Source organism: Eumetopias jubatus, unplaced genomic scaffold, assembly GCF_037043125.1.
Source record: "Eumetopias jubatus isolate StellerSeaLion01/CBP00866 unplaced genomic scaffold, mEumJub1_p1.0 scaffold_1, whole genome shotgun sequence".
In the NCBI taxonomy this organism is placed as follows: Eukaryota; Metazoa; Chordata; class Mammalia; order Carnivora; family Otariidae; genus Eumetopias; species Eumetopias jubatus.
The window spans coordinates 139,715,309-139,787,397 of NW_028274807.1; positions in this window are offsets into that span (position 1 = coordinate 139,715,309).

Here is a 72,089-nt window from a genome sequence, read left to right on the forward strand (position 1 = left end):
GACTTTAAAGATACTAGCTGGGCTTGAAAAAAGTGTGGAAGTTATTAGAGAAACGCTTTTTGGAGAAATAAAAGAACTAAAATCTAACCAAGTCGAAATCAAAAAGGAATTAATGAGGTGCAATAAAAAATGGGGGCACTAACTGCTAGGATAAATGAGGCAGAAGAGAGAATCAGCAATATAGAAGACCAAATGATGGAAAATGAAGAGGAAGAGAAAAAGAGAGAGAAACAACTACAGGATCACGAGGGCAGAATTCGAGAGATAAGCGATACGATAAGACAAAACATTAGAATAATTGGGATCCCAGAAGAAGAAGAAAGAGAGAGAGGGGCAGAAGGTATATTGGAGCAAATTATAGCAGAGAACTTCCCTAATGTGAGGAAGGAAACAGGCATCAAAATCCAGGAGGCACAGAGAACCCCTCTCAAAATCAATAAAAATAGGTCAACACCCCAACACCTAATAGTAAAACTTATGAGTCTCAGAGACAAAGAGAAAATCTTGAAAGCAGCTCGGGAGAAGAGATATGTAACCTACAATGGTAGAAACATTAGACTGGCAACAGACCTATCCACAGGGACCTGGCAGGCCAGAAAGGACTGGCATGAGATCTTCAGAGCACTAAACGAGAAAAATATGCAGCCAAGAATACTATATCCAGCTAGGCTGTCATTGAAAATAGAAGGAGAGATAAAAAGCTTCCAGGACAAACAAAAACTAAAGGAATTTGCAAACATGAAACCAGCCCTCCAAGATATATTGAAAGGGGTCCTCTAAGCAAAGAGAGAGCCCAAAAGCAGCATAGATCAGAAAGGAACACAGACAATATACAGTAACAGTCACCTTACAGGCAATACAATGGCACTAAATTCATACCTTTCAATAGTTACCCTGAATGTAAATGGGCTCAATGCCCAATCAAAAGACACAGGCTATCAGATTGGATTAAAAAAACAAGACCCATCAATATGCTGTCTGCAAGAGACTCATTTTAGACCCAAAGACACCCCCACATTGAAAGTGAGGGGGTAGAAAACCATTTACCATGCTACTGGACACCAAAAGGAAGCTGGGGTGGCAATCCTTATATCAGACAAATTAGATTTTAAAACAAAGACTGTAATAAGAGATGAAGAAGGACACTATATCCTACTTAAAGGGTCTATCCCACAAGAAGATCTAACAATTGTAAATATCTATGCCCCTAACATGGGAGCAGCCAATTATATAAGGCAATTAATAACAAAAGCAAAGAAACACATTGACAACAATACAATAATAGTGGGGGACTTTAACACCCCCCTCACTGAAATGGACAGATCATCTAAGCAAAAGATCAACAAGGAAATAAAGACTTTAAATGAAACACTGGACCAAATGGACTTCACAGACATATTCAGAACATTCCACCCCAAAACAATGGAATACACAGTCTTCTCTAGTGCCCATGGAACACTCTCCAGAATTGATCACATCCTAGGTCACAAATCAGGTCTCTACTGGTACCAAAAGATTGGGATTCTTCCCTGCATATTTTCAGACCACAATGCTTTGAAACTAGAACTAAATCACAAGAGGAAAGTTGGAAAGAACTCAGATAAATGGAGGCTAAAGAGCATCCTACTAAGGAATGAATGGGTCAACCAGGAAATTAAAGAAGGATTAAAAAAATTCATGGAAACCAATGAAAATGAAAACACAACTGTTCAAAATCTTTGGGATACAGCAAAGGCAGTCCTGAGAGGAAAGTATATAACAATAGAAGCCTTTCTCAAGAAACAAGAAAGGTCTCAAATACACAACCTAACCCTACACCTAAAGGAGCTAGAGAAAAAACAGCAAAGAAAGCCTAAACCCAGCAGGAGAAGAGAAATAATAAAGATCAGAGCAGAAATCAATGAAATAGAAACCAAAGGAACAGTAGAACAGATCAACGAAACTAGGAGCTGGTTCTTTGAAAGAATCAACAAGATTGATAAACCCCTGGCCAGACTTATCAAAAAGAAAAGCGAAATGACCCAAATCAAACAAATTATGAATGAAAGAGGAGAGATCACAACGAACACCAAAGAAATACAAACAATTATAAGAACATATTATGAACAACTCTATGCCAGCAAATTAGATAACCTGGAAGAAATGGATGCATTCCTAGAGATGTATCAACTCTCAAAATTGAACCAGGAAGAAATAGAAAACCTGAACAGACCTATAACCACTAAGGAAATTGAAGCAGTCATCAAAAATCTCCCAACAAACAAAAGCCCAGGGCCAGATGGCTTCCCAGGGGAATTCTATCAAACATTTCAAGAAGAATTAATACCTATTCTCCTGAAACTGTTCCAAAAAATAGAAATGGAAGGAAAACTTCCAAACTCATTTTATGAGGCCAGCATTACCTTGATCCCAAAACCAAAGACCCCATCAAAAAGGGGAATTACAGACCAATATCCTTGATGAACATGGATGCAAAAGTTCTCACCAAAATAGTAGCCAATAGGATCCAACAGTACATTAAAAGGATTATTCACCATGACCAAGTGGGCTTTATCCCTGGGCTGCAAGGCTGTTTCAACATCCGCAAATCAATCAACGTGATACAATACATTAACAAAAGAAAGAACAAGAATCATATGATCCTCTCAATAGATGCAGAAAAAGCATTTGAAAAAGTACAGCATCCTCTCTTGATCAAAACTCTTCAGAGTATAGGGATAGAGGGTACATACCTCAATATCATAAAAGCCATCTCTGAAAAACCTACAGCGAATATCATTCTCAATGGGGAAAAGCTGAGAGCTTTCCCCCTAAGGTCAGGAACGTGGCAGGGATGTCCACTATCACCACTGCTATTCAACATAGTATTAGAAGTCCTAGCCACAGCACTCAGACAACAAAAAGGAATCAAAGGCATCCAAATCGGCAAAGAAGAAGTCAAACTCTCACTCTTTGCAGATGATATGATACCTTATGTGGAAAACCCAAAAGACTCCACCTCAAAACTGTTAGAACTCGTACAGGAATTCAGTAAAGTGGCAGGATATAAAATCAATGCACAGAAATCAGTGGCATTCCTATAGGCCAACAACGAGACAGAAGAGAGACAAATCAAGGAGTCGATCCCATTTACAATTGCACCCAAAACCATAAGATACCTAGGAATAAATTTAACCAAAGAGGCAAAGGATCTGTACTCAGGAAACTATAAAATACTCATGAAAGAAATTGAGGAAGACACAAAGAAATGGAAAAACGTTCCATGCTCATGGATTGGAAGAACAAATATTGTGAAGATGTCAATGCTACCTAGAGCAATCTACACATTCAATGCAATCCCCATCAAAATACCATCCACATTTTTCAAAGAAATGGAACCAATAATCCTAAAATTTGTATGGAACCAGAAGAGACCCCGAATAGCCAGGGGAATATTGAAAAAGAAAAACAAAGCTGGTGGCATCACAATTCCGGACCTCCAGCTCTATTACAAAGCTGTCATCATCAAGATAGTATGGTACTGGCACAAAAACAGACACATCGATCAATGGAACAGAATAGAGAGCCCAGAAACGGATCCTCAACTCTGTGGTCAACTAATCTTTGACAAAGCAGGAAAGAATGTCCAATGGCAAAAAGACAGTCTCTTCAACAAATGGTGTTGGGAAAATTGGACAGCCACGTGCAGAAGAATGAAACTGGACCATTTCCTTACACCACACACAAAAATAGACTCCAAATGGTTGAAAGACCTAAACGTGAGACAGGAGTCCATCAAAATCCTAAAGGAGAACACAGGTAGCAACGTCTTCGACCTCAGCCGCAGCAACTTCTTCCTAGAAACATGGCCAAAGGCAAGGGAAGTAAGGGCAAAAAGGAACTATTGGGATTTCATCAAGATAAAAAGCTTTTGCACAGCAAAAGAAACAGTCCACAAAATCAAAAGACAACCGACAGAATGGGAGAAAATATTTGCAAATGACATATCAGATAAAGGACTAATATCCAAAATCTATAAAGAACTTATCAAACTCAACACCCAAAGAACAAATAATCCAATCAAGAAATAGGCAGAAGACATGAACAGACATTTTTCCAAAGAAGACATCCAAATAGCCAATAGACACATGAAAAAGTGCTCAACATCGCTCAGCATCAGAGAAATCCAAATCAAAACCTCAATGAGATACCACCTCACACCAGTCAGAATGGCTAAAATTAACAAGTCAGGAAATGACAGATGTTGGTGGGGATGTGGAGAAAGGGGAACCCTCCTACACTGTTGGTGGGAATGCAAGCTGGTGCAACCACTCTGGAAAACAGTATGGAGGTTTCTCAAACAGTTGAAAATAGAGCTACCATACGATCCAGCAATTGCACTACTGGGTATTTACCCCAAAGATACAAATGTAGGGATCCGAAGGGGTACGTGCACCCCAATGTTTATAGCAGCAATGTCCACAATAGCCAAACTGTGGAAAGAGCCAAGATGTCCATCGACAGATGAATGGATAAAGAAGAAATGGTGTATATACACAATGGACTATTATGCAGCCATCAAAAGGAATGAGATCTTGGCCATTTGCAATGATGTGGATGGAACTGGAGGGTGTTATGCTGAGTAAAATAAGTCAATCAGAGAAAGACATGTGTCATATGACCTCACTGATATGAGGAATTATTTTTTTTAAAGATTTTATTTGTTTAGTTGAGAGAGAAAGAAAGAATGAGAGATAGAAAGCACGAGAGGGAAGAGGGTCAGAGGGAGAAGCAGACTCCCCGCCGAGCAGGAGGCCCAATGCGGGACTCGATCCCGGGACTCTAGGATCATGACCTGAGCCGAAGGCAGTCGCTTGACCGACTGAGCCACCCAGGCGCCCGATATGAGGACTTCTTAATCTTAGGAAACAAACTGAGGGTTGCTGGAGTGGTGGGGGGTGGGAGGGATGGGGTGGCTGGGTGATAGACACTGGGGAGGGTATGTGCTATGGTGAGCGCTGTGAATTGTACAAGACTGTTGAATCACAGATCTGTACTTCTGAAACAAATAATGCAATATATGTTAAGGAAAAAAAAAGAAGAAGAAGATAGGAGGAGGGGAAGAATGAAGGGGAATAAGTCGGAGGGGGAGACGAACCATTAGAGACGATGGACTCTGAAAAACAAACTGAGGGTTCTAGAGGGGAGGGGGGTGGTGGGATGGGTTAGCCTGGTGACGGGTATTAAAGAGGGCACATTCTGCGTGGAGCACTGGGTGTTATGCATGAACAATGAATCATGGAACACTACATCAAAAACTAATGATGTAATGTATGGTGATTAACATAACAATAAAAAATTATTAAAAAAATGAAAAGTACTCGAAGTAGATTCCCCCCCTGAAAATGCTTTTCTTCACTTCAGAATAAGTTTCTTTACATTAAAGACCCTCCCTTATGAGAAAAGAAGTATAAAAACTTGCAGTAAAAAATGGACTAGATAAAATGGGAGTACAAGGATTTATTTTAGGAAAAACAGATGCCCATTCTCTTATGAGGTCTAGAAAGGAGGTGCATTTCACTGAACAGAGATGGTGTTCAGGCTCAGATCCCTAAATGGGGGCCAGTAAATAATGCACAGCAAAGCTGCCTTTGCCTTTTTCTTAATGTAAAATTCTCCATACTGATAGAAATTAGATGTTGTATGACCAAACCCAAAAGTAAACAAAGGCTTAGCAAAAATCTCCTTCTATATGTAAGGGGTCAATGACGTACTCCATTTCTGGCCGATACACTTGGCAAATAGCCCAACCATCATACCTTTGATATGGTTTGAACATTGATTGTCTTTAAAGATAGTTCAAGAAGTTAACAACATTCAACACAAAGACATCAATTAAATCAGTTTCTAGTGAGCTCCATAAACAGGGAATACTCAAAAGAGGCTGTATGCTACTGTGGAGTCTGATTTGTTTTCTTGACTTAACACCTATCTAAATACGATATTTCTTCCCCAAATTTAGAACGTATAGTATTGTGCTAGGCTCACTGAGATGACTTAACTACCTAAAAAATCACAGCAGCATAGATTTGAGGTCATGAACGTTAAAATAGCAGGAAGTGGCTTTCTATAAAGTTCAGAATCATAGCGACAGATTTTCCTCTGACATCTTATCAAGTCCCAGGCACCTGCCCATGAAATTGGCAACGGGAAGGTATTCTGTACTGCCAATTACAGGTTTCTTGTCATCTTGCCAACTTGCTTTGTCTCCACAACCTGGCAAAATGTGGCTATTGGCAGGAAAGTGAATATTTGAAAATGATTACAGTATATAGGGATTTTTGGTTCCATAATGTCTAATTGAGTAATTGAAAAACTGTTTTAGCACTAGGGATAGATTTGCTTTCTATTTTATAATATGTGACATGCTGTGTAATTTGAGCCCTTTGGCCATTAGCCCCTCAAAGAACGAACTAGGATGGGGTCCTCAATGAACGATATCTGTAACAAGGTTAATTCAGAGAAATATTAATGACCTCTGTAATTTGGAATTCCATGGTCATAACCTTCCCTCTAGCTAACCTGAGACATCCGACTGCCTGCTGCTGCAGAGAAAGGGGACAGAAAGCCAGAATTTTCTAAATATCTTGACCATTTCTGGAACCAGATCTTCTGTGAAGTGTAAAGAAAGTACCCAGCCCTCTATGGCAGCTGAACTATTTGGCCTGTTGCCTAGCGTAAGAGAATATTGCAAATAGGAAATGGGAAAGTCAAATCCAGTTATTGTGGTTTGAAAGGATTGTGAGGGATGAAAGACTGTAAGAAAGCAGGATGGGGGTGGGGGCATGGGGAATGTAAGCATCCCAAAGAGACACTAGGGTGTTAGGTGAGGGAAACACCAAAAACAGGGGCTGTTTTTTTAAAATTCACATTAAAGAGTCCATAAGATAATGGTGTCATAGGTGGTCATCAACCATATCAAGCCACAACAAAGTAAAATTAAAAGCACTGAAGTATCAGCTTTCCTGATAGCTTGGTTCTTCTATGGCTAGAGGTTCTAAAAGGGTGACAGCAGCATCAACATCACCTGGGAACCTGTTAGAGATGCACATTCTTGGACCGCACTCCAGACCTACTGAATCAGGAGCTCTGAGGGGGGCGCAGCCTGTGTTTTGACAAGTCCTCCAGGTGTTTCTTGAGGACCACCATCCTATGGCCTGATCTAAGAGTCAGGAATTTCCACAGGTCCCCGAAGGCGTATGCTTGAGCTGAAGTCAAGTGTCTCTGCCTTAGGGCCTACCAGGTGAGAGGCAAGGGGCCTGTTATGTAGAACACCTAGGCCAAGGGCTGGATGGCGAATGTGAAGGTATTCAGAGGCCTTTGTGACAGCACTTAGAGCAGAAAAGTTGAGACCATCAGGGAACACAGCTGAACCTAGACGCAGCTAAGAGAGAGCAACCTGCCTACTTAAGGTGCAAATGGTAATAGGTCGTACATCACACAAGCTATCAGACAAGGGACATCTCCTCAGAAAGATACCTGAGGAAGCAGAAGACACACAGCAATGGAGGAACCGCTTCACTCTCCACCCATGAAGTCCCACTGGTGACATCTAACCCATCTCACTCCCCAGACATCCTCTGGGAAATACCATCTTGGAAAAGGACAATGGAACTGAGGGAAAAGAAGAAAGTGTACAGCTGTCTTATCTGAAAAGACATAGTTCTTTTCCAAAAAGACCATTTAGGATATTCAGAGACCTGATAAAGCGTTCAACTTTGAAGGACCAAATGTTTATACTGGAAGGAAACATAAAAATCTGGAACTTCGTTAATTGGCACGTCTGAGTTGTTCCCCTTCCTTAGGGGAACGGGGCTTATAAGGAAGCTGAGGCCAGTGCTAAATAAACTGTGTGTCTGAAAGCAGGATGCATACTATGCTATGCACTTTTGCAGCTTTGTAGTACAGTACTTGCGTTTTTGCTACCCAGAATGCTCTCTGGAAATCAAAATATTTCAGTATAGAAATGATAGCATGAAATAATTTAAAAAGGGATCTTAAAATTGTGAGACCTGCTCATGACATTTTTACAGTTTGCCCTTGGCAAATTCTCCTCCATCGTCCCTCTCTTATAGATAAACCATCAAACAGCTTTGCCAACTGACGCAGAGCCCTCAGGTGGAGGGAGTTTGGCAACATCCAAATGGTGGACACATTGGGAAAGGTCAGTCAGGAATTCCATATTCAGAGACTCAGTTAAGCAGAATATGATGGGCCTAAAATAAATGAATACAAAATAAAACAATAGGCAAGAAAACAATAGGTTTCTTTGTTACGGGGATTAGTCAGTTTGCACTGGATTTTTCAATTACTTCAATGCCAAGAGCATGATCTTAGAAAATCTCACCAATGTACCTCAACTGAGAAATATTAAAAGCTCTTTATAAAAAACCCAGGCAGTATGTTTAAATATTTATGAACAATTTCTATAAATGGCTGCTGGCCAGTTGTAAGAATTAGGTGTATCCAGATGATATAATAATCTTTCCATCACTTGAAAATGTGCTGACTATGTAATACTCACCCTGAAACAGCATCTGCTCAGTGTGTTGACCTGCTTTTTCTTTCTGGAGAGATTGGCTTTTATTATTAGTTAAATTTTTAGAAAACTTTTTGGTTGAAGTATCAATTTTATATAAACTAAATTCACAAATCTTTATATATAGCTCAGTACACTTTTACATATGTATACACCCATCTGAACTCCACCCAGATCGATATGTTTCTAGTGCCCCAGAAGGTCCCTTGTCCTCTTCTAAGGAAATAACTCCACCCTAAGCTAACTATTGTTCTGATTTCTATTACTGTTGATTATTTTTTCCTTTTTCTGAACTGAGGCAAATGGAATCAAATAGTAATGACGTTTTCATGGTTGGTTTCTTTCACTGAAAATTATGTCTTTATGATTCATCTGTATTGTTGTATTTGGTACCAATCTGTCTCTTTTCGTTGCTGTGTAGTATTCCATTTTAGGACTACATCATAATTTTCTTTTCATGGACATTGGTTCATTTCCAGTTCTTAACTCTTACTAATGAAACTGCCAGGATCATTCTTGTACAGGTCTTTTGATGAACATAAGCATCCGTTTCTTTTGGGTATAAACCCAGGAGTGGAATTTCTATGTCAAAAGATATATGCTTATTTAGCTTTAATAGCCACTGCTGGATTTTCAAAACGATTGTACCAATTTATAATCTTATCCAAAAGACTGGCTTTTTAAATGAGAGAACACAACATTGTTTGCTTTCAAGACAGGCCTTGCTCAACACTGACTTCCTTGGGATGGTTTGTCTATAGTTAACGTAGGTGGGCATAAATGCTCTAGAGAAGAAAGTGTTTCACTTGTCTAATTCAATTTCAAAGTCAACTATGTATCCTTCAGGAAAAGATGGCTCATGCAGGAAGCAAGTTAATATATAGGGTCAGCTTCTTTAACCCCAACTAATACATTCCTTTTTAAACCTTTATTATTTTTTTCATGTTGCAAAGTATATATGAAAAATGGGGGAGGCTATGCATGTGTTCAGGTGAGTGGTATATGAGAAATCCCTCTACCTTCCTCTCAATTTAGCTGTGAACCTAAAACCATTCTAAAAGAAATAAACTCTTTAAAAAAAAAACATGTACTCACTGCAGAAAAATCAGAAAACACAGGAAAGCGTATACAAGAGGATAAAGACCCCTAATCTGACTGTGACTTTTTGGACTATATGCTTCCAGAACTTATTTACACATGGAAGAGTTCTAGCTATGTGAAAAACATTTCTTTACCAAGGTTTTGTAACTTGTGTTTTTGTTTTCTGTTTGCTTCTTTGGTTTTATTTAACTATATTCATAGAATCTTCACACATCAATAATTATAAATATGCATCATATTTAATGGCAGCAGGGAATTTTATTGTACATAAATAACATAATTGATTTAACTATTCCCCTACTGATGGATGTTTATATTGATGCTTTCTCTTTTAGAAACAATGACATGGTAAGCATCTTTATGTATTATACATCTTGTGCACATGTTAAATTATTTTCCTTAGGATAAATTCCCAAAGTTTTATTTCTAGGTCAGAAGTGATGCATATATTCAATTTTAATATAGATTAACAAAACGCTGTACCAAGATACATCTCCAACTATATATGAGTGCAATTTCCAAACTCCCAAGTAGTTGGCTGCAACATTCTTTTCAATCATTTTGCTGGCCTTAAATAATACCCATTTTTATTAATTATTTACTTAACTACAAATAAAATTTAAAATAGTTCCATAATTCTGTTCACCATTTGGAGTTATCACTTTGTAAATTCCTTGTTTGCATCATTAGTCCATATTACTTTTGCTATATAAAAATTTTTGTATGTAGAAAATCTATTAATATGTCTGCCACATTTAAATATTTTCTTTTTTTATTTTTAGCAAATTGGTATTTTCATTATCCAAGTCTTTATTTATATTCTCCAGTTGAATATTGTGATTTTTTCACATATTCTTCACAATTCTTATTAAATTCAATCCTGATGTATTTTGCATGATTGCTGATAATTTGAGTTGAATTATTTTGATCACATTACTTTATTCATTATGGTACCCACTAATTATTTATTAAGGTATGTTGATTATTAATCTATATGAAAGCGATTAATATTAATTTATTTCTGTGGTCAACACTCTTCCTAATATTTATTTTTAATTCATACACACTTTCAGTTGATCCTCTTGATTTTCCCTGCCCGATAATCAATTAATATGCAAATTATGATGTTATTTTCAACATTTATAGCTTTCATTTTGTTCTATTTGGAACAGTGGAACACCTTTAGAACATTAGAAAATCACAGCGAAAAAGGAGGTCTCTGTCTTTTTTATTTAACTTCCTGTCAATTTAGCTGTGAACCTAAAACCATTCTAAAAGAATGCCATCTTAATGATGGCATTAGATTTGAGTTATGATGTTTTTCCAAAGTCATATTAAGAGAATATCTTACTTCTTCCTATTTTTAAAAAAACATGTTGTCAGGCATAGATAATAACTTTTATCTAAAACATATAAACACATCTTGAGATGGTCATATGACTCCTTAAGTAAATGATAAGTTGATTTATATTAATACAACCGAACTGCTCTTGCATTTAAAGTATAAACTCTACTTTGTCATGGAGCATTTTTCTTTTTATATACCCTGGGGATTGAATTGCTAATGTTCGGTTGAAAAGTTTAGACTTTATATTTGTAAGTAAAATTATAGGTCCACAGTTCTCTTGCTTGGAAATCCTCTTAGGTTTTTCTATAGGAGTTATGCTAACTTGGTAAAATAAATATGGGAGCATGCATTCTTTTCTTTATTCTGTGAAATATTTTCAATGGAAAATGCCATTTCTATTTTCTTCCAATAATACCTATATTACACATTATTTTATGCCAGGTACTGTGCTGGGTATTGGAGATACACACATGACTAATAAAGATATGGTGGCTTTTTGAGAAGAACTTATAGTGGAATTTGCTCCTTAAAAGTTTGAAAGAATTAGCCTGGCCCCATTTTGAGGGGAGTGGAGGAGACTGCATGAAGTTTTTGACAAATTTTCTTATTTTTTTCCATTTTAATGGCTATATTCCAGTTTTCTACTTTTGTCATTTATCTTTTCTTGGAAAATTATTCCTCTCAAGGAGAGCTTGGTAGTGGCTTTTAACAATTAGTCTCTTTATATATGGTTATGTCTTAGCTCCTAATTAGTATGTTTCAGCTTTCTCTCTTTTTCTTTCCTTTGAATTCAAGTGGTGTGTGTGTGTGTGTGTGTGTGTGTGTGTGTGTGTGTAATATAAAGCAAGGAACAAATTATCCTCCTATCACCACAGTTTTGTCACATTATCAGTAATTTGCCAACTCTGAGAGGGAATACATTGAAGATGATAGGTTTTTTGAAGATCCCTGTGCCTGTGTGACCTTGGGGAAAGAATTTAGTTCTTGCCTGGGAATCAGTTCTCTAATCTACTACTTGAGAAGAATATGAATTTCCTAAGACCAGGAGCCATTATTTCTTGAATCTGCCCCAGGACCTGGGACAGTGACTCTTACACGGCAGGCTTTCAGTAATAATTTGTTGAATTGAGTTCCCTGCTGAAGGGCAGAGAGGTTGATGAGGTGATTTCTTGAGGAACATTCCAGGTCTAAGAGCTATGATACTACATTAGAGGAACAATTACTGTATGAGAAAGTAAGTATTGTCAAAGAGTTGAAGACATCGCAGAAGGATATAGACCAACTGGGTTTTCCTTCTTATGAATCATCCAGCAACATTATCACTCACTCTTAATTTAATCATTAACTAACTACATTGTTGGGAAAATAATGAATTATTTTATTCTGAATGTTATAAAGCCAATTCTTTTAGCCATCGCTTCATAGGGGGAAAATGAAAGAGTTTAACCATATGACCACAAATAACAAGTTGTTTCACATTCATGCTTAAATCAATGAATTTTCCAGTATCAGTATTTTTTTGTTAGTTGATTTTCCTAAAGCCCTGCCTTCAGTGTGTGTCCAAGTAGGTACTTCATATGATTTTGAAAAAGAGATAAAGGAAAAAAAGATCTCATACTTCAATACATTCATGGTTCCTTATTAGGTATGTACTTGAGAGTGAACTTGACAAGTTATGAAAGTGAAACATATCTCTGTATTATTCTCTCTTACTAATGCACTGACCCATGGCTATCTTTGTGTTTTTGTTTTCCCTCATGGAACATTTTCTCCCACATGAAGCTTGTATTTCCAAGAGCAATGCTTAGTGACTTTATTTTATAATTTTCATTTATTTTAGCTATGTGAATGGTAAATATTTTCTCCCACAATCACCCACAGTGAATAACTGTGTATCATCAACACTATATTTGGGGTAAGCTGTGCCACATCCAACTCTCATGTGAGCAATCACTCACTAAAAATTCTGTGGAGATGTAATCATACTGAAAAAAAACTAAGTGCTATTATAATCTTGTAAAGAATATTGGTCATATTAAGTAATATTTCTTAAGTGTATAGATTTTTGAAGGATCTTATCAATTTGTTGTATAAACAAGATCAAGAAAAACAAGATCATCCAATTTAACTTACTGAATGATTATACTTAATTTTTAAAATTATTTTGATGAATTCTATTAATTGAAACTATAATAGTAAAAGGACTTCTACTTTAGACCCAAGCCCACTTCACCTTTTAAGGTGGCAGGGTGATTGGGGAGCAACCTAATATTGTTTTCATCTGGATATTTTTCTCTCTGAAACTAAGGCAGTTTTCTCTTTGAAGTGAAATAAATGCATATGATGATCATCTATATGTCTTATTTGATTAAACACAATAAAGACATTCTGCAGACCTCATCTAAAGTCCCTTCCAGCAAACAGAGATAAAGAACATACTTTGAGCTCCAAGCAAAAGTGATCACAATGTTTTGGGGGAAAGGGGGTAATGACTTGAGGTAAGGAACTCATTCGTGATACCCAATGCTAACTGTACTTCTAATATGATGGATTCCCAAAAGCATTATGGCAAAAACCCACTTCAGTTCTCAATATCCCATCCTGTAAAAAGAGGGAGAGGTATGTAATACCTAGGTTTCTTCTAGTTTGGATATTCCGTGATGCACTAATTTGTTTTTTTGAATTCTCATAACTGATGTTCTTACTTGGAGCAATTGTTGGGAAAAGAAGGTAAACTATAACCTGAATGACAAGGATATTTAAGGAAAAGGGCACTAGGTTGATGGTGCAGTAGATATGTATCATCATTCCATGAGGTTTTGGGCTCCTGGCTTCATTCAGAATTGATGGTTAGAAATATTTATGTGTGGCAGGAAACTGAAGAAGCGTAAATCAGAAGGAGCTGGTGGATGCTGAGCTCCTGATTTTCATTATGTGGAGAAGCATGAAAGACACTTTAAGTCTGAGCTCTTCCACTCACTTTCTTTAAATGACAATGCTCACTGATAGACTTCAGTGATTTTACTGAATACCAAGGCAAGCAGAATTGTTCGTGTGGAATAATATCTGCTGAAACCTCCTTCTGAAGCCCTGACACTTTGCCCTTTTCCAAGTAATCCACCTTATGACAGCACTTTGGCATGAAAGGGGGTTTTCCATTTCGTTGCTTGCTAAATTGAAGCTGTTTGATAAATGGCATACATGCCACACAATGGTGTATACAAACGCTGTGATGTTTGACAGAAAGCAATTTTAAAGCTTTTACTTTTGCATTTCATATACTTATAGTCCAAGTTAGCTCGGGAAGTGGCTGGGATGTCACGCCATATGCACGCTAATGTAAGTTTGAGTGTACATTTCATGTGGGAAGTGTAAGTGTGTATTCTTGTTGCAAACAAAACATAACAAGGAAACACCAATCATGTATTCATCTGCTATAGGATATCAAACTTCACTACTATGCACTTTGGATTTAGAAATTTTATCAGAAATTAATCTTTCATGCTTTTCAAAAAACAGGATGGATTTTAAGCATCTCACTGACACCTTTCATAAAATAATGATGGTAGGTTTGATAGACAGTTTATACTTTGATCTTGCTTGACTGTTATCTTTCAAAAATGGAGCTCTGAAGATGATCAACTTTAAAAAATGCTGACAAGGTACATGAGTTTCCACCTTGTGCTATCACATCCTTTTCTTACACTTTTGGTCTTTCACTTGTCAAATTTAACCTTCCCTAAAACCTTAGTAAGAGAAAAATACCTAGTTACTCTTGAAAAAAAATTATATTAGGTGAAAAATGATGGAAACCCATAAATAACAGCTAACTGTCAGTATGGGTTGCAAGTCAATAAATTTATGCTCATGTGATTTTGCTTGCAAATTTAGTGTGACTGTATCATGTTTTCTTTTCTGTTATTTTCTTTCCCAATTAAAGAAATAAAGAGGAAGAAAAATGTGGTGAGGTTAAAAGGAAATACACACACACACACACACGGACACACACACACACACACACACACACACAATTCAGGAATTTGTGGGAACTCCACGTCAAACTAAACAATCATTCTTTGTTGGTGTTCCAGACACAAAAATAAGGTACTTTTTTTGCTGTGTAAATTCTCAGAACACTGTTGAATTGGTGGACAACAGGAAAGCCACTGACCATACTGGAGAACATTAGGGAGGTCTCTACACCTCTGACATTTCTCATAAAATGCAAAAGGGATCTCATGTGGCAAAAAGGAAAGTGAATGGACTGTGAGGCAAAATGCAGCTATGCCTAATACTACCTCTGCCACTTAGGGGTTGTATCATCTTGACTAAACCACTTTGGCTTTCCTGAACTTTCTTTCCCTCCTGTGTAAAACTGCCATGGATCTACCTAGTAGGTGGAGTAGGTAAGATTAAAACTGATAAAATGCAAACGTTGTGCCAGACTTAGCCAGTCCTCAATAAGTATTATCCCTTTTCCATATTTTCCAGTTATTGCTTGTAGAAATTTTGCCAAGAGAAGTTTTTAAGCAGTGCAAGGTAACTGAGGTCTTCCAGTATCAAAAGCTGCTGAAAGGGACCAGGATTTAACCATGAGTAAAATTATTCTTCCTTTTTTGCAGCACTATAGCTGATACTTAAATGGGGGGTTTCATGGCAGGGGTCAAACGGATAGCCCTAGCAGCATATGCTGACCATTTGTTGATAATTCTTCATTATTAAAAAGATACATGTTGGGCGCCTGGGTGGTTCAGTCAGTTAAGTGTAGGCCTTCAGCTTATGGCATGATCTCAAGGTCCTGGGATCAAGCCCCACATTGGGCTCCCTGCTCAGTGGGGAATCTGCTTCTCCCACTGCCCCTCCCCCCTCTCATGCTCTCTCTCTCTCTCTCTCTCTCAAATAAATAAATAAAAATCTTTAAAAAAGATACATGTTAATTTTAGGAGAAGATACCAAAATAGAAAGAATTTTGTTTTTAACTTCAGTTCCATGGTCCAAAGATCCATTTTGGCACTCTTTCTTTATGATGCCATTGGTTTGATTTCTCTTCATTTACATTTTTTCCTGGCAATTGTTTCTCATTTCTGGAAGTGAGCTCCAAATCAAAATAAGATTATTTCCCCTTGGCATACAAGGCTTTGGCTAGAATATAAATTTTGTGTGAATAGTAGAATGTTAAATCATTGCTCTCCTGAGCTTGTGAGCCATCCAATTGCTTTGATTTTCATGCTTATAAAAGACATGAAACTATTGAAAAGTTAGACTTTATTGTTAACTCAAGTGCTGGTCCTGCCAATCACCATGTATTATCAATATATCAAACTCCAGTGGTGAAGAAAGCCAGCATCACTACCATTAAAGGACCTGTAAACTCTTTACAAAGTGGCCTCTAAGTACAGTTTTTAGAGAGTTTACAAGGTGGTTATGATGTTCCATCAAACCTCAAGTCAAATTTTGGAAGGAAGTTCTAAAATTGCTAATGCCATCGAGGATTGGAATAAATTTGAATTTGAATCATAATTGTTTACTTAGCCTACCCAGCATAAAAAATGCCATAATTGAACAAGAAGTGTTTGCACAGTGATTTGGGGGAAAACTAGGGATTCCAAATATAAATTACTTCCTGGTCTCTCCCTATGGAACCAAAATAAAAGGGAGAGCAATATTTATTATATCTTTAGTGGGTTTTTTCTTCCTTTAAAAGAATAGGTGCACCTGGGTGATTTTGAAAAACTGTCCATTCTCATATGGATCATAGCATTTCTTACTTGTTTCTTCACACTTTTATTGATAGCATTTGGGTTTTACATGTACATACAATTTTTATAGCTTGTTTCTTTTCTCTGATGGAAAGCAGGGCATGCTCATTGTAGATTATGCAGAAAATATGGAGATTATAAGGAGGAAAGTAAAAATAATCTCATCACCAGATGTAATAGCTATCATCATGTTAAAATGTTTCCTACATTTTCTGGTTTTGACTTTTTAAAAATTTTTTTACATAGTTGAGTTAATATTAATATACAGCTATATAATAAGATATTGTCACTCTGCCCTTTAACACATATATTTCTCTATTGAAAATTCCTTGAAAACATTATTTTAATTGGTGCATATCATGGTATAAGGATCTATTTAAACATTTTTTTATTTTTATTTTTTATTATATTAATCACCATACATTACATCATTAGTTTTTGATGTAGTGTTCCATGATTCATTGTTTGCATATAACACCCAGTGCTCCATGCAGTACGTGCCCTCTTTAATACCCATCACCAGGCTAACCCATCCCCCCCCAGAACCCTCAGTTTGTTTCTCAGAGTCCATAGTCTCTCATGGTTTGTCTCCCCCTCTGATATCCCCCCCTTCATTTTTCCCTTCCTACTATCTTCTTTTATTTTTTAACATAAAATTTATTATTTGTTTCGGAGGTACAGGTCTGTGATTCAAGAGCCTTGCACAATTCAGAGCGCTCACCATAGCACATACCCTCCCCAGTGTCTATCACCCAGCCACCCCATCCCTCCCACCCCCCACCACTCCAGCAACCCTCAGTTTGTTTCCTGAGATTAAGAATTCCTCATATCAGTGAGGTCATATGATACACGTCTTTCTCTGATTGACTTATTTCGCTCAGCATAATACCCTCCAGTTCCAACCATTTTTATTTTTATTTTTATTTGTAATAAGATTTTATTTATTTGACAGAGAGAGAGAGAGAGAGAACAAGCAGGGGGAGCGGCAGGCAGAGGGAGAAGCAGGTTCCCCACTGAGCAAGGAGCCCGATGCGGGACTCAAATCGCAGGACTCTGGGATCATGACCTGAGCTGAAGGCAGCCACTTAACTGACTGAGTCACCCAGGTGCCCCTACATTCTTTTATTTTTTAAATCTTAGACTATTCCACTCCTTGTCTTCCTCCTATATTTTAACATTATAAGTAGTATGACAATAAGCATCTATGTGCATAAAACTTTTTTCTGAGTTTGAAATTTTTCCCTTTTTAATACATTTCTGAAAATTACTGAGCCAATGAGCATAAATGGTTTAAAATGCATTGGATTCCAAAAGGATGATACCTGGTCACTCTCCTCTGAGCATTTTGCAATCGCCTTTTTTTTTTATTGCTTGGCTGGTTTTGAGACCTGTGGTGTTCCTTTACCCCTTCCTCCAATAAAGGGTCCTTGAATGGATTGAATGACCTCACCATCAGCTTTTCTTGGTTTTTCAATAAAGGGATAAGGAAGCTCAGAAAGAGTGGGAGGCACATTGACATGATGGAACAAGAAAAGAGAGACAAAAATTCAACATTGAAAAAGGATAAGTGAAGTGATTGACTTCTTACTTAAAAGAAAAACAACTTACCTCATTTGAATCATTGGGGATAAAATAGAATTTCCTAAACTTCCAAGGGACTTTTGGTAATAGAAAAAAGAACCCAAACCATTTAGTTCAATGGTCCTGTTAGAGTTCTCTTACACACCCTTCCCTAGAATCAGAAGTGTCTTGCTTTCATGTTTCTACTTGTGGCCAGAGTTTATTCATTTTCATTTCTGTATGCTATTATTATATGAATATACCACAGCTTATTTATCCATTCCATTATTGATGGACTTTGGAGTTATTCAGAATCCATGCTGGACATTTTTATGTATGTTTTTGGTGAATGTATATATGTATTTTGGGGGGCACATACATAGAAGTCTAACTATTGGGTTTTAAGAGATGCAAAAATTTGGCTTGAGTAGCTACTTACAAACACTTGTCAAAGAAGTTGTACCAGTATGTTCTGCATATTCACCAGCATCTGCTATTTCCTGTCTTTTTAATTTTATCCATCCCATTAGGAATATTATGATATTGCCCTGTGATTGCACTTTGTACTTTCTTAATGATTAATGGAATTGTTCACCATTATGTATGTTTGAAATCTTTCGTAATACAGTTGTTGAAATTTTTTGATTATTTTTTCTATGTGTCTGACTTTGCCTTACTGATTTGTAGGAGCTTTTTATATATTCTGGAAACAAGTCTTCTTTTGGATTTATGTACTGCAGATATCTTCCCTTGTTCTGTGTCTTGTTTTTTTACATTCTTAATGCTATCTTTTGAAAAATAGAAGTTCATAATTTTAATATAGCAAAATTTATCAATTTTCCTTCATAGTTAATACTTTTTGTGTCTTACTTAAAAGATCTTTGCTTACTCCAAGTTCATAAAGATATTCTTCTGTGTTTCATTTAAAAGTTTATTGTCTTACTTTTCACATTAAGATCTTCAATACGTGTGGATTTTTTAAGTGATGTGAAATAGGTGTCCAATTTATTGTTTTATGATATCTAATTGACCCAATGCCACTTACTGAACTTCACTGTCACCTTTTTCATTTATCAACTGACCATATATATGGCAGACCTGAGTTCTAGATGATCACTCTGGCTACAAGGTAGAAATTGGAGCAGGAGGGGAGCAAGAATGGGAATTGGGAGAACGGGGAGGTGGCTTCTATAACAGTACACGTAAAAATGGGGGTGACTTGAGTTAGGAAGGTAGCAACAGAGATGCCGAGGGACAGGTTAATTTGACAGTTGTTTTCAAAGTTGATACATAAATATTAAATGTAGAGTGACACAGAGGGAGGAGTGTGAAAGGGAGGGCAATAAAAAATTACTTTCATGTTTCAAGGTAATGGTAATGCCATTCACTGAAATGAAAAAAAAGTTTGATTTGCAAGATTTTACATTGATTTTTCAAGAGCTTACATCTTCCATGCTAGAAGGTTCTTGTACCTCCACCATTAACTTATAAAATTATGACCCTATCATTGTAACCTAAATAAACTCAAGAGAGGGTTGAAATGGTCAAATCAAGAACTATTAAATGTATCATTTGTTTTCAAGGATGACAGAAAAGAAAATGAAAACAAAAATTATTATTATTTGTTAAGTAGAAACCATTTATGTACTAGATAAGGATACAATGAGCCTGATCTTTAGCAAATACTGGATTTCATACCAATACCAAACATCAGCTTCAGCACATCACTGACTCACAAATTCTTTGTGTCTCCTGAAAGCACAGTTCAAAGTCTGTTAGAGTGATTTAATTACAAATTGAAGCATCTCCATCCCTTTCTATGTCAATTGAATCCTGGACAACTACTCTCCTGAAGTACCCTGCTACATGTATCAAGGTCTACAGAGGCATTTCCATCCATGCTTGAACCAGGGATTATTACAGCAGTTCATTTGCCAGTGGTGTTCTGTGAGGTGAAAAGTATATATAGAAATGGTGGGCTGAGAGTAATAATAACATTAATAATTGATGCATCTGCAGTTCATTTAATCTTTGAATTCCACAGCTAAGTTGTCATATCATATTATCTAAATTTCAAACAGACAACCTTCACACTGATTAGCACATCAAGGTAAAGATGGAGCTTGGAAAAACCTGAGGTGGTTTATTATTCAGTTGCATGTTCTATAGCAGAACTTCACAGGCTGGCTGAGATTGGGTTTCAGGTGTGGGAGGCAGGCTTCTTTCCATTAGCGTTGGGACAGCCAGGTGTGGCTTTCAGATCCCGAATATCCTACTCTGGGGTTGTGCGATGTCTAAGGGCGGACACCACAGTTCTTTTTTTTTTTTTTTTTTTTTAATAGGTATGTATGAATGTATTTGCCACATTTCTTTTTTTTTTAAGATTTTATTTATTTATTTGAGAGAGAGAGAGAGCATGAGATGGGAGAGGTCAGAGAGAAAAGCAGACTCCCTGCCAAGCAGGGAGCCCGATGCAGGACTCGATCCCAGGACTCCAGGATCATGACCTGAGCCGAAGGCAGTTGCTTAACCAACTGAGCCACCCAGGTGCCCTGTTGCCACATTTCACTTCAGAAACTTCTTTTACATAAAGGTTACAGAAATGTGAATACTGTCATGGAATACAAGTAGATTACTAAATCCAGAATAAGGAAAAGTTTTAGGTCAAAACATTAAAATCTAAGACCATGTTAAAGGAGCCACAAATTTGGCTATGAGATTCCGAGTAAACAAAGGAAAGAAGGAAAGTGAACACAGTATCCGTAATGCTGAAAGAAAATCCACATGGTTAGGAGACAGTTTTGCGGCACTGAGCATGCGTGACTTCTGGCTCCCGCTGCTTTGTCCATCAGGTGCAGAATTCCCCAAGGACATGATCTGCCAACAGCACGCTGCTGTCCATGGACAAGAAATCTGTGGCGTGGTTGAATGTGTTCTTCTTTCAGATGATTGAGGATAGAAGTGGGCATCCCAAAGCCAGGGAGTAGAGAGCAAGTGGTGGTGATGAGCAGAAAACCCTGGATGAGGGCTTCTGATGGACTCTGCTCCAGGCAGCAGCCCTGCATCTCTGTCGTCGATTCTTCTATCAGTTTGTTTTGATGAATGCTTTTAGTGCAGCCCAAGCTAGCTGCCAAGTGACTGCTTTAATAATGTGTGCATTTAGAGCTTCGTCATTTTGATATACTTGATAAAAAAAGAAAAGTTTTGATCAGAGTCTAAAGCCTTTCACATCGTCACAACAAAATGACATTACATTTTTTTAATGAAAGAAAATGAGCTGCTTGGTTATTTCAATGTACTGTCAACTGTTGTCATCTTTGAATGGTGGAAAGTGTTTTAATTTTCCTACCACTTATTTATGCAAACAGGTTTTCTCTTCCATGTAAACTCAGGAATTGAAGGAGATAATCGATAGAAAGTCTTGATAAAGGATTGCGTATTAGTCATTTTTATCGTAAGATTTAATGTGAAAAAAATTATGTTCATACACACTGTTGTGGGTTGAATTGTGTCCCCTAAAACCATATGTTGAAGAGTGGACCCAAGGAAATGAAGCATTCACGGTGGCCACCAACTGTGGCCACCAGCTCAAATGCCTGTCCTTACCCTCACAGAGTGAGCCATTGATCTCAGAATGCTACCTGAGGGCATCTCCAGCCTAAGAACACTTACTGAGTCATCCTAGTATCAGTCCTTGTCATGATTAAAATGTGAACAAACGTAAGGTTTAGCTCTTGATTCCAAGGATCTTTTGAGAATTGACAAATACTCATTTGTCTAATCTTCGGTCAATCATAATAAATGTTCACCTGAAAATCCCCCTGGGAAAAATAGCCACACATTGAGCATTGAGTCTATACAATGGGGGAAGCAGTTCAACATGGGGAAAGAACTCTCTTTTTTAGCCTGCTTTTAACATGTTGAGTAAATGGTCAGCGTAGTGGGAACCAGAGTTAGGTGGGGGAATTCTTTTTTACTTTGTCCTTTCATTTTTCCTTCAGCTATAAAATTCAAAGGCTTATTCATTCATTCATTGAGTAATTAAGTTATTTTATGTTATCATCTTCTTCCAGGGTTTTCTTCTACCTCCTGATCTCAGAGGTGAGTCTTCTTTTCAGCTACTTAGACTTCCAGATCATGGCTAACCTTCTCCAACAGATTTTCTTGTCCCTGTTCCCAACCCACACAAGGGTCATGGAACAAACTCAAATAGCAGCTACTCGCAATTCCATTACTGAGCAGACAGGTCCTATTGCATAATGATATCAACCAAATGGCCTCGGCTGCTGCTCTGCAGCCTCTTTGCATCCCACTCTCTTATTGGGTCCCTCCCACCAAAGCTGCTCTGGACCGTCCTGATGCCCAAGCCCAACTAGATTCTCTTTCTTCAGCCTTTAAATATTAGGTGGATGTTCTAATAGAAGGCTTTTAATGTTATGTTTGAGATTCCGAGTTTGTGAGAATACTTATGGTTAGTGACCCTATTTCATATAGAAGACAAAAAACAGCCAGCATAATTTGCTCCATCTTTCCTTTTAATTACCCCATCCTAGATTGAACTATCTCTGCATTTCTCCTCTGAGCCCACCCAGATGCTGGGAAGAGGAAACTTAGCTCTTTCACTTTTGTAAAGTTAATTCCTCTGGTGATCTGAATTGTGCCCTGTCTTACCTTCTCAAGGATCAGGCTTTGACTCAACCCATTCTTCTCCAGCACCTTCTCTCTGTATGGTCCCTGCCCATTTGCCTTCAACAGTCTCCAGTTCTCCCCTACATAAGAAACACACACATTCCTTGTCTTGGAATGCAAATTCTGAACATATATACACTGCTTGTTGCTTTCCTGCCTGACTCACCTCCCCACTGCCACCACTGCAGAAACTACTCACTAGAAAGACACCAGGATCATCTTCTAGTCAAATCCAATAATTTCTGGTTGTTCCTTATTATTCCTCGTTTTCCACGATCTATTTGACAGACTTTCGTTGATATCATAGGTAACGCAGATGTAACAGTTGTTGGATAATTTGAAAAGGAAAAAACAGATAAAGAATGAGAAGTAGCCTTCCATGGAGTTTAGTGGGTTTGTTAACCACCCTGACTGCTCCTGGCATGCACCAAAGGCCAGGTAGGCAACTGATTTTCTACTTTTTGCTACAATGTGGACTTATACTTTTGTTTTTGGAGTAGGGAGTTAAGATTTGTTTTGTTGTATCAAATTGGGTGCCCTACCACAGCACCCTAATACCATGACAGGGTGACCTCAACCTTATTCATCTCCTTTCCACAACCTCTACTCCTTAGATACTGAGTCTCTAAGTCTCCAGCTCCCCCTCTGGCAGTTTCTCTTGTGTGTTTCATGTTCCTGACCCTGCTTTTAGTTTGCTCTTGAGTTTGTGTTCATGCTTGAAGGCCTTCCAGTTCTCATGTGCAAGAAGAATTGACCAGCAGGCTGGGTCACCATAAAGTCTGGAATTCCAAGAAAATAAATCTTTGGCATTGGGAGTGTCCAAGGAAAGGACACTGCCATTATACGCTCTTCAGCTGGATCCCTGCAGTAACTAACTGCAGGCCCACACTGGTGTTGCCATCAAACCAAGAACTGGAAAACATGAAGAAGCTTATAGAGCAAAATGACAAAATACATGTCTTCTAACACTCATCCTCCCCAAACTCTTACTGAAATAGTAAAAGAAATATAAAGAAATAGTCATTAGTAGCACTAAAAAATAAGAAAGAAACTATCAACAAATCAGAACCCTCAGAGTATTTTTACTTTAGCTCAAAGCCATAAATATAGATTCTCCGTGTAAAAAGGAAGATCTAGCTTTGGAAGAGAATCAGGGACAGTTGGGGGTCCAGAAGGCAGAGCTTTGCCTGCAGATAACTTCTAGCACTATGACAAAATAGAACCTTCCCAATCTGAAGGAAGACCAGCTTCTTTTCACCTTCTCCACTGCTACCGCTTGTCCAGGTCACCTTCCTCCTTGGTCTGAGTCTGCAAATACCTCCTAACCAGTGTCGCCTCTTCAGTTAATGAGAATTGAAGAAATTCTGTTCTCTGAACAGAAATTCTGTTCTCCATGGAGTAGACAGCGATTCTATTTAACCATGAATAAAGTCACATCACTCATTTGCTCAAAATCTCACACAGAGTAAATTCCCAAGTTGTCATAGTGACCCCCGAGGCCGAGTGCAATCTCGTGCAGAACAAGCTAATGGACGTGCGATTTTTCACTCTATCAGAACTTGCTTTAGACAATGGGAAGGGAAAGAGCTGTGCCCACCGAGCGTTGGTAGGTCGGAAGCAGAGGAGATTGGGGAACTGACAAGAGCGGGATTAAAATAATCAAGTCTAGACTGTAAGTTGGATTGGGAGAAAGCACGGTGGTAGTGGACTGAAGGGACATGGAGTTGCCAAAAGTGATGACATGCGTTGGGGTGAAGCCCTGCAGCCTTGACAGGGTGGGGAGTGGCGGGAAAGGGCAGCTCTGAGCAGCAGCGCCTGGAGTCATGACAGGAGGAATCTGGAGTGGAAGGCGCTCAGGCTTGTCCAAGGGCATGGAGAAGTAAGGGTCTGGGAAGTACCACTGTGGGAGAGGAGGGGAGCAGCCCTGAACCCCTGACTGACACGTGAATTTGCAGAGGGGATTCCAGGAAGGATGAAAAGGAAACCGCGTCCTCAGGGATTACCCTGACTTCCTTGAAAGTAAGGCCCTGGAGGGGCGTTTGGGGAAGGGAATGAAGAGACAGGACGTTCTCGCGTCCTGAGATAGCAAGTGAGATAGAAGGATTCTGGAGAGAGAGAAGAGACGTGTCAGGGGGAAAAGCAAGTGTAGAAAACAACACTGTTTTACGTAAGTATAAATAGATGTCGAACCCCGTACCAAGATGTGGAAAGATGCAAACGCCAAAGCCTCACAACAGCTTTCCTCGTCAACAGTGTGTATTTCTGGGTGGATTTTACTCTTACCGGCTCTCATGTATTATCTTTGTGATCAGAGTAAACAGAACGGAACAAGAACAACAACAAAACTTGCCTGAGGGATTCAGTGTAAATATGATTGTACCTCTAACAAGGGCAGGGAATGTCATGGAGTTATCACAGCATTTTAAGGAGCAGGTGCCAAGAGAGTTATATTTCCAGGGGCATGCTTGTCTTTTGACTTCAAGGTTTGTGAGTAAAGTTATTCTGGGAGGGAGGTTAGAGCTTGGAGTAATGATCTTTTAAATAAATTATATTTTCCTTTTAAGAAGGATGATGACATTACTCAGCTTTCTGGAATGTCAATTTATCAGTTAAAATGTAGTGTTTTGTAATTAGAGAGTTCTGGACTCCAATCTTGACTCCATCCCTTACTAGCTTTGTGACTGTGGGGAAGTCACTTAACTTTTCCGAACCAGTTTCCTCATCTGTAAGATGGACTAAGTAACACACATCTATAGGTTTATCTTAAGAATTAAATAAAAGTGTAAGGTTCCCAGTACAATGCCTGGCCTGGAGCTAGTCCTCAATAAATTGAGCCTGTTATTAGCTATTCCTACATGAATTAACCCTGAAAATATCTTCAATATGTCAATTCTTTGTGAATTGTATTACATTTGCAAAAATTTGAGCATAAAGCTATCGTATGCAAAAAAAAAAAAAAAAAAGCCATGCAGTTTGTCAAGAAAACCATTGGTCCATCTCATTGACCATTATTACTTGAAATTAAGGAGATCTGAAGCTTACCAAAACATTGTAAAATTCGGCAAATGTTCTTGCAGATATTCATGTTGGTATTTACTAAATTAAACTTTACCTCTTTATAACTTTCCTTGAACACGTACTAGGTGTCATAGGATTTCTTTCTAAAGAATTTCAAAGTGAAACAAGAAACGTTTTCAAATGTCTCATTTCTACTCAAGAGATTTTTCTCAAAAACTAGAGGCCATAGGGGCATCTAGGTGGCTCAGTCAGTTAAGCGGCCAACTCTTGATTTCGGCTCAGGTCATGACCTCAACGTCCTGAGATGGAGCCCCATATCTGGCTCTGTGCTCAGCAGGGAGTTTGTTAGAGATTCTGTCTATCCCTCGCCCTCTGTCCCTCCCCCAACTCGTGCGCACGCACGCGCTCTCTCTCTCTCTTCCCCCTCTCTAATAAATAAATAAAATCTTAAAAAGAAACTAGAAGCCACAATTCATTGAGAAATTATGAATTTTTCAAAACTTCCAGGGATAAAAGAATAAAATTATGCCCCAAACCTTCAAATATTTCAAAGACCAAAAGCTGCTCTTCAGATGAGGAAACAAATTCTGAAGAAAATATATCATGGCAATTTAGGCAGTCCATTTTTTCTTTTCTTTTCTTTTCTTAAGATTTTATTTATTTATTTGACAGAGAGAGACACAGCGAGAGAGGGAACACAAGCAGGGGGAGTGGGAGAGGGAGAGGGAGAAGCAGGCTTCCTGCGGAGCAGGGAGCCTGACGCGGGGCTCGATCCCAGGACCCTGGGACCACGACCTGAGCCAAAGGCAGCCTCTTAACGACTGAGCCACCCAGGTGCCCCTGCAGTCCATTTTTTCTACCTCACCATAAGAATAGGACAAAAGTATTTATTACTGAGCATTAGATACTATATCACTACATTTACATTTATGCTTTCAGAAGAATGTCCCTAACAAAATTAAATAAACTTTGGAATTACTGCTGCAATGGAAGAAGCTATTACACAGAGGAAATATTTTACAGAAAACACAAATACAAACCCCAAACTGCAATTTTACCTGGATGACATAAAACTAAATTTGTGTGTGTGTGATCATCCCTAGTATTTACTGAATCTTAGTCAATATGGCTTTGGGGGGAAAAAAATAAACAACAACTTATATCTGTCTCTTGGTATTGCTTTGACTTGGCCAATCACTACAACAAGCATAAAATGCTAATTTCTTAGTATATACCGCTTAATTATTTCTTACACAATGCTGTAGGGAAGGGCAGACATAGATTTTATACTCTTACCTATTGAACAGATATTGACCAAAAATATTTATGGAAATTAAACATTTTGTCAAATTAATTAAAAACATAAAGGGGGAGATAAATATGAGACAAGAACAAGATAAACATTAACGGTCTATTATAGAAATTACCTGGATTCTAGGGTTATCTTACATAGCAAAAAGGTTTTCTCTCAATTTTCAATTAAAATGAGTTGATATTGCCTGAATGGCTCAGCAAGAGAAAGTCCAATGATTAATTAGTAATGTCTGTCACGGATACAGATGACAAAGTGGAAACACATGTGCGGAGACAGATTCGCCCAGAGATTCTCAAAGCGTGGTCTCTGGAGAAGCAACAGCACCTGGGGACTTGCTAGAACTACAAATGAAAGTCCTACCCAGGCATACTGAACCAACAACTGTGGGGGTGGGGCCCAGCAATCTCCCTATAAGCCCTCCAGGGGATCTCACTTTATATCTAAAGTTGAAAACCCCTGGGTTGGAGTCATGCCAATCATCAAACTACCTAAATTTATAGAACCATCCCAAACAGCGATCTCTTGTATTCCTTAGCAGCAATGTTTGCCATTTTCAAAATTTCATTTTATTGCTTTTCTGTTTCCCCCTGCCCTGTCTTCTTAATCCTTAAATTCTAGTTTAAAGCAATTTTAGAAGAGAATATATCATGCTGGAATTTGACAACGGTGCCCTGGAAAAGTGTGCTATTTTAGGCTGGTAGATATTTTATAAATTCCAAACAAAGGATAGTGTTGCCAAAAAAAAAAAAAATGTTATTGGAAACTATAGAAACTACCAGGAGTCAGGGAATCGTAAAAACAAAGGAAGTCCCTGAGATTAGAAGTGAATCAGTAGGAAAGGGTTTCAAAGCAAACCCAGAAAACAGTTCTGGGCTTTCTGGGTTACATCGCTTGCTTATCTATCACAGCATAACGTAACCCCCCAAATTTAAGTGCCGTAAGCAACACTAATTTTGCATGCTCATGATTCTGTGGACAGAAATTGGGACAGAGCACAGCAGGAATGGCTTATCCTTGCTCCACGTGATGTATGCTGGGGCTAGAATATCCAATATTGTTCCCTTATTTATGTAACTGGACCCCCAGCCAGAACAGCTTGGCAACTGGGACCCTCCAAATACCACTGTCTCCAGCAGGGGTGAGGGTTCCCATATGGGACAAGGCAAAACTGCCCCTCTCAGTATAGGCCCCAAACTGGTACAGCAGCAAACCCCTATACTCTATTCCAGCTCAAGGGGTTAGAGAAATTAACTCCATGGTCTGAGGAGGGAAGCGAAAGAAAAAGAATGTGCTGCCATCTTTAATCCAGTACAACAAAGGTTAAATTCTGTCCTCTGAAAGATCTTACTATTTTGAAAAAGAAAGTAGAACTTAATTTACAGACATTGTTTTACTGCCGTGTTTCATGCAATGGACACAATGAACCCTTCAAGGATAATAACTGGGTTTTCCTCATCTTCAAATTCCCGTTACCTAGTACTATGTCTGGCCCACTGTAAGAATTTAATAAGTGGATGTTGAGAGAATGAATACATTTTGTAGATGAGGTATAATAGTGTAGGCTAGCTTATGTTTGTTGTAACAAATTACCCTAAATCTTACCCCTGTCTGTCTTGGGTGAATCTCACATTCTGTCTGTCTCGGGTGAGTTAAACCTCTGCTTTCTGTGTTGTCACCATTCTGGAACCCAGACTGAAGAGACAGACACTCTTTAAGACATGATGGGTTTTGTGGGGAAGGGAAAAAAGAATATGGCAGACACTCAAATGGCTCTTAACACTTCAGCTGGAAACTTCTGCTCACATTTCATTGGCTAAGGCAATTCAGTGACCATGCTTGATAGCAATAAAGTGAGAATGTGTAATCCTCCCACAGGGAGAAACACTGAATATTTTGAGTAATAACATGACCCATCATGAAAAAGATGTCTGAACTGATAATAGTACATTATTATTGGTTTTATCATTTTTTTCTGAACAATCACAAGATTGCAGAAATATTATCTTTTATAAGGATTATTAGCATATGGCTTTCATGTGATATTGTTCTTTAAAAAGAATTACTAAGTTGTGGTTCCTTCCTCAAAAAAGGAAGCTGGTACATAATCCCAGCAGAACAAGTCTATTGAACTAGGTCTCTGGTAGAGAGCATCAAGTTGCTAAATTCTTCCTAAAGATCATCTTTTTGTGGAAGTGAATGGAAAATAGAACCTATATGCTACGTTCAATTCAATAATATGGCTGGCATTGATAGCTAGCTGCTTCCTGAACACTAAATTGTTTTGAAGGGACAGGGCTGTGACCAGAGTGGGTCAGTTAGTGTAAACAAGTTGGTTTTATTTTTAAGTTGCCTTTGTGCCACTTTGGCTTCTATGAATTCCAGCTTAGCTGTGAATAAAGCCCACAGAAGCCCCAGAGAAAGATTCTGCATGTCAATCAGTGGCTTCAGAGGGAGTGGGGACTTGTGAAGCGCATCCCATGTAATGACCTGAACTTTGCTGAGGCACACTGTGCTCTGTTTTTAAATACACGTAATAAACCACTATTTGGGAATTTATCTACATAAAATTTTTCTCTCTCACAGATTTGGAAAAGAATCTGACTGGCCTCAAAAAGTATTTGCAAAGGATTACATAGAAATGCCTCAGGTAACCTGGAAACCTGGTATAGCATTCGTAAACTCTGTTCCTTGTGAGAGCGATTTACGTTCTTTTTCATTTTCTGCCTTTGGCCCAAAAGGCCACAAGGCCCAGAAAGGAAATAGTGTCTCTAATTGCAGATGCCTGTGTCTGTTCTATCCCTTTGCTTCCCTGCCTGTGTAGCTTTCAAAGGGGGGGGGGGGGGAGGGAGGAAAGCAATTCTGCCAGCCAGAGAAACGATTACTGCTCTGAAGTTGGTTGGCAGGTTAGTTTACAGATTAACATTTTGTGGTTGCATATTTATGGTCTAGAATCCCAAGTACTCACTTTATAATAAAATGTGTGAGAGAGAGATGATAAAGTGGCACAACCCGGCATATCATCCCCATGGCAACTGTATCACAAAGAAAAGTTACGGCTGGTGCAAAGGCAAGACACTTTTCTCCTTGATGCAAAATATTGCCTTCGAAATCTGTAAACTGGGAAGGGGCTCAGAAGAGCTATTTCTTCCTCCAGCTCTTTGCCCTTTCTCTCTCTCTCTCCGTAGCCTTCTTTTCTCTCATCTTCTTGCCCACTCACCAACCTCTCTCTCCTCTCTTGTACGTGATCCTAAACAGCCAAGAGAAAAGGGCATCTTTTTTTCTAAGTTTTTTCATCTTCCTGGATGTAATAGGCATGAACACACAATTTTTAATGAAGCGATGGTGAGAGAGAAAGGAGGCTGCCTTAGAACCATGCGGCTATCCTAAATGTTTTGGGTTTTTATTTCCTCTGTAGTGTCCTGACTAAACACACACAAGTGCTTGCCTAACAGGTGCTCTGCACATTCGTCATTTGTCCAAGCAAATTGTTCTGAGTCCTAAAGCAGGAAGCTCCCACCCACACTGCTGAACATGTATGATGTGCTCAGTTACAGGTACCCAGAGTGTGGGTGAAGGAACATAATGTTATGAATAAAGTGTTGTTCCCCCCTCCCTAGTACAAAAGACAAATTTCTTGTCCCCTGGACAACATTGCAAACTATTTCTACGTGGCGAGATTGCCAGTTTCCCTAAACCAAAGGCCAGAAGTTTCCCCTAAACTTGACCTAACTCTTTCATTAAGTACTGAATGGCTATTTCTCTTCTATACGCTTGGTTATTTTCCTCCTCTCAATATACTGGGCACACAAAGTGCCCCCTAATTTCAGGTGATGTTTTAAATCTATGACCTTTGTCTATATTGGAGGAGGGGGAAGGGAAAAGTTCCTTTACTATTGTAAATGTATAAATGCGATTATATATGTGACCATATGGGTATATAGGTACTTAGGTCAGTATTTGTTAATAATGACCACCCAAAACCTGCTCTTTTCTCTTTGCTAAACGCATACCAACAGGCAATAGCAAATGAATTAGCAACATTGTCAACCACTAAATTTTAGGCCAGAAATGACAGATCAGTTGTATGTCTGTTTCCACATCTCCAAATTCATCATGGACACGGCTAACCAGTTTATTGTCCTCTCTCACTGGGCACAGACATAACCTCAGAGTTCTCAACTCAGCTCCCCAAGCAGCCACTGCCAATTGATTAGAGCTGATCTGTAGCATTGTAGCATTGACCTGTAAAACCTCTTTCTTATTCCTAAATAAGGCAATGTATTAACTAAAAAAGGCAATATAGCACTAGGTCAAATCCCTATCAAAAATGGAATACAGTTGACACAAGTTCAGCTACGTAAAGAAAGCCCAAGCTTTTGTTACTAGACACAAATTCAGCAATGAATAGAGATGACTCCCACAAGACACGGAAACACTCTAAATACACATCAGTGGATGACTGGATAAATAAGATGTAGTGCATATATACAACGGAGTATTATTTGGCCGTAAAAAAGGAAATCCTACCATTTGCAGCAACAAGAATAAACCATGAGGGCATTATGCTAAGTAAGATAAGTTGGACAGAGAAAGACAAATACTGAATGATTTCACTCATACATAAATCTAAAAAAGTCGAGCTCAGAGAAACAGAGAATAAGTTTATAGTTGCCAGGGTCTGGGTGGGATTGGGGGCATGGGGGGTTGAGGAGATGTTGGTATAAGGATACAAAGTTCCAGTTATAAGAGGAATAAGTTCTGGGTATCTAAGATACAGTATGGTGAAAATAGTTAACAATACTGTATTGTATAGTTGAAAGTTGGTAGGAGAGTAGATCTTAACTGTTCTCATGATAATAACAACAAAAACAAAAGGTGAAGAGTGTGTTAACTAACCTCATTGGGTAATTATTCCATAACATATACATGTATCAAATAATCACAACGCACACCTTAAACTCACAGTGTGATATGTCAATTATATCCCAGTAAAGAGGAGAAAAGGTGAGGGTACTGGCTGGGAAGAAATGGGATCCTGACAATTAGAAAGGGAACATGTAGGAAGATCTTTATGAAGTTTGGGATCTTCAACCCCTAAATTCTGCTGAGTCTTTTTTGGCAGAAGTAGCCCTTCCATATTATCCAAGGAGCTCAACCCTCCTTTGTCTGTAGAATCTATAATGGCCTCCCCTTCTAAGGCACTACTGCTCCTCCTCAAGACCTACTCTCATGACCCTCTTTGCTTTCAGACTTAGAATTAGACTCATGTCCCAGCCAGAACCAAAGGATGAGGTACGAAGAGTTACTTGTGAGGAGGTCAATACACACCTAAGAACGACAGGGTTTTTAACATTTATATAGACAGAAACCTATAGAATATTTGTAGGAATGGATAGTTAAATCATGCAATTATGGTGGAAGAGATATAAAATTGGATCAGGCTAAATTTATTGATATGGGCCCCTTAAGCAAAGATTCTAGATTTATTATTTTGGCTCAAAAGGCTAGGAATGGCTCCAACATTTTGGGGGAGTGATTCTCTCAAATATGGAGCCAATGGTGGTCTGCACTGAATAAAGTTAAAATGCCAGAACTGCTTTGGTATACTGCAGATGAAAGTATCCAGAGACGGGATGACTGGAATGTGAAGGTAGATATGTCATGCAGGAAACCCGATCACCTATCTTTGGAGGGCAAGGGGACACACTTATCTCACATTACTATGAGAAATAAGTTTGTGAGGATTCTTTGAAAAGTTCTACGGTGGCTCTTCTCTGTAGGAACCATTACTATTTAACTGGGATTCCTAAATGCAATGGGAACAACGGGACCCTGGGATGTCAGGGGTAAAGTAAAGGCACTAATCGCTAAGGACAAGGTGGGTGTGGTTTTCATAATCGACAGTGGAGCCAGAGTAGTAATCAGAATATTCTGACTCACAGAGCCCCAAGGTGTTCCCAGCTGATCATGATGCTGCTAGAAAAGAAGTAGATGGGACAGCTTCAGAAGGGTAGTGTTGAAAGAAAATCCTTCTGCATACAGAATTTTGAGCAGTGTTCATCTTGCTTGAAAAGAGAAATAGGCGGAGGTATGAGTGCATATCAGTTCATGGGCTGTGGTCAATTGTTTGGCTAGTTCACCAGAAACTTAGAAGGAACACAATTAGAAAATTTTTGACAAGGAAGTCTGAGGAAGAGATATATGAATAGACCTCTCTAGATAGACATAGGGCATGAAGATATTTATTTGTGTATCATTTGAATGCTCCCAAAAGGGTCACCTCAGCACAGAAGGATATTAATAATCAAGTGGGAAAGATGACCCATTCTATGGATACCAGTCTGCCCTTTCCCCCCACAACCTCTGTCATTGTCCAATAGGCTCATGAGCAAAGTAGCCATGGTGGCAGAAATGAAGGCTAAGTATAGGTTCAGAAACGTGGACCGCACTGACAACATCAATATGGCTATGGCTAATATTGACTTCTCAGTTTGCCAGAAACAAAACCCAACACTGAAGAGCTGATAGGACACCATTCCCTGGAGTGATTAGCCAGCTATCCTGTGGATTGCTGATTACGTTGGACAGCTTCCATCATCTAAGGGGCAACACCTTTTTTCTGATTAAATAGGCTTTCAGGGTCTGATTTATAATCCCTCTGCTGAAACTATTATCAGTAGATTTATAGAATGCCTTATCCACTGTCATGGTATTCCACAGCAGCAATTCTGTCAAGGAACTCACTTCACAGCAAATGAAGTACAGCAGTCAGTCCATGTTCATGGAAGTCATGGGTTTTACCATGTTTCCTATCACACTGAAGCAGCTGGCTTTGACACAACAGAGGTGTGGTCTTTTGAAGACTTAGTTATGGTACTAGTTAGGTGGCAATACTGTGCAGGGCTAGGGAAACATTCTCTAGGAGACTGTATGTGCTCTAAATTAGAGTTCAACAAGTAGAACTTTCTTCCATAGTCAAGAATCACAGGTTCAGGAATCCAGAGAGTGGCTTTACTCACTGGGAAACCCCTAGGAATTGTTTTTTTTTTTTTTTAATCTCTGCAACCATAGGCTCTGCTTACCTAGAGGTCTTAGTTCCAAGGGGAAGAATTCTTCAACCTGGATGCACAGCAATGATGCCATTGAACTGGAAGTTAAGACTGCAACCTGGCCACTTTAGGCTCCTCCTGCCTATGAATCAACAGGGAAAGAAGGGGGTAACTGGACTAGCTAGGGTGATTGATCCTGAATACAAAGGGGACATTGGAATGCTACCACATAATGAGAGTAAGGAGGAGCACATCTGGGATACAGAAGATCGTCTAGAGCATCTTAGCCACACCATGTCCTGTGAGTAAAGTCAATGGGAAACTACAACAATCCAGGTCAGGAAGGACTGCTAGTGGCCCAGAGAGTTCAGGAGTGAAGCTTTGGATATTCCATTAGGCAAAGATCACAACCAGCTGACATGCTTCCCGAGAGCAAGGGGCATATGGAATATGGGCAGCGGAAGAAGGTAGCTATCAACACCAGCTACCATGTGGTCGGTTGCAAAATGACAACTGTAATGGTTATAAGCACTCCTTCCTTATTTTGATATGAATATGTTTGTATGTATGTACAAATATGTTTTGTCTACATACGTATATGTATGAAATATTTTTTCTTTCCTCTTGTAACTGTTAACATATAAACATGCTAATCACAGTCAACTATGTACCTCACTCAGTATTAAAGTTGCAGAATACCAAAAGAGAATAAGAAGCCCAAATGTCACCCAAGAACTTTACATTTTCTTCTGGGAGAATGATTTGCAGGTTTGTGGTTGTTTTGCAGAATATTTGTATCATGTTTGGCAGAAATGTGACTGTTTATTGTCTTGGAGATTTAAGCATGGTTTAAGAACATGTGTGTAGGTGCCAAGTTGATAAGGAGTAAACTGTGATAGTTTTTTCCATGGGTAAACTTGGATAGATGATAGGTTCCAACCATTCACCTGAATACTTATCTAGGTGTTACTGTGAAGAGATTTTGCAAATGTAATTAGAGTCCCATTCAGTTGGTTTTAACTAAGGGAGATGATTCTGGATAATCTTGGTAGGCCTTAAAATTTAGGCTGAGGCTTCCCAGGAGAGAGAGAATGAGACACAGAGACAGAGACATGGAGAGACAGAGAGAAGAAATCTTACCTGTGGATATTTGGCTCTTGCCTATGGGTTCTAGTCTGGCTGTGAGCTTCTCTTTCTGAATACCTGCCTCACAGAGTACAGTTTGAAATTTTAGACTTGCTTAGCCAATCCCCACAATGGCATAAGCCAATTCCTTGTAAGAAATAAGTATTAATAATATACATATATGTGTATTAATAATATACATATTATTATTATAATAAATATTAATAATATACATATATGTGTACATTAATAATATACATATATGTTAATAATATACACATATATTAATATTTATTTTTATACACAAAATAAATATTAATAATATACATATATAATATACATATATATGTACATATATAATATACACATATATATACATACATATATGTGCCCCTCTACTTGCTAGATGGCATGCTTTCTGATTCATGAATCATTTAATAAAGTCAATTAGGTGATATGTGATTATATACATATATAATCATATATATACATATATATGTATATATATACATATATGATCATATTTATTTATATATATTATATATATTATATATATATGAATCTCCTACCAGTTCTTCTTCTGTGGTTAAATCCTGACTGATACATGTGGTTTGCAGAGACCCACCCTTGGCATCACAGAGCAGAGTTTAGAAGAGTAGTTTTGAAGCTGAGAGACAATACAGTAACAACCAGCACATGGAGGTTTACTCACGAGGAGGGGCAGATAAGTTGCTCTCTGACTAGAAATGAGAATGAGCTTGGAGACATGGCGGGGGGCGGGCTTCCTCTTCTCAGGAGTCTGGAGGGGAAAGGCCCAGATGGGTGATTGCAACAGAAGTCCCTCAGCCGAGGACTCGGGGAGGCTGGCCTGAGAGAGTATGCTCCGTGGCCAAAGGGCTGTGGGGTGGGCAGCTAGCCAACAGTAGGCCAGCATTTCCAGAGCAGAAATTAACATTGTACAGGGGAACAGGGAGACTTGCTTTCCTATCCTTGTTCAGGGAGACCCAGAGGGAGATAGCCCTGTGGCGGAGGGGATGGGCTCCCTGGCCTTCCAGAGTCCTCCACGGCGAGCAGTGCCCCAGGGCCTCTTACTTTTCCCTGTCATGCTACTGGTAGTGATGGGGAGAGTGGTGACAGCAGCTAGGTCAGCATTCACGGCAAACCTCTTCATAAAAGTAGCTCATCTGGGTCCCAGTCTTATCAGCAGCAACGTTGCAATGAGAACTGCCCTGGAGTAGCACAGGAAACCTGGGTGAGAAAGTAAGAATTGGGAGAATATTCTGGGATGGCATGATGGCTCTAGGATATTCTAGAACTTCCAGAAGTATCATAATCCTATCCTTGTAACCTTAGTATTAGTGTTTTTTTAAAACAAGAAAAAACAAAAAAACAAAAACAAAAAACCTGAGAGTCTCCACTCCGGTATCTGCAAGGCGCAGAGAGGGAACACAGATGCAGGGGGTGGGTCAGGTGTGGCCTCTGACAAACTAGGGAACGCATGCTCCATCTTAGGGAGCCAACTTCATACAGCTCCGGTTTACTGATGCCAAGAGGGAGGTTGGCCCCACTGTTCCCAATCTTCTGGATTTCTTTCTTTTTTTTTTTTTTTTAGAGAAGCCAAAAAAAAAAAAAATTCAGATTTTGATGAGACATCTTCCAATTTTTTAAATGCACCTCAATTTTTTTCCAAACCCTATATAGGTCAAAGAAAATACATCTGTTTGCAACTCAGCTCTAATCATTAGTGGAACTGGAGATAAAGTAGGATTAGCTTAATCTCATTTCCTTTCCTTTCCTTTTTCTCTTCCCTGAGGCTGGTGCCCTCCAAGCCTGTCTGCTATGTAATCCTTTGGTACTTTGGTTTTTCAATCTAAGGGCACTGACTGACCATCTCAAACCATATTACAAAGTAATCGAAAGGGGAAATTGTCCTCGTTTTAACAGCTGTGAAAACTCAGGCAAGAAACCACACAGTGACACCCGACACATTGGTTAAAAAGGAGCTAGTGATAAATTCAGATGGAACTCGAAGTTCACGAAGTATTTCTTGTTTATTTGTTGTGGTTTGTGTTTTGTTCTTAGTTTGATGGTCTCTCCCCCAACAACACCCAGCATCATGCAGATTGAAGTCAGCTGTTAAGGGATGCACTTAGACGAGTCCTGAAAGCAATTATCTGAAAGTGCTCATTTTGATGTGGCTTTGTTGACCACTAATTATCAGCTAGCGTACTGAGGGTAGCCATCAGTTCCCTCTTTTATCTATGAAATATGCTCTCTAACCTCAGTTATACAAACCTTATCCTGTCTGCAGTTAGCACCTTCCCGGATTGTTTCCGAAACTGGATCCCAAAACTGTCTGTGGGTGTTAGTGACTCCAGAGAAAAAAAATTAAAGGAATTTTAAGTAAGACCCTCGCAGAGAAGATGAGTATTAGGTAACTGTTACAGGGCTCAGGGTAGGCCATCCCCATACATGCCACTTTGGCATGTTGATTATTTTGAATTAAAGTTACTTAAGAAACAGCAGGTGCAAAGACACACTGACTTTCCTTTGTCCCCTGAAAGCAGGAACTAAATTGTCAATGTGAAAGGTACCTTCCCTGGACGAGGAGAAAGAGACATAGCCTCATCACCCAGAGCTAGGGGATTTTTAGGGATGAGAAGGCTGTATAAACAAAACTTGACTCCACCGATTTGCTACCTTAAGCCCAAACTTCTTTGTTTGGTCAGTTCTTCACAAATTTGTTGTTTCTTTATCTAAAAGTTATAAAAGCTGCCTGCTTTGGTCATTGCTTTGAGTCTCACATCTCTATGGGCTCCTGTAATACAAAATTAAATTTATTTTCTTCCTGTCAATCTGTCTTATGTCAATTTAATTATTAGATTATCCAAAGAACCTAGAAGGGAAGAAAGGAAAAGTTCTCTTCTTGTACACCTGCTTCCAAAATATTCTCTCCCAGCATGAATTTGAATATTGGCAGATGTTTGGAGGGGATAAGCTATTTCAGACCAAGGAGCATACAGAATAAATTTACCTTAGGAAATGCTGGCAATAGAGAAGAGAAGTTCAAAATGGATTTTCTAAAAAGCATGATGAATGAAAATGTCTTGTTTTTGTTTTGTGTCTGAATGTTTCCCCATAACTAACATTGAACACAAAGTAGTTGAAAAAGAAATCTGAACACTTCTCTGTGGGAGATTTTAAAAATGGATGCTGGCTTTTACTAAGGAAGAATTAAACATAGAGTGCAAGGCTAAAGGTGTGAATTTTACAAGGTAATGAAATTCAAATCCAAGGAGACTAAGTCATGAAAATGATATCCTCTTTCATGCTTACTAATGCATGAATACCTTGATTATAAATATTGATGAAGACTTTTTATAAATTATTTTCACATTGTAATGTTTCTAAAGATATTAGAACTAATAATATTTATAAAATATAACAAACATTAGTCTTGCCACAAAGGCAAAATACAAGAAAAAAAGAAGATATATATATCCTCGTAATTCACACAGAAACAATACTATCAGGGAAAGAGATGTTTGGGATTGCCAAAAACTTCTTAGTGGTTATTGATCAGATGCAACAGATAATAGCTTGTTTTTTTTTTTTCACTTTGTCTTTCTGTTTCAAATTATGTTCAGAGGCTGTCCAAACAGGCGATGTACAGACAAACAAAATATCCAGATCATCTACTGATTTTCCTGAATTCCTTGGCCAGCAGAATGGGATCTGCTGCATCTGCTTGTGGAGATCAGTGTCCACACATCTGCATGCATCACAGCGGGTTCTCTATTATGTTTCCAGTATTCCAGATGGTTCCCATCATAGTCCACAGTTAAGCTCAGGCTGCTTAAGACATGGGTAAATGAAAAGTGGTGTGAATTTTCTTCGTGGGGATGGGAAAGTCAGAAAACTTGAAGCTTGTTCTCTTCCTGTCCACACACTATAGTACTTTTATTCTTGAATATCTGTTTCTGCGCCTGTGGAGAAGGTTTAACATGTATTGCTCTGTTGAGAATAGTCACCTGCATACACAGCCAAAAACTGCACTGTCTGTGCCCCCCAGAACCTCTGGACCTCCTCAGCCCCTGGTCCCACCAAGGTACCTGAAAGGGGCAAGTGAGGGCCTGCCCAGCAACAGCACAAACAAGGCAATAAATAGAGGGAGCCATGCTTGGGGCATTGCTTCCTGCTTCTTTCCTCCAAGCTTCAGAAACCAACAGCACAGGAAAGCAGCGAGGCCCCAGCCTGAGCCTGGAGAAGCCTGACAGCTTCTGCTTGTGTCCTTCTGGAACCCAGGCTATCCTGCTGGAGGGACAGTGACCATGTGGAGGGAACCAAGACACCCACAGGACAGCCAAGACCAAAACCCAGGGATGTGAGTGAGGCCATCTTGGATCTACCGACCTTGGTGATGCCTTTACCTGTGTTTCAAGCATCTCAGTTAACCTGCTCTGAACTCTGAGCCCACATTCCCAAATCACAGAATCGTAAACAATAAAATGGTGTTGCCTTGGGCTACTAAGTTAGAAATGATTTGTTATGCTGCAGAGGCTGACACATGAAGCTAATGCTATTCTCACAAATTACTAAGGATTTTAAAAAATCAATAGTAAATATAGAAGAAGCCTTCTAAACTGAGAAGAGGTTTAAATTGAAGAGAATTAGTAGTACTATGATTAATACTTTATATTATACTACTTTAACACATCAAGAAATTTTGTATAAATTACTGGCATCTTCCACAGTACCAAGGGCAGAGAAAGAGAAGGAAACCGGGAGATGAGGTGCATGTTTTAATAATTATATTAGTAGCTATTATTTTTTTACTATGGGCTAAGTGCCAGACACTGTGCTGGCCAGTTCACAATGCCCCAGGGAGGTCCAATACAGTGACCCCATTTTACGATGAGAAAATGGACTCCGGAGTGATTGCATCACTGATCTTTATGCAACCAGTAAACAGATGAGTCAGAATTATCCACAGTCTGAAGCCAAAGCTCTTTTCAATGTTGAATGTTGACCATGTTTTTCTGTAGCTTTCACAGGTGCTTAATGACATACCATCAACTCTGCTGTATCCTTTTGGAAAAGGCTGCTCAAAGGTCAGATTCAAGGCAAGGGGAAATAAACTCCATTTCTTGAAGCAAAGAATGGCGTGTGTGTGTGTGTGTGTGTGTGCGCGCGTGTGTGTGTGTGTGTGTTCAGGGATGGGTGGAATTATTGGCAGTTATTTCTACAGACACTCTGTTATACCTTAACCTGCACAGAGGGAAACTGAGGACAAAAGTAGTTAGGCCACTTGTTTAATGTCCCATAGTCAGTATAAAGCAGAACTAGAATGAAAACTCAGATGTGAAATCCCAAGTTCAAATAATAAAGGGATTATGGTACAAATACTTTGTCATCAAAGGAAAGAGAACAGTGATCCTGAATAGCCCAGCTTGGGAGGGGTTTAGATCTGGAGAGGTCTGTCGTATTTTACTGGTCGATGGTGTTGGAAGGGAAGGTGACAGAGTTCTCCATCAACAGTGGGCAGTGTTACAGTATTTATAAGATGACAACTTGTAGGATTTGGAGTAGGAAGTCATGACCCCTGATTCCTGGATTTTGATCAGCACAGCAGCATGGGAAAACTCCATCACTACCAAAGTCATGCCAGGAAAGGGTTCTACTTAAATAATGTATGTTCTGGCTCTCAGGAATGAACAGTAATATTTTATTCATCTGTATTCAGAGCAGGAAGTGTTTCCCAAGATTTTACACTGTATTATACCTATTCCATGTGCTGGAAAGAAAATAAGCTTAAAAGTGTGCTGAGATACAGAGTAATATTATTTCACAGAATATTAGTTTGGTCATCAAGCAGACATTATTCAAATTCTTTATATTACTTTATTTCAAACAGACTAATTATTCCCATTGAAAAAGCAAATGACCAGAAGAATAAGAGAGTGGGGTCTTTAGCTTGATGGTCAGGAAATTTAAACAGCAGCCAGATGATACAGGCCAAAGAGATACGGTATCCAAAGAGATTTTGGGTGAACACCACAAAATAATTGAGAAGTCATTTCACATGCTTGTATTGCTGGCTACTCTGTCACATATGTCAGTATTAGCCAATGGGGCATCCCAGGATGCCACTGTAGTCACTTCCTGTGGAATTAGGATCAGGACACCATGTGGACATAACAGAAAAGTCTGGCTCTTTCAACTTTAGAAAATTATATTTCCTCTCCTCCCAAATCACTCCTGGTTAAGCAGTTATGCTTCTAAAACAGACATCTGATTCAATCAGGTATGTATGTGCAAGAGAGGTGTTACTGCTCCCTTTGGCTCACAATCCCCTGGTACCAAGCTAGGATACTCAGATGTGTCCTGTATCAATGGATGTGACTAAGGATGGGTAGAGGGTCAGGAATCCTCTCCGCACAAGCCTGGGCTCCTGCTCTATCCCTACCAAAATAGCTCATGTAAGGAGAGGTCATGATGTAAGATTGGATTAGGGGGCATCATCCAATGAACAGGAGAGCTCAGCTGACCACTACAATTCAGCATGTGGCACGGGGCCCACTCTTGTAGTACTTTTTCCCTGGCTCCTATCATCAAAAATAGAGATTGACCTTTTGAATAGAAAAACTCTATTCTCTAATTCCTCTGCACACTGATAGCAACTAAAAGAAAGCCCTCTGTTTCTTCCTTTACTATCTCAACTCTACCCACAGAACGCTTCTGTACTCCTACCTTACGGGAATTTTTTCCCATTCCAAGCAGTTCTCTAATTCTTTATAGACACCAGCTGGGTCCTAATATTCAAATCTGACACTATCCACCTGAAGTTAGAGTCAGATCCCACAAGCTAAGGTTGAGAGCTCAGTTCTACAAGACTGCTCTTCCCTTATACACTTAGACACCAATCTCAAGGAGTGGGTCCTCAGGTTACTCACAACTTCCATCTGACTTGGCTGCAAATCAGGAGATTCCACAATTTCTTCCTCAGTTTCATTAATTTGCCGGAGTGACTCCTGGAACTCAGGAAAACAGTTTACTGACTAGATTACTGGTTTGTTATAAAAATATACAACTCAGGAACAGCCAGATGGAAGAGATGCATATGGAAAGGTGTGTGGGAAAGGATGTGGGGCTTCATACTCTCCAATTTTGCTACCCTCCTAATACCTCCTCATCTTCACCAACCAGGAAGTGCCAAACCCCTTTGAGTAGGATTTTTCTGGAGGATTCATTACATAGGCATGATTGATTAAATCATTGGCTATTGGTGATTGAGCCCAATTTCTAGCCACTCTCCATGAACCTGAAGGTCTGGAGTACAGGGTTGGGGGTATAGGGATGGTGTGTGGAGAAGGAGGGGTTGAAAGTCCCAACCCTCTAATTACTTGGTTACTTAACCTGGTAACCAGGCCCCATCCTGAGGTTGACCAGGAGTGCCAGCCACAAGTCATTTCATTTATATACAGTAAGATGCTTATCACTTTGGAAATCCCAAGGGTTTTAGAAGCTATGTGCTGGGAAAGGTGGGGTGCAGAGAACAAATTATATTTCTAATTAACAATCCTTTCAATAGGCCATCAACTCTAAAGCTGCTCCTTCAAAAGTTGGGGCTTCTGTTTGGATTAATTACTCCTCGGATTGCTCCTTAAATATGCCTATTTGCTCAAATGCCTTAGTTTTCTTTTTGAAATAGACTGGTAACTAAAGCTTTCCTCAACTTAACATTTGTCCACAAACATGGGCAGTGTCTTTTAATGCTTAATGCCAAAAGTGCTATTCGAAAATCTTGAATATTTTCAGCTATATAGTTCTCACTTCCTACTTTTGTCCCCAAGGTCAACAATTTTGTAAATATTCTTGGAGGAACCCATACACACACTTCAAACCAACTGTACCCAGAAGCATGTCCCCAAGGCTCTGAGGTCAGGGCCAGGTGCTGCATCCTGGTGGCCAATCTCAGACTAAGATGGGGCATCAGTGGCTCAGAGTTGTCATGTAATGAGGTATTAGAGGGTGGCTCAGAAGGCATCTTCCTCAGGGAGGAAACAAATCCTCACAACAAAGCTCCCCTTTACTGAACATTTTATATGAACCATTCAGCTATGCAGTTTGTGTACATAATTTTAGTTCATCCTTACAACTTCAGAGGATGATGCCATCCCCATTTAACAGATGAAGAAACTGATGCTTACTGAATCTTAGTAACTTACCCTCTATAAAAGAGCTAGCAAATGTAGAAACCATGATTTAAATCCAGTCATGTCTAATTCCAAAGCATTAAATTGCATCATCATAATAATATAACAAAACAAAGCCAAAAAACAAATGGAGAATTTGGTGACAAATAAGAGTGAAAGGTTGAAGTGGAGGATAGGAGGGGGAGCCCCTAATAATCCTCCTACACAGTTCTTGTAGAAGTTTTTAAAATGTTTTTGCAGCCAGGACTGGGACAGAAGGCTTAAGGACACAGTTTGGGAGTTAACAAAACTCAATGGAACCCACTAGGGCAAAGCAACAGTTTCTGCCAGAAAAACCCAGGAGAGGGCACAAGAGATGTGCGGACAGCTTCTTCTCATGAGGTCCAGATGTTCTCCATCTTCCTTTGAGCCATGCCATAATCAATCTTTGCTTAAAACTCCCAGTCTTTGTTAACTGTGAAAAGAATTCAATATATTCTCAAATCTCCCAAATCCACTTCAACAACAACCAAAAGAAAAAAGAAAGTGGGAGGTTCTTACACCATGATACATTTTTTTTTTATTTATATAAATAAAATTACAGAAGATATACACAAATTGTAAAACTAGAAACCATTGTTCTACTCTTGGAGAAGAGACACTTCACACAATAATTTTGTTAATAATATTTATTCAGTACTTCCATGGGAGAGACGCTGTGCTACGTGCTTTATACCAGGTCATGTATTTGTGCAACCCAATGAAGTAGCTGCTAGGCCTAAGAAGCTGAAGCTTAATAATGGAGCCAAATCTGATTCTGTCACGGAATGCCAAGGACTTGCTGCTTGGGGTGTGTCAGCCAATAGACCAGCCCAAGTCTTTTGGTTTAAGCAAATGGTTTTTATTACTTGTGGCAAGTAAGGAGACAGGAAGAGAGTTCTTAAAGCACTGTTGCCTCCAACACAAACTACAGGGCCGCTTTCCATTGCCAGCCAGGAACCTTTTGGTCAATTATTCTTGCAATGGGAAGCAGTCACAGGAACTGAGCAAAACTTTGTAATCTTTTAAGCAGGACTTAAAAGGCATTTGTTTAACTGTGCAATTTCCCATGAAATTTATGATTTTCTTTGTTCCAAGACATCTGCCCCCTTGAGTAAGTTTGGTGGACTTCCCGGGAACAGGGCACTTCTCAAGGACTGGTGAAGTTGAAAAACAAACAAGCAGCAAGCAGTTTGTTTTAATTTCTCATTGTGGTCTCTGATGACCTTATCCCTAACTAGCAGTTCCAGTAGCCATCTTTGTATTAGCAATTAAGTTATATTCCTAGAAATAATATGTTTCCTTTAGTCTTCGAATTGTTCTTTACATATTGCTATCTATGTCTATATTAATGGCACTCAGATATAAGGCTCATGGGGTAGAAATACAAGTTACTAACCATCAAAGCATATCTTGTGTAGGGACCAAGGGCAGGCTACCCCAGAATTTGCCACTTTGGCATACTGGCTATTTAAAAAATGTTATATAAGAGACAGCCTATGTAAGAAGGACACTGAGACCCTCCTCTGTCCCCTAAAAGCAAGGAATAAACCCCCCATGTGAAAGGCGCCATCCCTGTACCAGGAGGTAAAGAAACATCCTTGTCACCAGAAATAGGAAATTTAGAACCAAGAAAGCTATATAAACAATCCTTGTAACTTTTTGCTAATGTACTACCACAGCCCAAATTCTGTTTAGAATTCCTGACTAATTAAAACTCCAAAATGCAAGTTTTCTTTGTCCTGTCAATTGTGCACAAATTTATTGTCTCTTTGTCTGAAAAGTATAAAAACTGCCTGCCCTGGTCTATTCTTTAGGTCTCAATTTCATTGGTGGGCCTCCTTGCACACATAACAAAACTTTTTTTTTCTCCTGTTTATCTGTCTCAGGTAAATTTAATTCTTAGTCCAGCTAGAAGACCTTGAAAGGTAGAGGAAGAATTTTTCCTTCCCTTCACCTGGATACTTGTCCCTTACTGCATTTCCTTCCATTCCAGTGCTCTGCAAACTTCATGTGCATATGAATCACCTGGTTATTTGGTTAAAATGCAGATTCTGACTCTGAGTCTGCATTTCTAACAAGCTCCCCAGGGGCTAGTTTGGGGGTCATGTTGTTTGTATCAAGGATCTTGGATTTTATTTCCCAGATTCAAACTTACAGTGTTGAATGAATTCTGGGTGTCCCTGAGGGCATCCTCACCTTAGGTTGTTGGGCAGGTCCCTGGATGTTGCACCTCAAACCTCATCAAGACATGGGAGTTAGGGCTGAGAAGACAGCACTGTTTGAGGGTACCTGTTCCCAGCTGAGGAAGGGGGAGATTGAACTCTCCCCTCTCTCCAGTGGCAGCTACAGGTTTGAACCACTGTGCTCCTATGAGCTCACATTAGAATGTTCACATCAATCCCTGGCCCCGGGGGTTATTTATGTTCTAGTGAGCTGGTGATTAAGTGCTATTGTAAGATTAAGAGTTCACAGCTGCATGACTGGTATTGGTAAATAAAAGATTCCTTATTATTATTTTTAGATTTTCCTGGAGGCCAAATGGAGACCAGGTGCTTTACCTTAATGTGAGTGACAGCACAGTTCTGCTCAGTGAATACTCAGCCAGGAATGACTGCTGGCTTGCCTCACTTACACAACTGATGGGCTTTGTAAATCATCTTTACGTTGAATTTGTGTAATGTAAGTAAATTTTCCCAATGACTTTCACCATGATTTCAGATTGAGTTTATATTGTTTTACATTGCTGAGTAATGAGACTAGGCTTATTTTATATCTTTTTGAATAATTGCATAACCTTGAGCAAACTGTCACCTTCCTTGAGAAAGTATATACTCAAGAGGATTAGCAACAGAGTATTGCATACAAACAAGGACACACAAACCACACACAGCACACAAAGGTCTAGGAGAGTTCCCTTACCTGCCAAATGGCAGATCCCTTCCAGCTTTATGAATCTGTGGTATCGTGATTCTTGAGCAATGCTTCTTAAACTTTCTTGTACTAAATTTACTTGGAGGTCCTGTTATGCAGATCCTGATCTAGTAGGTCTGGGTTAAGGCCCAAGATTCCGCATCTCTAACAAGCTCCCAGGTGATGACAATGATGTTGGCACAAGAACCAAAGCACTACTAAATAACTTGAATGCTCCTTCTCCCATCAAGAAACTAATAATTTCTTTATATAAGCAAGGGAATACACACTTAGGAGAGTTCTTTTTTAAAAAAATTCCAATGAATCTTTGAACATTACTTTTTAAAAAAATCTAACCATAAAGTATTTATCTACTTTCAAAAATGTGTCCATTTTACCACTACCCACTTATTAGAATGGCTAAAATTTTTTAATTAAAAACTAACAACTCCAATTCTTGGGAAAGATGTGGAGGAAGAGGACCTCTCATTTATTGCTGGTGGGAATGCAGTATGGTACAGCCATTTTGGAAGATAGTGTAACAGTTTCTTATAATGCTAAACATAATCTTTTTTTTAATGCAAAACCAAATTTATTTCCATGCATAACAATGAAGATTGGGATACTAGATTAAAAGGAAAGCAGTCTTCCGTCAAATAGAGATCAAGATTCTTAAGTGGCTGCCTTTGGGAACTACTACAATGGAGGACTTGCTATGTTGCCTTCAGAGGTTAAGCCTCTGCCTGAGGCTTCCGTGGGCTCTTCAGATGTGCCTTCCTCCACAGTCAGCCTTTCTAATTCCTTCTGATAGCTATGCTGGTATTCCAGATACTTTATGTTCCTTTTCTAAACAGAAAAGAACTTTTTCAGGAATTCTAAGAGATCGGTTTCACTATTCTCAGAAGCCAAGCTCTTCAGCTCTTGCAGGTGCTTGTGTAACTCTTTTTCCATCTCCAGAGCAATCACTATAGCTTGCAGGTCAATTCCCCAGTACTCTATGTCAGGCCTCTTAGTCACCGGAAGGCAGATTTTACTCTGACACTCTTTTAGATATTTTATGAACTGCTTTGCATGTGCTCTCTTCACTTCTGCTTGGTCTTGGAAAAAGGGGACTTAACAGGTGCATCAGACTTTTCATCATAGTAACAGGGCATCGTAAAATAAGCATCACTGACGTGCAGCTCATAAGATGCTACATAATTAACAGCAAACCTACATGCCTCGCAGAGAGGTTTCTGAGCCTGGGATGCCATCTCAGCTTTAGGGAAAACTGGGCACAAAAAGCACTATTGCTAAACATAATCTTATTGTATGACCCAGCAACCACACTCCCAAGTATTTGATAATTTGAAAACTCATATACAGACACAATGTGCATGCAATGTTTATAGCAACTTTATTTATAATTACCAGAAACTGGAAGTGACCATTATGTTCTTCTATATACGAATCTATAAACAAATTGTGGTATATCCTTACAATGGAAAACTATTCAGCAATAAAAAGAAATGATCTATCAAAGCCACACAATGACCTGGGTAATATTAAATGTGTGTTACTAAGTTAAAGAAACCAGTCTGAAAAAAAGTGAAATACTATATTGTTACAATTGTATGACATTCTAGATAGGTACAACTACAAATGAGGTAAGCAGATTAGTAATTTCTGGGATTCTGGATGGGAAAAGAATATGTGAAGCACAGATTTTTTTTTAGGCAAGTAAAACTATTTTTTATCATGTCGTGATTGTAGATACATGACTCTATGCATTTGCCAATATCCATAGAAGATTATGGCACAGAATAAACACTGATAGATGAAATTAAAGGTGATCATTTAGGAGGTTGAGGACGCAAGTATGGAAGGCAGAATTTTTACAAAAGAATCTGATAAAGAGAGTAAGGGAAAAAACTAAGTCACCCTGGAAATGAGTAGAGACTGTTAAGATGAAAGGCAAAGTTGACTATTTATAAACACTGTCCTCTAGTTGATGAAGTTGCTTCCCATGGCTATACAGGCTAAAAACTGTGAAACTACTATACACACATTCTGGGACTTGACTAAATAAATGGCAGATGGTAGAAGCCAGGTTTCTCACTATTGGATTGGCAATCTACAGAAAAGCAAAGTGATCCAAGTAATAATGAATTAGAGTTGGAGGCATCAGTAGGAACTCATGCTTAGCTTAATACAGATGGAGATGTTTCCATATAGAAATCTTTACAAAGATGTGTATATGTGCAAATTAGTATATACACATATATTTCCTTGCTCTGTCAGCTAAGAAGACCTGAAACAATAAGACCCCAATAGCAACAAGCACACCTGGAACGCATATCTTAATTTTTAATACCACTCACCAATGAAGGGAACCAGGGCTCCTTGGAAAATGGCTGACTCTAGGACTGAGACAGGAAATATACAACACAGCCTAGAGAATCTTGTAGTGCCAGCAAATAAGGAAGTGCTAAAACAAACAGCAACAACAACAAACCTCCAACTATAGAGGTATGTCAAAGGGTCATAGGAGCCAACCGAAAGAGGTCCCGATTGCCAAATAGTGGAACAATTTGAGCAAAAAAATAAAGTTGAATTTGATTATAATGTGCAGTATAAAATAAATATCCATAATTTCATTAAACTTGCAAAAGCAAGGAAAGTCATCGTAGGGCTGACTTTCATAGACAATTTGACCTCATATTGAACTCTTATCTTTACAATCTCTATTAAGTAGATACCGGTCCCCCAGCTACTGGTGCCTTTTGAATGTAGGCTCTGCTAATCTTTTAGACAATCACTCTAGAAGTTGGCTAAGCCAACAGTACTAAACTTCCTGGATGTGGGGCTTAATTATGCGACAGTATCTAGTTCAGTGGATCCTTGCTGGTAAATGTTGCCATCAGTCTTGGGCAGGTGTTCTCACAAAAACACAGGCTTACAGATATTATGGCTCATCCTTTGTAAGAAAGGATACATGATTATGTAAGACTAATATGCATGATTGTCCCCTAGCTCTCTATAACCCTTCCTTGCTTCTGTCTAGAAATGCTAATGCTTAAATGAGAAATTTAAACCAAACAAATGAAACTATTTGAGGGAACCATCCTTTTTCTTTATGGCGGTATGCTGAGATCTCCTTAATGTAATAGTTTAAGGAATCAGAAGTAGTAAATCAGAGGCTTTTACCACCCCGAGACATTCTTTTTTTTTTTTTAACTCCCCATGAATCTCAAGCTAATTTATGAGCTTTGATTGGTTCCGACTTTAAATGAAGCTCAGGTAGGTCAAGTGAACAGTCTCATTGGTCCAATTTCCTTCCATTACATGGAGGCTTTGTCCTTCCTATTTAGAAAGTGTGTTGATGATGTTTTGTACTAATGACTGGCCTGCCTGTCTCTGAGGACAACACTGGATTTTAAAGGGGATTGTAATTGTTAGGCTGTGCCAATGCTTCTTGTGATCTTGTGATCCTTGTTGTGCATAGCAGTTACCTAATAACCCCAAGGTCCCTAGAGAATTAAACTAAAGCCTTCCGGTGCCATCTGGTGTATAATATTTTTAAAAAGAAAAAAAATGAACAAAACCTCTGGTATGAAGCTGCAATGCAGCTTAACAGTTTAACTTAAGGAAGGAAGAAATAGGAGCGATAATTTAATCAAGAACAAATATGTAACAAATGTCTTTGTATACAAAACTCTGCCAGTGAGAAAGACATGTGGCTCTAGAAAAATATAGTCTCTGACTTCCGTGAACTCACAATCTAGTGGGAAAAACAGATGCACAAAAGCAAACTGAGACACAATGAGGAAAGGCATTCGGGTGAAAGGAACAAGGGAGAAAGCTAATGAAGAAGGACTGATTCTTTAGGGATAAAAGATGGGACAGAGAAAGTATTGCCAAGGAGGTAACATTGAATTTGATACCAAAAGATGAGTAGAAATTTCCTGAACAATAGGCTAAGGAAGCATATTCTAGGCATATAGAAGAGAAAAATCAAAGATCTGGCACTGTAAATAGGCTTATGTGTTGGGGGGATGTAGGATAATACCGTAGGGAAAGCATAGTTCTAGTCAAAGTGTGGTCCATGGACCAGCAACATCAGCATCAACATCTGGGAACTTAGAAGCAATGCTAATTATCAGACGCTGATCCATACTGCTTGAATGAGAATCTCTAGAAGTGGGACCCTGTGATCTGGGTTTTCCCCCAGATCTCTGAGTGATTCTGACACAGGTTTGAGAAGTTCTGGACTAGAACACTAACTGATTTTGGAGACCAACTATAAGAAAGGGAAGCAGGATAGATTGTAGGTGGGTCAGATCTTGATGAGTCATTGTCCTTAATTAAGCATAATTAAGGCAACTGAAAATATAGTGAATGGAATAAATGATAGGTTTTACAAGAAAAATATTTTATCCCCAAATAAACATAATCTTGGTTTATGAACATCACAATGAGGTTCTAAGAACCAAGAACAAACTAGATGTGCCCATTTCCAAAGACCGGATCACAGCAAGCCCAAATTAAACGTCAAGAGAGAGGGAAATTTTAAAGAGGACTGAATGTCCACCATGAAAAGTTATATGAAAGAGATGTGAGTTGAAATAAAAGCAGAGTTCACCCTTCCTTGGCCAAGTTCTCTCAAGTACATTTTTCATTTGACATGTGTTAACACCTACTATGTGCTAAGTATTTGACACACACTGGGACATAAGCCAAGTGAGACTTGTCTCTGCTTCAAGAAGATTAGAGTTTATTGCATAGTGGTCATTGCAATTTATGTAGTCTCTACAAAGTGCTAATCACCATCTAACATTAGAGATTATCTTAACCTCTAAGAAATAATAAGCAATATATACAAGTCTATCTGATTATAAAGCTCACATTCCTTTTTTTAAAGAATTATTATTTTTTTATTTATTTGAGGGAGAGAACACATGCATGCACAAGCATGCATGGGGTGGGGAGGGGCAGAGAAAGTCTAAAGCAGACTCAACACTGAATATGGAACCGTATGTGGGGCTCAGTCTCATGACCCTGAGATCACAACCTGAGCAGAAACCAAGATTCCAAGGCTTAAACCAATTGAGACACCCAGGTACCCCTCACATTCCTTTTCTAATACCATATTATCTCTTTGTATAAAGTCAGAGGAAATTCATTAGTATTAGTAATGATACTGCTAATATATATCTCCGGACTGAATAGATCCACATCGTTGTACTATAAATAGGCCAAGGCCTTTGTTGATGGACCTGCCATGTATTTCTGCAAGACTTTCAACTTCATCTTTGCCTCTTCTGGATTTGACTATTTTATTTGTTCTTCTTATTTGGGTAGTTCGGTTGACCTGTACTATTTTTGGCTTTGCTGATTCCTGGGTTACTCCCATAGTCATGAGTATTGTACTGAGCTCCTCTCTAAAACCTTATTTTGGCATCTTAGATTCCCATCCCCCTGCTTACTTCACCTCCCCCAGATCAATGTAAATTTTAGACAATAGGTGGCCAAGTTTGGAAAATCAGACTAGAGGTCACAGGCAATCAAACAAATTCAAAGTATCCAGGTAATCAGTACCATCATATTGAAAAAAAAAATACTGCAGAATATGCTGCAAACCTACTATTTGTCAGAATGTGGCCAGTCTTGATTAGGTTCACCGCATCACAATGGCACACACTAAGAAAAGGCTTGGGTCTAGATTCATCCACTGGCATGGGGCATGTACTGGGGAGAAGAACCAGCCTCAGAATATGAGAGGCAGCCCTACTGAGTGGTAGAATGGAGCAACAAAGGAGACAGGAGTATATGGCAGCTGATATTTCCAGCAGTGATAGGGAGTCCAACATGCAGTATTTGGATGTCCCCAAGGGAAGTCAGAATTCTAGGCATTTCACTTAGTGTCAGGGTCTATGTATATTTGATCAAAATGAAAGACTGAATCTGCTCCTCAATGAACAAAATATGGAATAACTTCAAAAGTACAGAATAGTTATGATGGCAGTGCCTGGTACAAAGTGGGGAAACTCTAGGGGAACATAAAATCAAAACACATGTCTAGAAGTAAGTGTTGGACATCACAAAGTGGACCTGGGCCAATTTCTAGGTAGAAAGGCCATGAGCTAATAAACAGAGATAATCTGAACATTTCATGGGACTATTTGGTGGAAGTTGGAGATGTGCTCACTGATAGAGTCTCAAAGGTGCCTGGCATCTTTACCTTGTGTAATCATTTTTAATCAACCCTGTTTCCAGGAGAGAGCCAGAGATGCTACAGAGACAGAGCAACTGGGGCTGGTTAATAATGGTGCAAGGACAGGCAATTTGCCTGTCTCTAAATCTGACATATTTATTTATTCAGAAATATATATTAGTATGTATATTATAAACATACATGTTTATTTAGAAAAAGACATTATTTTAATCCACTTAAATTGACTTTTTCTAGTTTCCTATCTGTGTTAAGTGCTAGTAATGTGGTTATAGCAATTTCCCTGGCCTAAGACTCTTCTGAGCGAACATTTGATGGGAATATTTGGCAAGTATGCCCCAGGCTACACTTCAGGGATGACCTGGGATTGATGTGGGAATGAAGTGCTCTTGCATCTCTCCATGCAGCCAGCTGAATGAGGCTGAGTAGGTGGCTCCAATTAATATCACATGGAGCAGAAAAACCACCCAGCTGGGACCTTCCTGAAATCCTACAAAATTATGAAAAACAATAAATTGCTGTCATGAGACCCTAAGCTTTGGATTGATTTGCTACATGGTCCCCACACTGCCCCATTAGTTTCAGTCAGAATACAATCTTGTTTAGAGCGAGAATGAGGAGCAACCCTGTGTCATGTTGGGGAAAAGCATTCCAGGAAGGGCAAGTACAAATCTTGGCGGCAGAACAAGGTTTGAAGTGTTCACAGAACTGGAAGCAGACCAGTGAGACTGGAGCACAATGAGTGGGAAGAAGGTTGAAGTGAAGTGGGAGTAGGAAGCAGGAGGTGGATCTCAGAGGGCCTTGTGGACTATGATAAACGGTTTGGAGTTTATTGTGTGAGCAGTCGGAAGTCATTGGAGTGTGTGTTAAAGACAATCTGGTTTATTTTCAAAAGATCTTTCTGGCTACTGTGTGGTGAATGAGTAGTGGTGGGGCAGGCATCGTGGCCGACAGAGCCCTTAGGAGCCATTGGCATGGACCAGGTAAGACATGATGGTTAGTTGAACTGAGATGCTGGCTGTGGTCTTGAAGAGAGGTGAACAGATTAGAGATATATTTTGAAGGTAAACTGGTTAAAATTTAGTGACTGATTCAAGGACATAGTGAAAAGAAAAAAAAAAGAGGGTATCAAGCATAACTCCTGGAGTTGGGGTTTGAACTACAAGGGAGTGCAATTTAATAAATGAAGCAAACCACAGTGGAAGGAGGCTTGGGGTGAGGGCTCTCGGAAGTTATCAAGAGCTCTGGTCTTAGTCATAATAAATTTGAAATAAGTATTACAAAACCTGGTAGAATGTCAGGTAAGTGGGGAAGGGAAAGATCTGGGCTGGATTCATGGGATTGGATAAGATCTCATGAGGGGAGAGTGTTGATAGGGAGGTAGAGTGTGCTAGGCTGAGCCCTGAGACAAGGTGACTCAAAAAGATTGAGGTGGCACAGAATAGCTGGCATAGAACAGTGGGAAGGGACAGTTTATGAGGGAGAGGAAAATTAGGAGGCTAAATGTAGATTATTTCAAGACAGAAGGAAGAATGGACTGTGTTGGGTGCTACTGAGAATCAGATAAGAATATGGGGAAGACATTCATTTGATTTGGCAATATGGGGGATGTTGATAGTATTGACAAAAACAGTTTCCTTAGACTGAGGGAGCAGCAGCCAGATTTTACTTAATTGAAGAATGAAGAACTATAAGGAACCGCAAGTATGGAGAAGTCCTTCAAGAAACAGTGGTATGAAAGGAGAGAAAGGGGGTGATACCTACAGAGAAAGGGAGAGTAAAGGGAAGAGTTGTGGTTGTTTCTGGTTTTACATGTTTGTTTGTTTGTTTATCAAAGTATTATATATTCTTATTTTGAAAAATTTAATTCTATTAGTAAACTTAAATTTTTAAAAAACACAGTAGTGCCCTGACCCTATCCAAGAGGCAACCACTTTTAATTCTTTTTCTTATTCTTGTTCCCTTAAATTTCTAAATAATACATTTTTATTACTATTTCTCAATGTATTGAGACATTTTCTCTTGACTTAATGGCATGAGAGATATCTTTTTTTTTTCTTTCCTTTAGTGACATATGCTAGAGCAAAGATTGGCAAACATTTTCCATAAATTACCAGATATTTTAGGCTGTGGTGGTCATTTGGTCTCAACTGGAACTATTCGACTGTCCTGTTGTAGCATGAAAGTGACTACAGATAATACATAAATGAATGAGCAGGGCCAAGATTCAATAAAACTTTATTTACCAAAACAGGTGGTGGGCCAGATTCAATTCATGGGCTAGAGTTTGCCATTTCCTCTCTAGAGCATGATTGTGCCCTTTCGGGACTAGCAGGAGGGAGGAGGAGATCGATGATGTAGATCCTAACTATAGGTTTTTGAAAATAGAGGCAACGCACCACTTCATATGTCAGAGCTCTTTGCAATCTTCAGATCTCCTCACATCTTCAGCACTATGGCAGGAGAACAGGAGCTCTATGCTTTGCTTAAGAGGAACAGAAAGTTAATACAGACATTTCCTGCCCCACTTTGCATGGGGCTTAGTAACATACAGTTTTTCATAGAACTAATTTCTCCATTTGGTGAATGCAGCAGGCGAGCTCAGCTGTACATATGGCTCTATTTGAAGACCCTGCCCATCTCTCACCCAAGCTCAGAAATTAGAGTCTATCAGCAAACTAAATTAATATCTGTAAAGCCAAAGGACACAGGAAATCTCTTAATTCCCTCAGGAAACCCTGGTTGAACAAAGGTTATAAACCAGGTTTCCTGTGCTCCCACCTATGAGCTATGACTATTTCCGAGAAATGGCTTTGGTTTCCCATGTCTCCTAATACCCAATGGTTCAAGGATAGGTATTGGCCTTGATAAGATGAATAAGTTGTAAAGAGCCTTAAAAATAGACACTGTTAAGTTATCCATAGTTCCTCTGAATGTGGTACTTCTGGTGGCCTTTCTTGTTCTTTTTGCTGTGACATGGCAGAGACATGATGAGAGCCCCACTACCTGGACACTAATGGTGATAGATTAACCAGTGACATTGATGGTTCATTCAATACTAACTGATGCTGCCCCAAATGCCCACTTTCTAAAGCACTGGGGACATTTGGCTTGCTGGTCAATACACTTAATGGTTTCATTTACAGAATTTACAAATATGCTTATTTAAATGATCCAGGCTTAGTCAAAGAAAACATATTTTCTTTCCAGCCAAAATGCATTTTTCTGATTCTCTAAAAATCAAGTTATAGTTTATTTAAAACACAGAGAACTTGTTTTATTTACTTGAGATATTGTACTGTCAAATATAGAGCATAAGCTTTCATGCTGATTCACTGATGGTATTTTGTGTCTTGAGATGGTGTGTGTGTGTGTGTGTGTGTGTGTGTGTGTGTGTAAACTTGAAAATGAATCTAATTAGTTAAACTTAAGAAGTCCTTCCTGCTCACTAACCTTTAAGGAAATTACCATTTTTAAGAGGAATTCACCATCCAGGGACTGGAAGAGTTGGCTGAATTTGGGATTTTCACATCAGCCAGCAACATGTTTAGAGACAGATATCTGGAATATGACAACTGCCCTTTTTGTTATAGTTTATAGTGGTAGGAATTACTGAGGTTACAAATTTAACCTGTACCGGTATTTATTCTGGATTCACAGGGATTTACTTGGAAAGCAACATTGGTTTGGATCTCTAATTGATTGGTGGAGTTCCTGGGGATGAGGCTGATTATGGCACAATGAATTAATAGTAGGATTAAGTTAAACTGATGGGCACTGGAGCCCTGTGAAGAGAAGACAGACAGAAAAAGTGCTGAGCGTAGCCAGGATGGCCTAGTGTCCCAAGCACCCGTGCGTTAAAACTATGTAGTTCTGGCCGGGTGGTGGACATGTGTCCAGCACGTACTTGGAACAGCCAGCCCACTGTCTGCTCTGAACCAAGCAAACTAGCCCTTTGGAGAGAACATCAAGTGCACACAGCTCAGTGCTTTCAGCAAATAATGTTTTAATGGTGCTGAGGTTGGGGAATGGATTTGCCCTAAAGCATCGATTACTTTCCATTAGATGGAAAGAACATCTCAGCAGTGGAATCTCCTAGAGTATCCATTGGCCCGCAGTCTCACTTCCTCGGTTCTCACAAGGCCCGGCACCACGTATTGTCCATTCCACCTCTCTTAGATCTAGTTTTGCTGCTACTCCCACAGCCTGATTGAGGTTGCTGGAAGCCAGAAGTGAAATTGGGAAGTAGGGTGAGAGACACACATCTTATATTGGGTTCCTGGTATTAAACCTTGAGATGAGGCTCCATGTGCAAGTAGTTCATTAAGGAAATATGCCCGAGAGATGAGTAAAGGAAGGGGGAGACAGGCCAGGGAAGAGAGTAAACTAAGCAGGGGGGTGGTCTCAGGCAACATGCACAGAGGGGAGCTCCAGTCTGAGCGCTGAGGGGAAGCTGGAGGCTCAGTTGTGCCAGCTGGCAGCACTGTCTTAACTTGATGTAAACTTTTGCACCAGCCAATCATTGATTAGCTGCCACCCTAGTGGGGCAGTTCCTGCTCTCTGCACCTGCTGAACATGTGTTTCCAGCAGCCTGAAATGAGTTCTGTGAGGAATAGCCCCAAGTTCTTGCCCTGGAAAGTCCATGGAAACCAGAGATGGCACACACCATGGTCAAATACTTATCTGAGAGGAATCTGGAGAGGCTCTGAGCACTGACATAGTCCTCCTTAAAGCATTAGGCAAAAGGTTCAAAAGATAAAAACTCCAAAACTTCAATTTGTTAAGCCCTCCACTGTGTGTGAGGCACTGTTCTAAGTATGGGCATACATTCTCCTATTGAATCTCTACCTAAGCATGAACATTACTGTTTCCTCATGTTATAGATGAGGAAAGTTGGGATCAAAGAAAGTAACTGGCTCCATGTCAAACAGCTCCTAGGTCATAAAGCTGGAATTTGAATCCAGATTTTATTTACCCCACCATCCGTGCTCTTAAGCATAAGTATGTCTTCTTCTCAAAACATTCTCACATCACTCAAGATTTTCTAAGCATCATATGAAATTTGACATACCCCATACTTTTGCTTGGTGGGCCTTCTTTTAAACACCCTCCCTCTTGTGTCTATGTGCTGATATCCCTCTCTTCTTTGTCACAGCCCTCCCTCCACTGTCAAGGGTGCTCTGGGAGTATTTCAATCAGTCACCCCTAGTTTTGTCCTTCTGCTGCTGTATGTCATCCCAGTGTATACAACTCTTTCACATTTTGACCTGTACTTTCTCTCACATTAGACCATACATTTCTTGAGGTCAGGGACCATGCCCTGTTCATCTTTATACCCCTGACAATGAGCATGCACCTACGTGGCTACGTGCTAAATTAAATGAGTCTGTGTATAGTGGGAATATCAGTTCCAATTGCTTAGCAATCAGAAGGTCAAGCAAGTGTTGTTGGATTCACAGAGGAGAGAAACGTATTTTCATTTGGGGTTATTGACAAAGGCTCTATGAGAGCTTGACATTTGATAGTGGTTTTGGTGGGGACAGGAGAAGGGGGGGCAGATTTTTCAAGTGGAATTGGCAGAGTGAGTAAATTCAAAGGCTAGAAAATGCAAAACATTGGAAGCAGAGAACTTCTATGTGTCTGAAATATAAGATAGGTGGGAAAAGACCAGGAAAGTGAACATGTTTCAGACCACACAGAGTTTTGGATCCTCTGCTAAATGGAACATTTTTTGTTTTGTAGACAATGAAGAGACATTGGAAGGTCCCATTTTTTTTTAAATGAGTAAGTAGATAATAAGTGGTTATAATAGTGCCTGATACATAATAAACTCACAATGAAGGTTGACTAACATTACTGTTAGGTTTTGAGCAAGAATATATAAGGAATTATAACTATATGAATGACATGAAGTGCATGGGCAGATTGAGTGGGAGATTGGTTAGAATGCCTTTATCAATAGCTATAGACTAACTCACATTGTCTGGACTTTGGTAGCAGGCAACAATGGAGGCAGCTGTTATAACCCCATAGGAAAGAAAACACTCACCACTATCTGAGAATCAGAGGAAACAAAGGAAGAGGCTGAAGAGCATGGTTGAACAGGACCACCCCACCCAAGCACTAGACTCCCCTAGCTCTAACACAGGCCTGCACGCATGAGGTGCTATGCACTCGCCGCTTGAATAGTATTTGGTTCATCCTTCACATACACAATTTAGGCTTGAAGATGATTCTACTGTAATGGGGCTGACTTTGGGCTAATCCTTTCAGAATCCAGGGATATGAGATCAAAGGCATAGCAGAAAGCTTTCTCATCCTGTTCTTCCCTAAATGACATGAAGAGCAATTCTGGAAATAACAGCTCCCCACTCTCAACCCCCACAAGCACATTCTCTATCCCCTAATCCAAGCCCAGCCTCTGTCCCCTCATGCCCAAGTCCAGCTTCTATCCCTCAACTTCACATATCCAGTCCAGTCTCAATCCATGAAGACAAAGTAGACTCCATTAAACAGGAAAAGAAAATCTGTGAGTCCTGTGACTTGCACTTTGCCTACGAACACTCTTCCCTTGCAGAAGCAATGCTTCCCAGAAGCTTGCCCAGTATCTTTCTTTCCCCTTTACAGCAGGCTTTGAATTTCTCAAGCCCTATGGCTTGAGAATGACTTCATCCTTTTTTCCAGATATGGACCATGACTAGTTTTAGCTAATCCTCCTATTCCATCACCTCTTGCAGGCATTGGTTCAGGGATGAGCAAATGATCCAGGCTAGGCCAGTCAGGGACAACTCTTTTTTTTTCTTTTCAGTAGCATCAAATGAATGCCCACAGCCATTGCATGACCACAGAAGGAAAGTTATCACTGATGAAGAAGGCTTCAAAGAAAAGAGAGAATCTGGGTCCTTGTTCCAAAGCTCAAGTGCTGGATGAGGCCAGGTTTAAAGCTTAAAGCCGTTTTTACCATTTCCAGTTACGAGAAAACATTAAAGCAAAACATACATGATAACCATCTCCTAACAGTTTAGATACTGTTTATTTTTAATTAGTCACAACCTCAAAATCCTAATATACCCTGAGATCCTCCTTTGCCTCAGTTGCTAGTTTGGATCATCTAAAGTAGACTGTTGTCTACTCAACCCTCCCTCCTTTACAGCATGAACACACAAAGTTGTGACAAGGAAGACATGTTTATAGGCAGCTTAGAAATATAAAATTATGGGTAGGTTACAAATACCATACAACAACATTATCCTACACAGTTGGCGTTAGTAACAATCCTGAGTCATCATCTGCTTTATGGTTAAAGAACAGACAATTTTCTCTTGACAATGAGTAAAACCCAAATGTTTTCTTTTTCTTTTTTTTTTTTGTTTTTTTGGGGTTTTTTTTGTTTTTGTTTTTTGTTTTTATTATGTTATGTTAATCACCATAGATTACATCATTGGTTTTGATGTAGTGTTTCTTAACTACATATAAAATATATCTTTTGATTTTTATTTGAGAGTTCTTCCCCTCCAATAATGCCATTTGAGGTATTTCTTTGGCATCAATTTAAACAATGTATAACCAATAAACAACTAGTTTAGCCACAAGGTTTTACTGATCTGTCTACTCAATTGTTTGATAAGTTCATGTTTAATGGGCAAATACAACTGCTGTCCAAGAGCTGTATTCAAATCTTGTATTGATCTAGACTTCAGTTTTGAAGATGTGAGTTTATTCCTAAAGATTGCTCTCTGTTTTACTACCCCTTATAAGCAAAGAAGTAGATAAAGAAATCAATTTTAAACTTATTTTGGAGAAATAATTCACAAAGAGCCCCAGAAATCCTTGTAATGGGGTGGATTCATCCACACTACAATACTGATGACGGGCTAATTTGCTAATATTTCCACTATTGAATTAGATTAGACCTTAAGAGATGCTCTTCTCGAGGAGCGTTTATTTTTGGACCAACTTCAGAATGCACAGAATATCCATTTAAACCCCATTCTGATGCAGAAATACTAAACTACACACAAGAAACACTCACCAGGACTTAACTTACCAATAAATGACACATTGCAGGAATCTGCTCCTGATTTGGAGGCTGAGAGGTTTACCAGATTTAACATTAACTAGGTAGAACCTCTTGGGGAAGTAAAAACATATCTCCACATCAACCAGCAAAATTTTGTACCAGGAAGTCTAACAGAAGCAGCCTAGCTTAGTGGCTAACACATGGGTTTTTAACCTCTTTGGGGACATAGACCTCTTTGATCATCTGGTCAAATCAGTGGATCTCTTCTTGGAATAACGTTTTTATTTTTATTTATTTTTATTTTTTGGAATAATGTTTTTAATCCATAAAATAAAGTACATAGAATCATCAAGGAAACTAATTATATTGGAATATAGTCAGTAAAACATTTAAAAATTGTGATGGAATTATATGCTTTCTTCTTTATTAGTGAATTAAATAACAAGATCTAGCAGTGGGTCTGATAATTACTATAATTTCAAAGTGATGATGAGCATAAACAGTATCTCATGATGTTTGTAAAAACTGTGATTTGAAAATGTGAAAATGTGTGTTTTCAATTGTGACAAAATTATAAGTACTGTGAATGCAACTGTGGACTATTATCTGCATTCACAATGTGACAGAATGACTTTCTAGCAGGGGGATGTGGTCTTTGTACTAAAAGATTAGTATTGACTTCTCATAAGATGTGGCTTCTATTATCATAGATTTGTTTTCCTAGACCATCTTAATTATCATATGCTTCTCATGGGAGTGTAATTTGGTGTTAACACTTTGCAAAACTGTTTGACTTCATCTAACTCAAGTTGTGTGATTTCTGTCTTAGTCAGCTCGGGCTGCCATAACAAAATACAATATACTGGGTGCCTTAAACAATAGAAATTGTTTTCTCACAGTTCTGGAACCTAGAAGTTCAAGATCAGGATGCCTGCGTGGTTCAGTCTGGTGTGGGCTCTCTTCCTGGTTTGTAGATGGCCATCTTCTTACTGTGCTCTCACATGGTGAAGAGACAGAGAATGACCCAGGGAGAGTGAGGGAAAGATAGAGAGAGAGAAAGGGAGGGAGGAGTGTAAGTGCAAGCTCTCTGGTGTCTGTCCCCATAAGGACACTAATCTCATCATTAGAGTTCCACCCTCATGACTTCATCTAAACCAAATTACCTCTCAAAAGCTTCATCTCCAAATATCATCACATTGGGGGTTAGGGCTTCCCCATATGAATTCAGAAGTGGGGGCATGATCCATTTCATAGCAACTTTATTGCTAAGGTGCAGTAATACTTAAATTTGTCATCCTCTGATTATATAGGGTGCCAGTGGAGACTCCTAGACTTTTCTTACTCTCCAGTTTTCTGGAATATAACTACTGTACTGGGAATATAACCACTGGGAAGATTTCTACATGCAGTTTCTCTATCGGGCAAGATATTTTGAATACGGTATGGCTTGGTTATAGCAACACCAACAACATGATGATAATAGTAATCATAACACATGTAATGCTTTATGCCAAGCAGTGTTCTAAACATCTTATAATAATGATTCATTTAATCCTGTGGGTTAAAGTTTAAAAAGTATGCCCATTTTACATATGAAAAAAACCAAGGCACAGAGATGTTACATGACTTGCTCAAGGCTTCACAGCCAGTGGTGGCAGAGCCAGGATCCCTTCTCCTAACTACTACACATTGCTGCTTTTGCCAAGGTACTGATGAATGGGCAGGCTGATCCTAATAAGGAATGAATGTAGGTTCTGGGAGCAGATAGATCTGTGTTCAAATCCCAGCTTCACCCCTTATTGAGCTTGGTGACTCAGAATAATCTTTTGATCTCTATGGTACTTAATTCTCCCTAATATTGAGATAAAAATAATGGCTGCTTTAGTTTGAATTCCCCTGAAAGCAGAGCCAAGATAAGGACTCGAATGCAAGTGTTTTATGTGGAACATAATCCCAGGAAGCTGCAATAAGAGAGCAGGGAGAATAAAACAAGGAAGGAGCGAAAGGCAGAGGGATGTTATTAAGTTTATACTGGGGTCAGTGAGAGCCCAATTCCTTCATGACCTCCTAAGAAAAGTACAGGGTGCCTCTCAGAATTGCTCACCTGAAGGACAGGAGACTCGAGCATTTATCCATTGGTTCTTGGTCTGCTTTGGCCGAGGATTTCCCTGAAGCATTAACTTCCCTGCCCTCTGAGACTGGACTTGCAATACTGGGTGAGAACTCGCTCTGTGGCATCAGAGAAAACCCTGAGATGGAATGTAGAGTGTGCCGAGGTGGGAGATGGCAACAAATGAATCTGAGCTGGTCCACGATGCCCATTGCAGTGGTAGCTTAAATAAGAGGTAAGTTAAGGAGCTATGCCACAGGGGACCAATCATCTACACCTGTTTTTCCAGATTGGGTTAAGATTAGAGATGATTCCTCCAAGCATCTGGCAGAGTGCCTGACTATAGTGGACAAAGGCTACAGCCTTCCATTCTTCAAAGAAACCAATGTTAATTAGCCTACCACTGCGATTATCTCTTCTACTACCACTATTGATTATGTTGTGATTGAACAATTTAAAAAAAATGAGCTTTAATCTACAATTCATACCACATAAAAATTAATTCAAAATTTATCATATACCTAAATACAAAACACCGAACTATAATAGTCCAGATAAAAACATAGGAGAAAATCTTTGTGACCTGGGATCAGGCAAAATAACAGATCCATAAAAGAAAAAAAAAAAGAGTTGAACACCATCAAGTTGAAGAACTTCTGCTTTCCATAGGTCATTATGAAGAGACTGAAGAGACAAACCACATCTGGGGAGGAAAGATGTATAACTCAGATACATATAAAGGACTTGTATCCAAAATATATAAGGAACTCAAAGTTTAGTAAGAAGAAAACAAGCAATAAAACAATAGGCAAAAGATTTGAATAGACACTTTACCAAAGAGGATGCATAGATGGCAAATGAGTACATGAAACTATACTTGACATCTTAACCCTTAAGGACATGCAAATTAAATCCACAAAGAGATACTGCTACATACCCACTTACAGTAAAACCACTGACCACACCCGGTATTGGCAATGATGGGGAACATCTGGAACTCTCATATACTGCTGGTGAGAATGTAAAATGGTACAACTGCTTTGGAAAACAATTTGGCAGTTTCTTAAGAAGTTAAATATACACATACCATATGTCCCAGTCATTCCTCTTTTACCCAAGAGAAATGAAATCATATGTCCATATAAAGACCTGTATATCAATGTTCAGAACAGCTTTATTTGCAATTGCCAGAAATTGAATTGTCCCTCAGTAGGTGAACAGATAAACAATTTGTATTATATTAATACAATAGAAAATCCCAGCCCTAATAAAAAGATAAATTATTGACACAGGCAACAGCAGGAATTTACCTTAAAATAATGATACCGAGTTTAAAAAGACAGACAAAACAAGAGTACATACTGTAAATACTGTCTATTTACATGCAGTTGTCTATATTTATATACAATTGTCTCAGATGCAAACTCACCTACAGCAGGAGAAAGCGGAGCAGTGGGAGCCTGGGAGTGGAGGGGTGAGAGAGGGATTACAGAAGGGTTTGGGGAAACTTTTGGGGGTGAAGAATCTATTCACTATCTTGATTGTGGTAGTGGATCCACAGATGCATCCATATGTCAGAATTGATCAAATTGTACAATCTAAACATATGCAGTTTATGGTGTGTCAATTAAAGCCATTACAAATATTATTATGATGAAGTTTCCCCTGATTTAAGGATGGGGAAATTGCCAGTGCAGCCTCTTTCCCCCAGGCACGGCAGCTCTCAAAATATAGGTTACATGTGGCCACATATTTTATCTGCTTGAAAGGTCATATTTAATATATTCCCCCCAGATTTCTTATAAAAGCAATGTCATTAGAGACTCTTTAGCCCTGAATCTGCACAATGTCATTAGAGACTCTTTAGCCCTGAATCTGCACACTTATATTTGTGCATTTGCCATTGCATTGGGATTAACGCTCTAAAGTTCTCATCTTTGTGGTCATTAATCCCAGGTCCAGATGGCACTGTGTCGGGAGAGAGATTAAACTTCATCTTCATCTGTCTCTATAAAACTGGACAAATGCCTCTACTCAGAGGTGCTCTGTGCCTCCCTGGAAAGAAGCATGCTCCTCAGGAAGTTAACCCTTAAAAAGAAATCTACATTTTAAAAATAAAGCAAATACCCAATTTGTGGCAGATTTTTTACATGGCCCGTATCAGATCCCACCATGACCTCAGAGAAGCCACAGTTTAAAGTCCCATGCCTTGGCCACTGATGCCATCCCCCCTCCAGCTCAGTGGTTTTCTGTCTATGGGCTTTCTCTAGATGCTAGGGAGCCCTCTCAGCCAGTGACCAGGCACAGGCCAGAACTGAGCAGGATTTAATGCCCTGTGAGCAACCCTCAGTTAATGGAGTAGGAGCACATGCTACCTACATTCTGTAGTACTTCGGAGAGGAATTCTAAGGCACATTCTAGGCAATGCTTCAGAGCTGCCCTGGGCATGAGTCCCATTGCATAGTGGTGAACAAATAAGTTATGCATTATGATTGCCTTTCATAAGGTCTCTTTTCCCTCTTCCCAATTCCTCATTTTGGCTTCCAGGAATTACCTCCTAAATGTAGTTACCTCCATCTTAGACCTTGTCTCAAGTTCTGGTTCTTATCATTATCACATCAGAACCTGCACTCTCAGTGAACAAGTTCAACATCCAGCTTATGGGTTGAGCAAAGAATTTTGGTAGTGAAGTGGAGTATTCTCTCTTGATGCCTAAAAATTTTTTTTTCCTATTCTCTTTTTTTTATTATGTTATGTTAATCACCATACATTACATCATTAGTTTTTGATGTAGTGTTCCATGATTCATTGTTTGCATATAACACCCAGTGTTCCATGCAGTACGTGCCTTCTTTGATACCCATCACCAGGTTAACCCATCCCCCCACCCCCCTCCCCTCTAGAACCCTCAGTTTGTTTCTCAGAATCCATAGTCTCTCATGGTTCATCTCCCCCTCTGATATCCCCCACTTCATTTTTCCCTTCCTGCTATCTTCTTCTTCTTCTTCTTTTTTTTTTTTTGACATATAATGTATTATTTGTTTCAGAGGTACAGGTCTGTGATTCAACAGTCTTACACAATTCACAGTGCTTATATTTTTTCCTTTAATTTCTCAATCCTTCATAAGTAAAATTTTGACATTCTAGTCAAAGGTAAAAAAAGCATTACTTGAGCAAGGAGAACAAGGAAATGATATTTATATTTATAATCAGGATCAGTTCTATAAGAGAAACTCCAACCAAATAGGGTTCTTGGGCTCATTATCATTTGACAATCAATGGCATAGATACACACGACAACATTATCTGTTTAGAAATCACAATGCAGTGCCCCAAAATGGTATGCTGACATTAGAATCCTCACTACATACTACCATGTCTGTTTCTGCCTCATGCATGGACTGTCTATTAGGCTCAGAACATTCATGCTGTCATCAGATACAACTCAAAAACTAAAATTTATATGCCAAATGTTAGTCTAATCTATTATTCAGGATAGAAAACATTGTTGTCATAATGCATTTATGATGATCATTAATTATCCTTGACAGAAATGGGCCCATAGAAGAACATTAAACAATGTCTACTTCTCTTGATGCCTAAATGAACACTTTTACTTAACTGATGAAAAAATTGTTATCCCCCAAAGGATGAGAGTTATTTTTGTCAGCTATCTATACATAACTGATAATTTAGATGTAAAGTAAACTTTACCCAGCATACACTAGATCATTATGGCATATGACATTTAACTTATGTAAAATTCCAAGATTTTGCTTATTTAAAAAATATCCCAAGGAAAGTTTTATAAACATAAGATGAAATAAGAGATTGGTTGGGATAGATGAACAAAGGGAAAGGTGTTTATGTCATTTGAGTCCTGGAATACTCTAGTGTTCCTCTGTTTTCTGACATGGGAAAATTTGTGACTTGCTTGCTAAGAAGTGGAAACTCTGTATTCAGTCAAGCTTCAAGGCTCAATATTCCAGGAATATCTGCCCACAGTTCTGACAATATGATACTGAGACATTAATCATGCCATTCATATGTGTCCTAAAAGAAAGCAAAGCATGGTGGCTAGGAGGCAGAATTTTGGAGTGATGTGTGGATTCAAATCCAGGCTCTTCTGCTTTTTGGCTATAGAATCCTAGGCAAATTACTTAACTGCCTGAGCCTCAATGTTTTTAGATCTAAAATGGGATTTATCATTCCTCTCTGACAGGGATATTGGGAGAATTAAGTGAATTAAAGTCTGCAACATTTTAATAAAATAACTGGCAAATTCAAAAATTCAGCTGCTGACATGAAAGAGTAGCCATTTGTAGACTCCCTGTTATAGGTGAATTGTGTTCTACCCCTCTCCCAGGCCCCCCGATTCATATACTGAAGCCCTAACCTCCAGTACCTCAGAATGTGAATGCATTTGGAGATATGGTCTGGAAAGAGGTAATTAAGTTAAAACGAGGTCATTAGAATGAGCTGCAGTCCAATATGACTGGTGTTTTTATAAGGGATTAGGACATGTACACAGATGGAAGACCATGTGATGACACAGGGAGAAGACAGTCATCTACAAACCAAGGAGAGAGGGCTCCAATGAAACCAACCTTGCCAAACCTTGATCTTGGACTTCCAGCCTCTAGACCTTCGAGAAAATACATTTCTGTTGCTAATTCCTCACTTGGTGTTATTTTGTTATAGCAGCCCAAGCAAACTAAAACACTGCTCAATGACAACAAGCAAGTATAAAATGAGACAAATAAAGGAAATGATAGCATTGGACAACAGGAAGCAAAAGAAAGTGATCCTTAGAGGAGGGGGAGAAGAGCTGAGCCTGTTTGCCACCCTGGCTTTCTGCCTGGAGGTACTTTGGAGAATGCAGTGGAGGAAGGGGAAACATAAGCAGAACCCAGTGGTCTCTCTAAGTTCAGGAGATAGTGATCAAAATTCAGGGGATTCGAGATGGATAGAATTTGCCTGAGCAAGGGTACCAGAGGGAAGGGATCTGTGTAGAGAAAGAGCTCCTGAAATCTGCAGTAGGTTCCCTTCAACTCTTTAGCTAAAGACAAAATGGTGAAGACATAGGGGAAAATTTCATGTGCCAGAACAACTACTAGAAAAGGAACAAATTTCAGCCAAAGAACAGTTAGTTACCAGGCAACTGTAAACTGAGTGATTTCCAGGGTTGGCTAGCCAGAGAAATGAGATCTTATTGGGTGCTCAGGGCATTTAGTAGAGATACCAATAGGATCACATGTTAATAATAGGGGTAAAATAGCCCTAGAGAGAGGTTTTCCTAAGAAATCTTAAAAATAGGCATCCAAGAATCAGACTGCTCTCTAAGTAACCTTTCTTCCTGAGTACCAGGGCTGGTGGTGGGGGGATTCACACTCTCAGAAAGAGACTGGGGGAAAAATGGACAAATAGAAAAACATAGTAAGATGGTAGGTAAAAACCCAATTATCTACTCTTTATCTATCTACCTATCTATCTATCTATCATCTATCTGTCAATGTAAATCATCTGAACAGTCCAAATAAGAGCAGAGGTTATCATATTGGATTAGAAAGCAAGACCCAACTATATAGTTTCTATATGAAATACATTTTAAATATATTCACAGAGGTAAAAATGAGAGTAGAAAATATATACTTTACAAACACAAAGTATAAGAAAGCTAGAATGGCTATATTAATATCACAAAAGGTAGACTCCTAAGTAAGGATTATTATCAGAGACGAAGAGGTACATTTTATAGTAATATCTAGGTTAGTTGATAGTATTGTGCCAAGGCTAATTTCTTTGGATAGATGTATCACGGGTGTAAGTTTTTAACATTAAAAGAAAATAGGTGAAGAATAAAGAATAATACTTGATATAATCTTTGCAACTCTTCTGTAAATCTAAAATTATTTCAGAAAAAAATGAAAATGTATCCAGCTTGAAAAGGAAGATAAAAAAAAAACTATCTTTATTCACAGCTGACATGATTGATTCACAAAAATAGTTATGAGAAGCAATATGTGAACTTGTAGCAAGTTTATAGGATCAAGAACAATATACTAAAATTATTTAATATATACTAGCAATGAGCAAGCTGGAGTTGAAATTTTAAAATACTTAGGGATAAATTTGATAAAAGATATGCAAGACCTAAATGTTGAACACTACATGACATTGCAGGAAGAAGATAGAGAAGGGCTGAAATAAATGGAGAGATAGCTCTTGTTGGTGAGCTGGAAGACTTAGAAGGCTAAGATGTCATTTCTCCACAAATTTATGTAGAGATTCAGTGCAATACCAAACATAACTCCAGTAGACTTTCTTATAGGAATTGACAAGCTGCTTCATTCAATATTCATTTGAAAATGCAAAGAACCTAGATTAGCTAAAACAACTTTGAAAAAGAAAAAGGAGAAACAAAGTTAAAGAAGTTGCCTTACATGATTTCAAAATGTATAACATAACTACAGCAATCAGGACAGTATGATATTGTTATAAATGTTGACAAACAGATCAATAGAACAAGATATAGAGCCCTGAAGTAGACTTACGTATATATATGGTCTGTTGATTTTTTTTTTTTTAAGATTTCATTTATTTATTTGACAGAGCAGAGAGAGAGATAGCTAGAGCAGGAACACAAGCAGGGGGAGTGGGAGAGGGAGAAGCAGGCCCCCTGCCGAGCAGGGAGCCCCCGGCGGGCTCAATCCCAGGACCCTGGGATCATGACCTGAGCCGAAGGCAGACGCCTAACGACTGAGCCACCCAGGCGCCCCATCTATTGATTTTTGACGAACGTGCAAAGGCAATTCAGTAGAGGAAAAAAATATGTTCTTCAACAAATGGTGCCTGAACAATTTAATATTCAAAAATACAAAAAAAAAATAATACCCAAAATGCAAAAAATAAGCCTGATTCATACCTCAAACCATGCACAAAGAATAATTCAAATAAATGACAAACTAAATGGAAAACCCCAAACTATAGAACTTAAAAAAAAAATTGAAAAAGTCTCCATGACTTTTAGTTAGGCAAAGATTTCTTATATGCATCCTAATCACAATCCATAAAATAAATAATTTATAAGGTAGACTTCATCAAAATTGAGAATTTTCTCTCTGAAAGACATTCTTAGGGAATGGAAAGATACATATCTGCAAATCACATATCTATTAAAGGACTTTTTTTTTTTAAAGATTTTATTAGTTATTTGACAGAGAGAGAGACAGTGAGAGAGAGAACACAAGCAGGGGGAGTGGGAGAGGGAGAAGCAGGCTTCCTGTTGAGCAGGGAGCCCGATGTGGGACTCGATCCCAAGACCCTGGGATCATGACCTGAGCCTAAGGCAGACACTTAACTGACTGAGCCACCCAGGCGCCCTCTATTAAAGGACTTTTAACCAGAATATATAAAGAAGTCTCAAAACTGAGTAATAAAAACAATAAGCCAATCAAAAAATGGGTAAAAGATTTAGAGACATACAGATGGCATACAAACACCTGAAAGGTGTTCATCATCATTAGTTAGAGAAATGCAAATTAAAACAGCCATGCAATGCCACTAATACCTATTAGCATGTCTAAAATTTAAAAAGATGGACCATACTAAGTATTATGCTAATCTTCACTATGGTTAGTGAAGTCACATAAAAGCCTGGAGCAACTGAAACTTTCAAATACTCCTGATGGGAAGGTAAAATTATGCAGCAACCTTGGAAAACAGTTTGGTGATTTCTTAGAATGTTAAAAAACACACCCATTGTATGCGTTAGCCACTCTTCTAAGATTTTGCCCAGGAGAACTGATAGCATGTTTACACAAAGCTTCGTACAGAAATGTTCACAGCAGTTTTATTTGTAATAATAAAAAACTGAAGAGAACCCCAATGTCCACAACAGCTGAAAGGAAAAAGAAAATTGTGTTATATCTCTAAAATGGAACACTACTGAGCAAGAAAAAGAAAAACCAAAAACCAAACCAAAACAAAACAAAAAAACCAAAAAGGTACTGCCTATGTGAGAAAAAAAAAAAAGAGAGAGAGAGAGAGAGAGAGAGAAGAGAAAAAAGTAACTGTGCTGAGTGAAAGAAACCAGACCATGAATATACATGGTATATGATTCTATTTATATGATATATGGGAAAATGTAAACTAATACATAATGCTAAAAGTAAGTCAGGAGTTGTCTATGGACAGGGAATAGGTTGGTGTGGAGGGGCAGAAGGAAGAATTACAAAAGAAGACTTTGAGTGTGAAAGGCCTGTTCATCGTATTCCTTGGGGTATTTTTCCAAGTATATACATATGTCAAAATATCAAATTGTATAGTTTAAATATTTTCAGTTAGTATGTGTCAAATGTGACTTTAAGAAACTATAAAAGTGACACAGAAGAAGATTAGCATAGTGGCATAGAAAACTGTTAAAATGTCTGATTAGGTGGTGCTTATTTATTATCAAATTACACATTCTGCCTAAAACCATGCACATTACATAAATGGCTACATGCCATTTGTTTCATCTAAAACAAATCAGTATTTAGACAGAAAAATGCAGGATATTTGAACTCAATTCTAGTATTACATTCCCTGAAGTGGGGAATGAAAGAAGTATATAAATTGTTGGTGGGGGGGGGAGATTTGTTTTCTAGACAGATTAGTTTTCTTTATGGCTTCACCATTAACTCTGTATTCAGAGAGGACAAATTTGTCTGGGAAAATTAACATCAGACCCTCCAAATCCTCTGATCTGACTATGCTCTTGAGTTTTTGGAGTATTGCACTTGGGTCTGATGACTATGATCATCATTTCCATCCAAATAAAAGGCAAAAGGCAATAAGTGCCTCTTTGTGAGGAATAGATACTGAACAGAGAGCACATTGAGCACTGCACTGCACAAGATTAACTCCATCCTCTGTGGATTTACCATTTCTGAGAACACATACAGTCAAAACTGAGTAGTCTTGTCAAAACAACAACAACAACAAAAACACTCAGCACTGGATATGTGGCAGTGACTTATCTTTTCCCTGATGCCATTAGGTCAGTGTAGGACATCAGT